This window comes from Eulemur rufifrons, chromosome 16 (genome assembly GCF_041146395.1).
Source record: "Eulemur rufifrons isolate Redbay chromosome 16, OSU_ERuf_1, whole genome shotgun sequence".
Classification (NCBI taxonomy): domain Eukaryota; kingdom Metazoa; phylum Chordata; class Mammalia; order Primates; family Lemuridae; genus Eulemur; species Eulemur rufifrons.
In genome coordinates, this window is record NC_090998.1 from 42279535 (window position 1) to 42347289 (window position 67755).

General features: G+C 51.9%; 5 protein-coding genes and 1 long non-coding RNA gene across 8 annotated transcripts; 5 read left to right on the forward strand and 1 right to left on the reverse strand.

Moving 5' to 3' along the window:
* Positions 1–440: 440 nt before the first annotated feature.
* Positions 441–1979, reverse strand: LOC138396705 (uncharacterized). Its single transcript, XR_011235719.1, has 3 exons — positions 1865–1979; positions 1059–1135; positions 441–748 (listed from the first exon to the last, which is right to left on the reverse strand). It is a non-coding gene; the product is annotated as an uncharacterized lncRNA (long non-coding RNA).
* Positions 1980–5335: 3356 nt separating this feature from the next.
* On the forward strand, positions 5336–8502 carry HOXC9 (homeobox C9). The gene is made up of 2 exons (XM_069490810.1): positions 5336–5901; positions 7580–8502. Exons 1-2 carry the CDS (start codon positions 5364–5366, stop codon positions 7822–7824), a joined length of 783 nt encoding a protein of 260 aa, XP_069346911.1. The 5' UTR covers positions 5336–5363; the 3' UTR covers positions 7825–8502.
* A 5701-nt stretch (positions 8503–14203) lies between these two features.
* HOXC8 (homeobox C8) lies at positions 14204–17954 on the forward strand. The gene is made up of 2 exons (XM_069490991.1): positions 14204–14937; positions 16286–17954. The coding sequence occupies exons 1-2, from the start codon at positions 14502–14504 to the stop codon at positions 16576–16578; spliced, it is 729 nt and encodes a 242-aa protein (XP_069347092.1). The 5' UTR covers positions 14204–14501; the 3' UTR covers positions 16579–17954.
* A 4088-nt stretch (positions 17955–22042) lies between these two features.
* On the forward strand, positions 22043–35893 carry HOXC6 (homeobox C6). Of its 2 annotated transcripts, XM_069489729.1 has the most exons (3): positions 22043–22581; positions 33653–33998; positions 34726–35893. In XM_069489729.1, exons 2-3 carry the CDS (start codon positions 33845–33847, stop codon positions 35031–35033), a joined length of 462 nt encoding a protein of 153 aa, XP_069345830.1. In that variant the 5' UTR covers positions 22043–22581; positions 33653–33844; the 3' UTR covers positions 35034–35893. The 2 variants fall into 2 exon arrangements, with proteins under 2 accessions (XP_069345830.1, XP_069345829.1); XM_069489728.1 differs by lacking the exon at positions 22043–22581 and having other exon boundaries at positions 33517–33998.
* On the forward strand, positions 22043–60560 carry HOXC4 (homeobox C4). Of its 2 annotated transcripts, XM_069489726.1 has the most exons (4): positions 22043–22581; positions 57708–57824; positions 58458–58902; positions 59393–60560. In XM_069489726.1, the coding sequence occupies exons 3-4, from the start codon at positions 58464–58466 to the stop codon at positions 59746–59748; spliced, it is 795 nt and encodes a 264-aa protein (XP_069345827.1). In that variant the 5' UTR covers positions 22043–22581; positions 57708–57824; positions 58458–58463; the 3' UTR covers positions 59749–60560. The 2 variants fall into 2 exon arrangements, with proteins under 2 accessions (XP_069345827.1, XP_069345828.1); XM_069489727.1 differs by lacking the exons at positions 22043–22581; positions 57708–57824 and having other exon boundaries at positions 58376–58902.
* HOXC5 (homeobox C5) lies at positions 38117–40444 on the forward strand. The gene is made up of 2 exons (XM_069489730.1): positions 38117–38643; positions 39345–40444. Exons 1-2 carry the CDS (start codon positions 38190–38192, stop codon positions 39557–39559), a joined length of 669 nt encoding a protein of 222 aa, XP_069345831.1. The 5' UTR covers positions 38117–38189; the 3' UTR covers positions 39560–40444.
* Positions 60561–67755: the final 7195 nt, after the last annotated feature.

Consider the following 67755-nt stretch of genomic DNA (forward strand, 5'->3'; position numbering starts at 1 on the left):
GGAGAAAGGGAGGGAGGGCGAGAAAGAGGGAGGGAGGGAAGGAGGGCGGGCGGCAGCGGCTGTGGTGGCCGGGGCTTCCCTCCCCAGGCGGGAGGCGGCTGCCCTGCATCTGTGGCCATGGGGAGCCGAGGAGCAGGTAACGGAGGCGCTTCCGAGGTGGGATTGGACCAAGCCAGAGGTCCAAGCCAGAGGACCAAGCCGAGTCTTCTGGGTCTCTCTGCCTGAGGCCCTGGAGGGAGAGAAGGTAGGGAGATCGGCGCCCGCCAGGCCTGGCAAAGAGGCCTGCTCCGGGAATGTTGAACCTGTATATGATTTCAGGCTCACACTCATGTTGCGAGTCTGTCTGCCTCAGGAGATGCGGTTTGCTTGTGTGTCTGAGACGCCTCAAACACTGGGCTCTCCTTCCAAAGGCTGGCGGAAAAAATCGGGGAAATTCGTCGGAATGTGCACTTTCATTCATTGGATTCTCTGTATCTCAGCGGGGCTGGTTAAGGCGCCCCCAAGTTGGAAGGGAGCTTTCCTCCTGTTTTCTGGATGCGGAGTCCTCTGGCTGCCTCCGCCACGGGCTGAGGTTCCGGCTCCAGGTTCGCGTGTCGCCCTGAGGTTTGAGGCCAGACAGCGCGCAGTCGGGCAGGGAGGGCGGGGGAGAGACGAGCTCTGGCCCCTTAATTGTACTTCGGACTGGTATTGTCTCTCCTTTCGCCACCTCTGCTTCCTCAGTCTGGGCTCCAAAGTCACTGCAAATTTCCTTGCGACACATACATCACACAAAAGATCAGGTAACAACGCACTCAGGGCCACTGGGGCTCCGGACAGAGCGCAGCCCTACCTCTGGGGCGGCTCCCCCTCCAGCCACTCCCCAGGCTGGAAAACCAGACTGTGTTGCGGGAGCCGGAAATAGCCCCGTTTGCTGCGGAGCGGCAGGGCGGGGGCGCAGGCGGGAATGCAGGCCCGGCAGGCCATGGCGTTGAAAGGGCCACGTTCACAGGCCCTGGGGGCTTCACTCCTGCTGGGCTTGGGGGCCTGACTCCTGGTGTGTAGGGATTCCAGATACCCACCTGGGGTGGGGGCAGGACGCGGGTCTCCTCGCTGCAGGCCAGGAGAACTCAGTTTCTGCTTCCAGCGCAGGCCTTAGCTAGGAGGAGTTGTGTGTGGGTGTGTTTTTCCCAACAAAGAGGGATCAGGAGAGAGAAGGGGGGAAAGAAGAGGAGAACTGGGGAGGAGGCGGAGAGGGGGAGAGGGCAGCAGAGAGGTGAAATTTGCCCATTTCAGGGGGAGAAGGAAAATGAAAGCAAATGGAGCACGGCCTCCTCCGCTCAGGGCGGGTGCTGAGGAGCAGGGAGCCGACTCCCTGCCTGCCGAGGCCAGGATGGCCCGCTGGGGGCACCGGGAAAAGCCTGTTTTAAATTTAATCCGAACTTGACGGTGCGGATTGAACCGGAGGGAATTTAAATCACTAAAAGGAAGGCTGGGGCAGGGGGAGGGGATGACTCTAACCTGTCTGTCCGTCCTTCCCACGGTGCAAGCTTGGTTGTGGTGGCAGCTGCCCAGGTTTGAGGGGAAGGAGTAAGACTGCCCCTCCCCCTCAGGGGGCTCTCTGGTGCCCAGTGAAATCTTTTGGGGGCGGGAGAGAGCTCTAAGAACCAGAGCATATGCAGGGCTGCTAGCAAAAGCTGGGGCTTCCCCCCTCCCCAACAGGGGCTCCCAGCGGCCTCTAGTCCCTCGGTTTGCCCCAGCGGTGCCGCGGAAAATTGAAGGGAGTGGTGTAGGTGAGGGGGAGTTGTGGAGTACGACAGGAGATGCAGGAGTAACTAAAGCCCAGGAAGATGAGACCCTCCCTTTTGGTGCCCCCACACCTACAAACCTGGATCTGAGGGAAGCCTGAAGGTCTGCTGCAGAGCCCTGACCTGCCACCCCACCTCTCAATGTGCAGAATGGGGGACTACAACCCACATGCAGCTGTGGAACCTGCGGGACCTCGGCCTAGTTGACTCTGGGACTCCTAGCCTTTTCTAGCCCCCCTCCCCAAGATCCCTCTCTCCGCAAGGCATAGGGAAAATGAGGCATTGGCTGGGAGGTGGCTGTGGGCGAGGCCTGTCTCCTGATCCACAGCCGGGCCTGCGCCTGAGTGGGGAGTGTACGGAGTTCAGGCTCCCAAAAGGAAAGGAAGGTGACAATCTCCCCCTTGGTTTCTCGAGGGATTTGACGACTGCAGGCATCCTAGCTGGTGATACTGACTGCCCCGCTGCTGCCTCCGCTGGGTGGGCAGGCAGGGTGCACAGATAGCTCAAAAGTTGAAAAGAAGGTGGTGTTCAAAGGGGGGTAGGAGAGAAGGGGGTGTCTGTTTACAGCCACAATATCTATTTGAGGTACTCTCTTAAATAGTGGAGACCCATAGGATAAGATCCTTGGGGACTCTTTCCTCTAGGGAAGCTGAGGTTGAGGCAGCAGGGCCCTGTCGCCTGGAGAAGACGCAGAGGAAGAGCAGGCGTGAAACCTTTCCTCTTCTGTTTCTTTGCTCCTTGCCTAGAGCGTGGCTCAGCCCCCAGCCGCCTTGGCGGCTGCCTAGGCCAACATGAGATTCTATATCTTGGAGGCCTAGTGTACCCACCCGAGCAGGTCTCCCAGGAGGGGCAGGAGAGGAGGCCTCTTCCTCCTTTGTGTCCAGACAGAAGTGGCCGCTGCGCCCGGAGTCGGTCCCGCGGCAAAGGACCGGCAAGCAAGCGGACTGCACAATGCCACGGCTGCTCCGCCAGCTCGCGCCCTGCCCCGTCCTGCCTGCGTATCGCCGCCCTTCCTCCGCCTGGCTCTGTGCGCCGCCTCCCTTTCCCTGCTCTCCTCTCTCTTTTCTTCTTGCTTTTCTTCTTTTCTTCAATTCTCCCCCTTTTTTCTTTTTATCCTAATTCTCCGTTTCCTTCTTTCCTTTCTTAGGCCTGGCTCTGTGTTTCGGTTGGTCTGTCTCAGGCTGTCTCAGGCTCAGTCTCCCTCAGGCTCTGTCCGTTGATGTCCTCTTGGTCACAGTCTGGCCCGGGGCCCCGCTGAAGGCTAAATGTCTCCGCTCATCGCTGCCAGCAGCCGCCCAAGAGCCGGCGGGTCCCCAGCCGCCTGGGGCTGGGGGAGGTGCTGGCTGTGCTGGGGATTTGGAGAAAGCCTCCGCAGGGGGACTGGAACCTCCAGTCTTTTCCTTGAACTAGCAAGGGAGATTTTTTGATTGACAGCTAACGCGACTCCATCAAGGCCAAAGAGATATTCTGTTTCTTGTTGTAATTTGTGTTTCCCAGTTTAGTCCAACCGGAAGGAGGGGAAGAGAGTTGGAGTCCAGGGGACAAGGTTGAGGCCCCCAGGCCGCCGCCTGTCCCCAGCCAGACACTTCCCTCATCCTCCCCCCCCGCCATGCGTCGAAATCCCAGCCCCGTTATACCGAAAAGCAAAGAACCAGAGAGGGGGAGGAGCAGGGACTGGGGAGAGAGCTGGGATCAGTGCTGTCGCCACAGCTGTATTCTCCTCCTCAACTTTCCTCCCCACAACACACATACTAGGTACACTCTCTGCAGCCCTTCTCCACCCTAGAGGAGAAGGATCGACAGATATGCAGGAGAAAACCAGCCCCCCTCCAGCCCCCATCCCTACCCCTGGCGTTTGGTCCTCTCCTGGGGACAGGAGAGGGAAAGAAGGGCAGGGGTGGCCGGGTCTGGGAAGCCTCCTACCCTGCTGCCTTCAGAGCCTGCATCTCAGCCTCAGTTCTTGCTATTTCCACTACCACAGACTGAGACACTTCCCATCTGACCCTGAAATTGCACCCCTCCTTCAAACTCACTCTACCCTGCCTAGGTGCACCAGGTCTCTGAGGACATCACCTGCCCCTCCCTTCCCCCAAGCCAACCTCCCTAACCCCTCTCCTGCACCCACACTGAGAATTTCCTGCTTGCCTAAAGCCCCCCTTTACTATACCACTTTGGGACAGTCTGATGGAAAGCAGAGGGCTGGGCAACAAATCCCAAATTCAAGGAGGAGGGTAGCAACCAACTTATTGGGGGGAGGGATCCAAGTTGTCTGATATTCCCCTACAATCACACTGCCCCCTCTGGAATTCCTGAATCCGACCCCAAAGAAACTGCTTTCTCTCATCCCTCCGTTGCTTTTTTCCCGTTCCAAAAACAGCCTACAATTTTATTTAATGAAAGACACATTTATGAACAATCAAATGATCCTCATAAAAATTTTATTGAAGGACGTAAAAACAAGCTACTTGCCCACGACCGAGGTCGCTCTCGCCTTGCCCGCTCTCACCCTGGCTCTCTGCAGATAGAAGCCGGGAGTGACTTCTGTTTTGGGGGGAAGGGTGTCGCAGAGATGGAGCTGGGGGCAAAGGAGGAAGAGCAGGAAGGTGGGATGGGGACGCCCCACTAAAGTTGTGTAGATCTCTCCTCCTCTTCTTCAAGCTGGCAAAGAAAGATAAATAGATATAGATAATAAATTTAAAATAAAGGCACTTGTATATCTGTGCCAAAGCAAAGAGAAGACTTCTGAGGCTGATGATAAAGGTGTATGAGATCCCGACGTTCTACCCCTCCCACCCGCGGACCACCTTCCCCAACCTTCCCATACCCCAGATTTGGGGGCTGAGTTGGCCAGTGGCAGAAGGACGTTCCCCTTTCCCTCCTTCCCTCCCTCCACCCTAGCTTCCCCAGTCCCCTCCCACCCTCCCTCCCTCACTGCTGCTGCTGCTCCTGAAAGAAATACATACAGACAGACTATTTAAAAACGCATTTTTAAAAGCCACGTTCCGAACTGACAATCGCTGATCTCGGCTCGCGCAGGGACTGCGGGAGCGTCAGGGCCGACAGAGACGGATTACGTCAAGAAATAGTTCCTCCACCTACCTCGGCCGGCCTCCCCGCCCCTGTGGGGCTCCCGCGCCCATCTCGGCCCTGGGGGTCCAAGAACCCTGGCTTCGGGGACTGGCATTTTCACCCCATTAAAAATCCTCATGGTTGGGGGGAGGCCATCTGCTTATGGGTGGACATGGGCATAAGGGGTTCTCTGGTGAGATATGAGCCCTCCTGAGGGGCTGGTCGGTGCCTTGGGTCCAGAGTTCCGGAACCCCAGGAAACCGCAGGTCGCGGGGATCAGCAGAGAGAAGGGGGTGGGAGAGGGGGGGAAAAAAAGCAAGGGAAAAAAAGCCCCTGCGCATTGATCCGCGCCGTATTTTTGGGTAAATACGATCACGTGGGGGCCGGGGAACCAATGAGCTGCGGGGAAAAGGCTGGAAAAATAATTACCTGCCTTGATTGTTCTGTGAGCAGATAAAAAGTACATATACAGTTCATACAATAATCTTATGTATGTAAAACCCTGTTACGATGTCGGCGACGGGGCCCATCAGTAACTATTACGTGGACTCGCTCATCTCTCACGACAATGAAGACCTCCTAGCGTCCAGGTTTCCGGCCACGGGGGCTCACCCCGCCGCCGCCAGACCCAGCGGTTTGGTGCCGGACTGTAGCGATTTTCCGTCCTGTAGCTTCGCGCCCAAGCCGGCAGTGTTCAGCACGTCGTGGGCGCCCGTGCCCTCGCAGTCGTCCGTGGTATATCACCCGTACGGCCCCCAGCCCCACCTCGGCGCCGACACGCGTTACATGCGGACTTGGCTCGAGCCGCTGTCCGGCGCCGTCTCCTTCCCCAGCTTCCCGGCCGGGGGCCGTCACTACGCCCTCAAGCCGGACGCCTACCCCGGGCGCCGCGCCGACTGCGGCCCGGGCGACGGCCGCAGCTACCCGGACTACATGTATGGCTCGCCCGGGGAGCTGCGCGACCGCGCCCCGCAGACACTGCCCTCGCCCGAGGCGGACGCACTCGCGGGCAGCAAGCACAAAGAGGAGAAGGCCGACCTGGACCCCAGTAAGTTGGGAGCAATTTTCCTTTACAACCAGCGCGGGAGGGGAGGGGAGGACGGGCGGGGGGAGCCGGATTACAGCCCCTCTGAACGGCGCAGGGAGCGCGGGAGAGGGGCGAGGGCGAGGGGCCGAGGACTCAATAAAAGCAAATTACCTTGGGGAGCTTTCAGGGACAGGAAGGTCTGAGGAGGGGGCCCAGGGCGACAGGTTGGGAGAGGGTCGAGGGGCACCCCTCTCCCAGGAACTGGCTTTGATGAGAGACCCCTGCCCTCCTCCCAGCCCAGGCTTTTTGGCTCAGTCGCCACTTTCTAAGAAATGCAGACAGGGCCAGGGGATGGGGCAGGGGCGAGGTTCATTTTATGGTTTGAGGTTTGAGATGGGACGGGGGAGAGATGAGGAGGACACGGGACAGAGAGGAAATACTCTCGGGAGAAAAATCACCCCTACTCCCAGTTAGCATGGGGTCCTCACCCCACTAGAGATTCATAAAACAGAAGGTCCTTGGACTTCTCCCCCAGGAGCACTGGGTGAGGGTCTGGGGGATTTTGAAGCCTGGGAACTTGTAGAGATCAGGACTTCCAGAGACAGAAGTGGGGACAAAAGTGGGGTCTGAGTCTCACTAAACTTGAGAACCCTGTTCTGAGGGTCTGGGGTGGGGGTGGGATTGAGAATGGGGATCCTGGATGAGGAGTGGGAATCTCCCCAGATTAGAGAATTGTACCCCCCACACACTTCAATCAGGGAGACAGGAGCCTTCTGAGTATAGCAAAGAAGGACTCGGGTGGGGGCAGGTGGGAACTGCAGGGCCAGAAAAAGGGGGAAGAAGGAGAAATAGTAGGGGAGGGCTTGCAGCCCCCAGGGTGTGAGGAAGTGTCTGGGGGAGTCCCAGGAGGGGGCTGCAGGAAATCTTTTCCTCCAGCCTCATAAGGGGCCAGGGCCTAATTATATCCCTCTGAAGGCTTCCCTCCCTGCCCTTAGCTACTCCCATAAACCTGAAATTGGAGGCTTGGCTCCTGCAGAGCCTGTCCTGGGGCTGACAGGAGGGGGGCACTGGAGGCCAAACTGGGAAGCTAAGATGTAGGGGAGCCTGTCCCCAAGACCAGCAGCTCTCTGGGGAGAGGAGAAAGACTTTTCCTGTCCCAGCATCACCCTGAGAATTCGCCTTAGCAGGGTTGAATTCCGAGCGGGAGATGGGCACTGGTGAAGGTGGTGAGGGGTTTAGGGACTCTCAGGGTCAGGAAGCAGAACTGCTAAAATTTCAGGACTTGGTCCTGGGCTGGGAGGATGGGAGGGGGCAGAGGAGGAGGGAGATGGGGAGGAGAGAGACCTTGCTATAAAAATAAAAAACAAGAGAGAAGCGTTTATGGGCCTATGAAACGGTTGGGAATTTGGACTTTTTATGAGGATATTCTCGAATTACTACTCTTGAAGCTGAGGACCAGACTGTAGGGGCTTTAATAGCTTCGGATTTCCTACAGTTTTAGGTGCTGGAAACTGAAAGGGGGGGATGGGGAGGAGGCAGAATGCAAAAGGAGGAAGGGGAAAATTCCTAAAGCAAAACGTGTCCAAATTCAGGTTCAGTTGTTGGGTTTGGGGAGCCTGGCTAAGCCTGGGAGTGGAGTGGCAAAGGTCCTGGGCTGGAAAGGGGCTCCACTGACCCCTGCCTCTGTTTGGCCCTCCAGGCAACCCCGTGGCCAACTGGATCCACGCCCGCTCCACAAGGAAGAAGCGCTGCCCCTACACCAAGTACCAGACGCTGGAACTGGAGAAGGAGTTTCTCTTCAATATGTATTTAACCAGGGACCGTCGGTACGAGGTGGCCCGGGTTCTCAATCTCACCGAGCGGCAGGTCAAAATCTGGTTTCAGAACCGAAGGATGAAGATGAAAAAGATGAATAAAGAGAAAACCGACAAGGAGCAATCCTAAACCCTGCCCAGCCTGCTGCCTCAGCACAGCCAAGGGAAAAACAAAAACCCCAAAAAATACCCCAACCCAGGCGGGAGAGAGCACGAAAAAGAAAAGGAAAGAGCAAGATAGAGAAAAGCCAATCAGCTTAAAAAGAAAAAAAAAAAAAAAAAGGAAGGGGAAAAGGAAAACTCTTGCGATTTGGGAGGGTTCAGTGTTGAGATATTGGTGTTTTAGAGTTAGTTCTACCCAGCGAGGAGGAGGTGGGAAGAGAAACTGCGTTCTCTTTCCCCAGCGCAACTGAAATAAATGACACACACAAATGTGATTTTTTTTCTCCTTTCTTCAGAGAAGCCAGTACTTGAATCGCTATATTTCTATTTTTTTTTTCCTGTATTGTATTTGGTCCAGGTCATCCCTTCCTGGGCCTGGGGCGCTCTGCGTGCAGATTTTGTACAAAAAAGACACACACATACACAATAATGATTCCCAGCCCAGGAGCTGAGTGGCGAGGGCCGGGACCGTGCCGAGGGCTGGGTCGGGCAACGCAGGCCAGCGCCTTGGGCTGTACATAGCAGTGTTTCCTCTCACCCCCAGCGTTCAGCGTTCGTCCCCAGCGTCGGTCCTGTAACGTGCTTCTGTTTGTTATGGTAGAACAGCTCTGTGTTAATATATCGAAGTCACTTAAAAAACCAGAAACCTAACTGTATCCAGTTCTCATTATTTCTCCTCCATGTGGTTCCAGGCTACTGTTGTGGAGGAGGCAAGTGCTCAGATCTTCTAGGGGAGGCTGGAGCCAGAGAAGGGGCTCTCTCTACCTCAGAAGGGCAAATGCCTGCGGCTTCTCTCCAGGCAGGGCGGGGTGGGGGTGGGGGCTCCAGGGGAGGGGTGGAGGCTGCTGAGGCCCAGGCCCAGCTTGTGCCTGCCCCGGCTGGCTGCCTACAAGTTTCCTGGTGGCTGGATGGAGTGCGGAGAGAGGCTCGGCATGAATGGTTTTCCCTGGCTGTAATTAATTGTAATAATTTATGAGTACATGAGATCGGAGGGAAGAGATAGGTGAAGATGAAAGTTGGGTGCTGGGTGAGGGCCCAGGCTGGATTCTTGCCTGACTGCATTGGTGCTTTGGTGCTTCCAGGGATGGCTGGGAAAGAAGGCTGGGAGGGGGCTGGGTGCAGCTAGGAGAAAAGGCCTGGCAGGCCTCAGGGAGCAGGACAGACACTGGGGACTGCAGTGAGAGAAAAAGACAAATGCAGAGAGAGAGAAGAGAAGAAATGGAAGGAGAGAGGAGAGAAAGAAAATTAAAAAAGAAGAAAAAGGAGAGAAGGAGAAAGATGGCAAAGCCAATACAATCAAAATTAGATTTGGTTTCTACTTCTCAATGCAGTCTCAGCTCCTCTCTCCTAGTTCTCCTTTCCTCCCAATCTTTGTCTCCCCCCACTCTGGTGTTTGGTTTGAATGTTGTTTTGGGGTGACCAGGGTCATGCTGAGCTGCTCTAGCTTTTCTGGGAGATGGTCCAGCCTGTGGCCAAGGAAACTGGTCAGCGATTGTCCAGGAGTGGAGTGCTTCCTGGTAGCTGTGGGACCCCAAGCACAAAGGTGTGGGGATACGTGTGTAACAGCCCGGTGGGACTGGTCGGCTGCACTGCACCCCAGAGCGCCTTCCTAAAACCAGCAGTTTTCATCTGCTAATCAGAAGCAGACACAAGCTGGGTATGCCTCAGCCCGGCGCCCCTTTTCTCGGAAATCCCCCAATCTGGAAACTATTAAAATCAGACTGCTTGAAATATAGCCCTTTAATATCTCAAGCTGCCCATTCTGCCGAGGGTGCAGGGTGTTGCTCTGAATACTTGGGAATACCTCCATTAAAGAAAATTAGTGGGGGTCCTAGCCCATGTGCTGCTCCCCCCATAGCATCACCTTACACGATTGGTGAGACACTTGTAGAGACCAGCCCCTTCCTCATCATTTGAATCTCCTACCCACTCCTTCCATTAAACGCTCCAATTTTGGGGGTTGGAGGAAGGTGGGAAGGGGTGAAAATTTTGGTTGATAATATTGTGGGGGTGGTGAATCAGGTCCCAACAAGAGACTTGGAAGTCGCTGAAGCACCCGCTCGTATTTCTGGCTTAGGAGACCTCCTCTCCAATTCCAGAGCAGTGTTTTTTTTTTTTTTTTTTTTTGGTCCTTTTGAAAGGTGCTTTGCCTATATTTTTTTCTCTTTCCTCACTTTTTCACTCCTCTCTTTGGCCATTTTGCTGTTCTGGAACCCAGGCCCAGTTCTGCACCCCATGGAGGCCAAGAGACTCCTCTCTCCTCCGGTCTGGACCGCTGGAGACGCGGGCTTCTCTCCCAGCCTGAGCGCGGCGTTTCCGGGCTTCCACCCCGCCCCTGCTCCAAGGCCCTGTCGCCTCCCCTCGGTGTCCGTCGGCGTGGCCTGCTTCCTGCAGCCAGTCCGAGCCGGCTTTACTGTGGTCAGGAAGGAGGTTCTCTGGGCTTGGAGGACCCCGAGGAGAGCATGGGACCTAGAGCAGGCCCACCCAGCCTGGCCCACTGTTCAATCCCAGCCCCGTCTCCAGCCTGCATGCAGGTCAGGATTGGATTCAATTTTTATTCGCTATCACTTATGAATTAAAACAACAACACGACACACATCTAGGGAAAGAAATAAAAGCTGGGGGGAGAGAGGCGCTAGCAAATGCCCTCCTCCCCTAATCTTTCCCTCCCATCTTTCCTCTGCTCCTTTGTCAAAATCACAAAACCCTAAAGGTTGTTCCACTTGGGAAGGCAGAGGATAGGTACATTTCCGCAGCCCCGAAATGCCACTTTTATGGCGCTGTTTGTCTCCCTGCTCTGGGTCCTGAATGGGGCCGAACAAAACAGCAGCGCGGAGCTGGCTAGACGTCTGGGCTTAATTGTTTTATGGTTTAAATAAGGTGGACACTCTTTCCTTTGAAATAGGATTATAGGAATGTTTTGTCTATGGCCCACGGAGAACAGGACCTCACTGGCTGGGAGAGAGAGGTGGAGAGAGCGCGCGCAAGAGAGGGATGGGCTACAAACCAGGGGGCAAACAGTCTGAAGTCAGAGTCCCACCCCAAAGTCCTGCAGGCGGCGGCGGAATAGGCGGTTCGGGGCCAGCATCAGGGTAAGAGAAGACTTTAGCGTGCGTGCCGCGGGCAGGCGGTCGTGGGGGCTTCAGAGCGTGCCTGCCTCCGCATGTGCGGAGGTGTTCCAAGCTCAGAAATGCGCCTGAATGGGGGAGATCGCGGCAATTCCTTTGCACAATGTCTCTTAATCGGAGAAGGGAGGGTAACAAAAAGAGAAAACAGTGTGGAACCTTTCACAAGGTTTATTTTAAGAACTTAGAAAGCAAAAGAACAAAGGCACCAGGGCAACTGTCTTCCGGGGAATCTCTCTCCTTCGCACCCATTTGGAGGTTCCTTCTTCCCCCTTCCCACCTTTGGGCCAAGCCTGGGACCTCTGTTTGCTTTTTCCCGGCCGGACTGCATTGGAGCAAGTGGACGCGAGGTGGCGCTGTTGCTCAATGTTAGAGGCGGCGGTGTCCGGGGCCAGCCTGGCCGCACTGACATTTGAGGCCCGGCCGCGAGCCGAGGCGAGAAGTCCCCGCGCCTCGGCTGGCCCGGCCCCACTGGCTCTGAGCAAATCAATCCTCTCACCTGCGAGGTGTAAATAATTCGCGAGTGGCAGCGGGAGATGGGCCCTCGCTCTGGCAGCGGGCTCCGAAGGCACAGGAGGGCGGGCATCAAAAATAATCGCTTTGCAGAGGAGATTAGTGCGAAGCGGGTAGCGCGTAATTAACACAAAAAGGCAGAATGACCCGGACAAACGAACATAAATCCGTGGTACCTATGAGGGCGGTGCAGGCCTCGGGGAGAGGGACAGAGACGGCCTCGGCGAGGATGGCTGCTTGCGATTCCTTTATTTCCAGGCCCAGGGAGCAAAATAAACCAGATACGTGTAAAAGAAAAAAAAAATCCAAATGAAAGAAAGGCGAGGGACCCCCCCCCCCCAAAGGGAAAACCAAGTCCGATCAGGGGTTGCGGGGCTGGTGGGTTCTCCGGGCAGGCGGCGGTGGCGGCACACTCGGGACAGTTGCATTCCAAGACACAAAGGCCCTGAAGAATAGCTCTGTGGCAGGGTTTTCGCTAGACCATAAAATGTCGAAATATCCCTCCACCCCACCCCACCCCCTAAAAGATAAGGCGCAGGCCCCAGAGCGGATCCAGCCCTCTGGGCCTGCTCTTTCCAGGCGAGGAAGAGAAAGTATTTATGACAGTCCCCGGTGACACAGATGCTGGGAGCCCAGAGTCCACCCTGTTCATCTCGGCACACGAAGAGCAGGCTCAGAAAAGTCAGGGCTGGAGCCATGGCCGAAGAGAGCTGGGCTCTGGTAGTGGAGACATCGTCCTCACACACCCCTGTTCTGAACCCTAGGGAGCCCTGCAGCCCTGACATGGCCCTCCTCTGACCCTTCCCTCCCGCTGCTCCAGAGCCAGAATTCTGGGTGTCTAAGAGTTTGGATAGTCCCTAACTCAAATGGGGGTGGGATTCCCCCAATGCAGAGGATCCTAAAAGGGTCTCTTGCAGCCTGCACCAGTGACTCTCCTTTGGGAATTTGTCAGGGAGTGGCGATTTCCCCAGTAATCAGTAATTATTTAGATAACAGAGGGAGGAGGGTGTTCATTATTTCTAAATCATCCTGCTCTGCACCACTATTCCTTCCTCCATCCCCAGAGCTGGGATCCGGATGGGGAAGGAAAAGATCTGGTTGTCTAACCACCTCCTTCCTCATTCAACCCTGAAACCCCAGGATGTAGAAGAAAAATAGGTAGCATTTTGTTTTTCATGATGCAAACACCTAGAGATGATTCTGTGTTTGTCAGGCATATGTGCATGTGTGCCTGAGTGTGCACATGTGCGTACAGTGTCTGTGAGGTGACAGGGATGCTTCCAGGCATGGAAGTATGCTAGCTTACAGTTAGCATGCACTTGACAGGACTCAGGGTGAGACGGTAGCAGCGCATACAGTATGTGTGTATCCCCAGTGTGTGCCAGGATTTCCCTGTGTTAACAACCTCACACACTGCGGAGTGAGAGGACTGGAAAAATTCTATTCATCTTTTTCTTTCATATGCACATGGCATACATATACATGGCTCTCTCGTTTTCTCCCTTTTTCTTTCTGTGTTAAGCCCGCACAATTGTAGACACTTATGGCCAATGAAGGGTGCTGATGGGCTAAGGTTCTTTAATCCATTAGAATTAAATTTGTTCAGTCTTGGGGATGAGGGAACCCCCCAGAGAAAGTGTAGGTGTCTGTTGACAGTTCCCATCCACATCTTGGCCTGGGCAGCCTGTCTGGGGAGGTAGGGGATGAAGTGAAGCCAGGGGGCCCCTGCCAGGCTGAGCTGGCATTTCCTATGGGGTGGGGGATATGTGGCACCAGTAAGAGGTCTGCTCTAGTTCCCTCCAACTCAGATGCAAATAGTCTCCTACGAAGAAACATCCTGGATCAGCCCAGGCAGAAGCCAGGGACACAGAAGCTGCCCTTTCCTTCTTAGTCCCCATAAGCATCTTTGCTCTCAGAGCCCCCAGCCAAGCTTTTGCCTGCATTTCCTGCTTCAAATAGGTGCTGGTGTCTCAAGGGGCATTGTGGCCCTAACTGGGTATATGGAGTGCCCCCCCCACCACCACATCTGCTCTTCTCTTCTATGCATAGCAGGCAAGCAACAGAGTCTTAAGGATGTAAGGTAGAAGACAGGACAGCTTTCGACCCTGGGAGGGGCCAGAGGATGAAGGGTCTGATGCTTGAAGTATCTGGGGGATATGGTGTGATTCTTCCTCCTTAAAGTCCCCATACTTAAGCACCCCCTAGGGAGCCCATCTTTTGGGTTAGAGGCCCTGCTTTGGCTTGCTGTCATTCAACCCCCTGGGGGTCTTATACCTGTTGAGGTAACCTGAGTTGACCTGCTGCCTCAGGTCTCTCTCTCTCTCTCTCTCTCTCTTTCTCTCTCTCTCTCTCTGAAGAAGGAAAAGAGAAGGGGGGAAGGCACCTTCAAATCTGAATTCATACCTTGAGAAAGCTGGCCCCAGCCATTAGCTGGGGCTGGCTCACCACCCCCCTACACACACCACACCCTCCATCCCTCCCTCTCCTCCCCTCCCCTTCCTCCAGGTCTCCCCCAGCCCTGTACCCCTCAACCCCCGCCATCTCTCTCTCTCTTCTCTCTCTCTCTCTCTCTCTCTCTCTCGCTCTCTCTCTCTCTCACTCTCTCTCTCGCCTGTCTTCATGTCGTGGATTGATGAACGCGAATCGCGTGTAAGCGCCGCCACCGCCGGGAGTCTGAGGAATTCGCCTGGGCTGTTAAAGGAAAGAGCTAAGTGAGAGAGCGCGAGCTCTACCTACCGACAGTGAAGAGAGCCGCCGCCGCCGCCGCCGCCGCCCGCTCCCTGCCCGCCGTCGCCGCCCGCGCCCCAGACCCGGAGCTCTGCTGAGCACACCGAGCTCAGCACCAGGCGCCCCCCAACCTGCCCAGCCCCCAGCCCACCAGCCCAGCCCAGTCCAGGGGAGCCAGCCGGCCTGGGGTTCGGTCCCGGGGGGAGGGGAGTTTCGGGGGTACCGGGCGGGGGAGTCGTGAGCCAGAGGGGAGGGGGCCGCGGGTTTTCATGTACCCAGCATGAGCTCCTACTTCGTCAACCCCCTGTTCTCCAAATACAAAGGCGGCGAGTCCCTGGAACCGGCCTATTACGACTGCCGGTTCCCTCAGAGCGTGGGCAGGAGCCATGCGCTGGTGTACGGGCCCGGCGGCTCGGCGCCCGGCTTCCAGCACGCTTCGCACCACGTCCAAGACTTCTTCCACCACGGCACCTCCGGCATCTCCAACTCAGGCTACCAGCAGAACCCATGCTCGCTTAGCTGCCACGGAGACGCCTCCAAATTCTATGGCTACGAGGCGCTCCCCAGACAGTCCCTTTATGGGGCTCAGCAAGAGGCGAGCGTGGTGCAATATCCCGACTGTAAATCCTCCGCCAACACTAACAGTAGCGAAGGACAAGGCCACTTAAATCAAAACTCGTCTCCCAGCCTCATGTTTCCATGGATGAGACCCCACGGTGAGAAGCCTTTTCTCTTTCCCCCTTGGTCTCCCGCGCTCCGAGTCTTCCCCCGCCTCCCTCGCCTCCTTTTTGTCTGCCCTCGCTTTCCCTCCTGGCTTTGGGGTCTCTCCCTCCCCGCCCCCGTGCCTGGGTGGGTTTGTAGAGGTTGGGAAGGCTTCGCTAAGGGTGGGGTGGAGGATGGCTGGGACATTTTGGGGGGCGGGGTGAAGGTGGGGGAAAGGTGGTGTGGGGTGCAAAGGGTTAAAAATCGTTTTCTCCATCTCTGTCTCTGCCCTCCTCTCTAAAGTCAAAGTTGGGGAGGTGGCTGGGAATGGTACCCTGAGTACCCTGAGGTTATCAGCCTTTGGAGCAAACCAGTTTCTCCAAAAGCAGAGAGCCTGGAGTTCAGGACAGTGGCCAGGCTGTCTTGAGGTGAGGGAAGACCCCCTGTTTCTCTCCCCTAGCCAGAGAGTGGTGAGACTCCAAGGACAGGCTCTCTGGCTCTCTAGGGTACCCACTGCCTCCCCTCAGAGAACTATCCTGAGGGCCAATACTCCAACTTTTCTATACTTCCCTCAGTTGGAGAGAAGACAGGAAGCCTGAGAACAGGAAAAAAAAAAAAAAAGTTGCTCAAAAGGAGAGGGGCCAGATAGATTAGGGGTCCCTGAGGTCCAGAGGACCCTAACGAGGCTCTCCCCAGTCAAGAGTTTGTGGAGGTCTCTCTGAGATCTGCAAAGCAGCTCAGGTCATGAGCCCCTCCAAGGGTGGCCCCTCACAGCAGCCCAATTTCGAAGTACAGGGGGAAGCGATAAAGCGACAAGTTCCGGCGGGGATGGCCCGTGATTTATTTGCTGGTCTCCAGTTAGCAATCAGGCAGAGCAGTGATAGATTCCAGTAGATCAATTTTTTTTCTTATTAGAAAAGCATTAGACAGACAGAGTCAAGGAAGGGGCAGTGGGCAGAGCCCCTCTTCTTTACCCCCAGTTCTTTTTCCTTTTGAAAGAGACTCTGTCTCCAGCTCTGCTCACTAAATGCCACTCTGCACTTGTAAACAAAGCTGCAAGGGCCAGTTTCCTGGTATTGCAGGCCTGGGGGGACTCTGCAGGGCTCCCCTGGCCCTTGTAAGCCCCCAGTTTCCAAACAGACCCCAGTCTCTGCCCCCACCCCCACCCCACCTCCCAAGGTGAAGCCAAACCAAAACAATCCCCCAAACTTTGCAGTCCTTGCCTGCCTTTTGCTCTTGCCTTTTCCGCAGAAGGGAGGCGATCTAGGAATATCAGAGGGGGAACTTTAAGGGAGGAAGAGTGGCAGGGGAAAACCGAACCCCTACCCAAACATAACCAGACTGGGGTTCTGTTCTGTCCAGCTCCGGGGCGTCGCAGCGGAAGGCAAACTTACAGCCGGTATCAGACCTTGGAACTAGAAAAGGAGTTTCTCTTTAATCCTTATTTGACACGAAAGCGCCGGATTGAAGTCTCTCATGCCCTGGGACTGACCGAGAGACAAGTGAAGATCTGGTTCCAGAACCGAAGGATGAAGTGGAAAAAGGAGAACAACAAGGATAAACTGCCGGGAGCCCGAGATGAGGAGAAGGTGGAGGAAGAAGGAAATGAGGAAGAGGAGAAAGAAGAGGAGGAAAAGGAAGAAAACAAGGACTAAGCAAAAAAGAGAGATTCCCCCCCCCCTTTAGCAACTCCCTTGAAGTTTCGTTTTATGGTAGCAGATAAATTGAGAAGTTTACGACTGTCATTTGCTTTTATAGGGAATAGAATGACACTCACAACTCTAACTACCTGTCAGATACTTGCAGCTCTGGTTTTATTACCTTTGGACTTCCCCCACTCTTTATTTGTTTGGGGGCTGGAGGGGGGAGGCCGAGACATGGCAAAAAATTCAGACTCTGTCTCACTCCTTGCCCCAACACACACTTGTCCCTACCCCCAGCCTTTTGAGTCCTTCCTGGATTTTAAGGTCTGAGACCTGGCCTCCTTGTTCCCTCTCTCTGCCCGTTATTGCCACACTCCCACCTCCCTGCTACTCTGGTATTTATTTTAGAGGGGAGCTCCCTCAAAATGTGGAAGAGGACTTGCAGCTTTGTTTTTATGCTAGAATTAGTGTACTAGATTTACTTCTTTTAAAGGGAAAGGAAAGAAAAAATGAAAGGAAGGAAAGAAAGGAAAAAAAATTTTTTTAAATAAGGAAAAGATAGCAAAGAATATCCCCTCCCCCTCCCTGGGGCTCTCTGCTTAGAAAAACTCCTTGACTTTCTCTACAAACCTGATGGAAACCTGAAGGAGACATGGGTTTCTCCCCTGCCCCTCTTTCCATGGGGGTAGATGGAAGCCTGCAGTCCTTCTAAAATCCTACCTAGCCATCCCATGGTCTCTGGGCCCCATGCCTTCTTCTCCTTCGTTTGGTTTCTGTTCTGTTGGGCCCAGCTTCCTCTGAGCTGCATTAGTATTAGCGCTCAGAAATCACCATAATCATGAAAATCATAATAATAATACTGATAATAAATCTTTAACATACTACCTAAAGGGAACCTGCAATAATCTTGAAAAAGAAAAAGAGAAATTTTTAAAAATCCTACTGTAGGAGAAAAAAAGAGAAAAAATGAAAAATGAAAAAAAGAAGAAAGAAACCTCCAACGTATTTTATCACTACCTATAGAAATAAATCCTGCTTTGAGAGTATTCGTAATGCGGTTTTGTTGTCGTTTGTTGCTGCTTATTTCACTAAGAAAAACCCAACAACTGAGACTGCCTAGCCCACTGGTCCTGTGCGCTTTTATTGTGCTTCTAACCCCAGTAGAGTAGAACTAAATTGCACTGAATGTATAGTTAACTCTGTCTTGAATTCTCTGTTTATGCAACGTGCTCGAAAGAAAAAAAACGTTAAAATATATCTATAATAATAATTTTTGGTCATTTGTCTTTATGTCCAGCTATGAATGTAGATTTTGTGTCCCGAAAGCCCTGTTCCTGGTCCAAGTACTTTGTATTGTATACGTGAGTCATAATAAAAAAAAAAAAAAGGAGAAAAATATCTGAAGCTGGAATGACTTGCTTTTTCTCCACAGCTCTCCCCCGTTCTCTACCCCCTTTCTCCTATCCTCCATTCCCAATACTCTGGAAAAGGTCTTCTCCACTGACCTGGCTCTGGGGTCGGGGAACTCACATGGAGAGGAGCCTGGTAGTTGAGAGGGCAGGCTGGGCTGGAAGGGCAGGTGAAAAGGGTGGAGGGTTAAGAGAAACAGTCCATTGGTTGGGAGAGGAAAGGGTATATTAGCATGCTCTTGGGGGAATCTTGGCTCTGAACAAAGTGGGTTTCTAGATGCCAGCACTCCAGTAGCAAGAAAAATTTCCTTACTAATCCACCTTCCTTCTCTTCAGCCCTGGGCTGGGCCTAGACAAAGAATCTGCCCCATGCCCCTCCCCGCAGCTATGCCTTTTTCCTGCCAGGGACTAGGACTGAAGATGAGGCAGTGGGGTTCTTTCTGATCTCCACATGCCCCTTGTGGCCAACTCTTGGCACCCAGTACTAGAATAGTGAACACAGTTGGGGGAGTATGAGGCTCAAGGCAGCTGATTTGTCTGCAGGGGTTGGCTTGAAGATGCCTAGAGATAGGGGACACTAAGGATGGGGTACAAGAAGCTTGAGCCTGAAGGAGAGGAAAAGGGAAGGGGAAAGTGACTGAGCTGGTAGAACAACCAGCCTGAATCTATATCTTGAAATACTAATTCGGTCATTGACACAGAGACATCACTGTCACTCAGCCTGCTTGTGTCCACTCCAGCCTCTGTTCCAGCTGTTTCAAGCCTGCTCCAGGCTTCACCTTGGCAATTGGGCAGCTTGCCTGGGCCCCCATAGTTTGGGCCATTGGCTTGGGGGGATGGGTTTGCGGAGTGGACAGTCCCCCACTCCAGCCACAGCACCTAAGGAGAGTCTTCATTGGCATCTTCATTCCCCAAAATAAAGAGTTGAAGGCTCAGGGACCCAGGGCCAAAGGAGTCTCTTATTGCTGTCTTCAGAGTCCTGACAGAAATCTGTTTATGCCAATGAGATTCTGGTCAAATAATCCCAAATTCCAGAGATACAAGTCTTCTGACTCAGCCAGGAGAGAGGGAAAAGGGGAGGGGAGGGGATCTTCTTGTCTTAAAAACCAGACCCCCAAAGACTGAAATATTTTTTTGAGGCCAGATATCTCTCTCTCTCTCTCTCTCTCTCTCTCTCATCGCTATCTCATCTCTATCTCTGTCTCTATCTATCTCTATCTCTATGTCTTCTCTTTCTCTGCTGGTCAATGATTTTCCCAGACCTAGGCCAGGCCAACTCTGGTTTTATGTAATTTCACCGGGGTCCCAGTCTCTGACTCCCAGGCAAAGTGGTCCCGAGTACAGGATTGGGTCAGGCTTCATTCATAGGGGACTCCTGCTGCCTGAGAAAGGCTGCAGACTGGAAGCACCGGCTGCGGCTGCGGCTCCGGGCAGCTGGGGACAGCTTTGGGCAGGAGCTCAGGGTAAATCTACCCAAACTTGGGGTCCCTGCTGTGAGCTGCGAGGCCAGGCAGGTAACCCCACTTGCTGTGGGAGACACCGGCTACCCGCCAGGGAGGCCTGAAAAGAGAACATTTCGCTCCAACCTCGGGCCTTCCCACCTGCATGTCCTTAATACTCCGAGGGACCGCCGAGGAACCGTTTCATTTTTAAATGTGGAATTATTATTGCTATTAATAAAAATATCTGGCCCAGTAGCCAAGCGGGATGAACCCAACATTAAGTGACTCCGAAGGGCCTTCGCTGCTTTTCCCGCACACCAAATGTCCCGTTCATCCCTGGACCGGCTCAGCAATGTCCGTGGCCCCAAGCCCGGCGCGTCGGAGGGTAGGGTGCGTCTGGCGCCCGGCTTCGCTAGAGATGCCAGGCATCCGGAGGGCCAGACCAAGGGAGCCCCAGCCGCCCTCTCATGCAGTACCCACTCCTCCGCCCCTCCTGCCCACCGCCTCTGTTTTCTCGTTTGGAAAGAAAAGGAGGTAAAAAACAATTTTATGGGAGAATGTAATTGCGAGCGGGATGCTCTCTCTTTAGAGACGCGTCCTCCCAAATGCTCCCGCCGTCCCATTACCGGAATGGGGGGCCATTCCGCTGCTGCAGATAGGACTTTCTCCCATTCTTTACTTTTTTATTAGCCAATCAACGTGGCTTCCGAAAGCTATTCATGATTTGTGAAAAATAGTATCTTTCAAAATGCTGAGTTGAAGCATCTCGCTCATTGCGCCTTGAATTTATTATTCTAATCTCAACCATAGAGACGGGATAATGCAGCTATTAAGTTGGGGGGCAAATTCGTTTCCCTGTATTTTTTTTTTAATTCTCAGCTTTTTCTATCCCTCCCCACTCCCTCACTACTGAGGCTAAGGGAGGTGCGGGCCTGTAAGAGATGGGGGGGGGCGGTTAGAGAGGTTGTGAGCTCCTGAAGGGCTCCTTGGGGGACCCTTCGATGGGAGAATGAGCTGGTCTCCCCAGCTTCATCTTCCCCAAACGAGATGCCCCGCCGACTGCCTGCCGCCTGCTGCTGGGAAAGTTACCCCCGCCCCAATTAGAGAGAACTCAGGACAGGTTGTGTCACAGACTAGAAGTAAAATTTCCGGTGAGCTGCCCGCAGCGCTGTCCCATTCTCCCCGCTGCCCATTGTGAAAAGCTGGGCCAGCGCTTCCTCGTCGTAATTTTTAACTACCTGTTATAAAATTTATGGGTGGGTTTGTAAAAGAAACGAGGTCCCTGCATCCGGCTGGGGGAACTGCTTTGCTTACTGTGCAGGAAGTTTGAGGAGTGGATGAGGGTTCCCCTGTGGGTTGGGGTGAGGGCACCCAGCTATTGAGGTTCCTATGCCAGCTGTATGTAGGACCAAAGGGAGAGCTGCCGGCCTTCAAATCTCCAGCCAGTGGGGAGAGTGACCAGGCTACAACACTCTCCTCCGCCTCTGCAAATAATCTCTGTAGGGGAATTTATTCGGGGCTCCCTGCACCACCATAATTTAGAGTCTGGAGAAACAGGGTGCTCGGAACTGTAGCGCAGAAGGTGGACTTCAGGACAGTAAAAGATTCTTTTTTCAGGGCCTAGGTAGCAAGTCTCAGCTACTCAGACACTGAACTAGGAAATTTTTCTGAAAAAGGTGGGTGTGGGTAACCTGACAAGGTCGATGGAAAAGACTTCAAACTGCTTTGGACTGCAAAGAAAAAGGAAGTGGGAACCAAGATCTTGGGCCTTAATTTCACATTTAATTCTAAAAGGATTTCGAGTAAGCCGCCATTTGAATCTAGGAAATTAGACCTGATGCTAGGGATAGCCTTGGGAGAAAATGTCCTTCTGTCTGAGAAAGGGACGTGGGGGTGAGGATCGCTTTGAGCGTCCTGGAGGCTGCCCCAATTTCTTATCCCTCCTGCTGCCAGCAGGATTGCCCCCGCCGGTCTAGCCCTTTAGGATCTTCAGACCACGGTCAGGTCAGGCTTGGTTGGGAGGTTGCCAGCAGCATGTGACTCCTGTTCCTGTCTGGGGTGGAGTGGGTGTTTTCCGGGGGCACCCCAGTAGAGAGGATATTGTTCTTCTCCTAGAAAAAAAATGGTAGGGGTAGGAAGGGTAACCCTTTTCAGTCCCTTCGCCTCGCCAGCCATCACTGCCCCCAAGGCCACAAATCTTTGCAAAGCTTTGATTCCGCCAGATCTAACCTTAATATCCCTATTTATTAAAGAAAATATTTAAAATTCGGCACAGCAAGGAGAAACAGTCGCCTGAAGCCTTCGTTCTTTCCTTCCTGCGTCCGCCCTCTGCTCTTTCCGCGCTCGCCTAGAGCAGCCCGGCCCGTGGGGAGTGGGCGGTGGGTGGGGGTTGGTGGGGGTCGGGGGATGCTCCCTCTCTGAGAGAATTGGGTAAACATGGCGACCGCGGCGCCCATTTGCACACGCTACACAAATGCATCGCATTCCCGGTTGTTTGCAGAAAATTTACAGCTGAGTAATAAAAGTTTACGATCGACTCACAAGTTGGATTGGCCACAAGAAGTCATGTGGATTCCATCCATGAACGTGAACTTTTTATTGTGGTTTGTCCGTTCGGAGCGCTCCGCAGAACAGTCCTCCCTGTAAGAGCCTAACCATTGCCAGGGAAACCTGCGCTGGGCGCTCCCTTCATTACCAGTATATATATATTTTTTATTAATCTGATTAATAATTATTTTTCCCCCCATTTAATTTTTTTCCTCCCAGGTGGAGTTGCCGAAGCTGGGGGCACTTGGGGAGGGTGGGGATGGGAGGGGAGAGGCAGAAGTTGAGGGCATCTCTCTCTCCCTTCCCGACCCTCTGGCCCCCAAGGGGCAGGAGGAATGCGGGAGCAGGAGTTGAGGTAGGGAGCTGCAGATGCCTCAGCCCCTCCCCTCTCCCAGGCTCTCCCTCCTGCCCCCTTCTTGCAACTCTCCTTAATTTTATTCGGTTTTTTGATAATTAGGATTATTCTTTTTTATTTTTGAATTTATATAAAGTATATATGTGTGTGGAGCTGAGACAGGCTCGGCAGCGGCACAGAATGAGGGAAGACGAGAAAGACAGAGAGTGGGAGAGAGAGAGGCAGAGAGAGAGGGAGACAGGGAGAGTGACAGCAGCGCCCGGTAAGTGTTTCCTTATTGGTTCAAATATGTAACTAATGGTCCGTAGCTGGGTGGCGGTTTCAAGATAAGGACAGCAGCGGCTTGCCTTGGTTAGAGAGGAGTGGGGGCTGGCGAGAGGGTGGGCGCGTGGGTAATTATGGGGAGGAAAAGGGGAGGGAGAAAGGGGGTTAAACTGGAATACTGGTAACTGGTAGTGGGGCGAGTGTGTTGTCCTGATGTCATTGTGCGCCGAAGTCGGGAGTTGGGGGTGGGGGCAAAGGGGCTATGCCTGTGGGGTGCAAGCCTGGGGTCTAGGACGCGGGCCCTCTGTCGGATGCCCACTGTGTCGGTACCCATTTATTACAGATAATCGGCCTCTTGGCTAATGAGACTGGGACGGAGGGGGCCTGGAAGCTCAAAGTCCAGGGCAGGAGGGAGAATCTGTAGGCTGTGCCCATTTCTCCCTGGGCAAAGTCAGCCCCCCAATCCCCAAACAAACTTTCCAGCGCCCCCTCCCTGTCCCGCAGCCCCCTCCCTCCCAGAGAGCGCGACCGCCAGAGCTCACACATGCGCAGTGTGGGCCCAGGGCCGGGCCGCCGAGCAGGAAGCGAGCGCAGCTAGGCCAACGGCTGGGCCGTTAATTGGCAATTAGGGGGGAGGCTGGTGGCTGGTGCGCGTCAGTGGAGGGGAGAGCTTCTGCCCACCCCCTGCTCCCGCCCCCGCCCAGGCGGATGGAAGGGTGGGAGGTGCCCTGCATTGGATGGAGGGTGGGGGTTGGGGATGCGGTACTCAAAAGCCATCTTGTGCTCAGAGAAAAGAGGCCTATCCGCTTTCCCTTCCCGGGTCCAGCGCCCCCCATCCCCAACCGCGGCCATCCCACCCGGGGTGTCCACTGGACTGCTTCATCCGCCTCGCATGGCTGCTCTAGGCTAGGACCTGCCCTGTCTGGGGCGGAGGTGGGAATGGGGCAGGCCCCAGTCTGGGCGGAGACAGGCCTAGGCCTGGCTGGCAGGGCCTTCTGGGTGCTGTGGAGGCAGTGAGGACTCAAAGGGCAGTTGGCTCATGGGGTAGGGGCTTCAGAATGGGGCGGCTGGGAGGGTCCTGGGCGCTCGTGATCTTCCTAATAATTGGTGCTAATGGTGTGTTGTATAGTCTTAACCCGACACATATGGTTTCATAACACAGTGGCTTAATTTCTTCCAAATGTACGTGGCCCTGAATGTGTTGCAGTTTGATATATGACCCCTCCCTGCTCCCCGGCCTCGGTCCGAGGCGTCACCTATATGTGTGAGTTTCATAAAGGGCGACACACATTCAAACGCTCTTACACACTGGCAGACACACCCCACAGCTGGGGGGTGGTGCATATTGCTGGGGAGTTCCGAGAGTCTGTGGGCCAGACTCACCTTTAATCCGAGCCAAGACACCCCCCCATCCTCTCCCAGAGGGGCGACCGGGATTCTGCGCCAAGCTTCAGTGGGGGAGGGGATCACTCTACGATTTCCTGTTTAAACCCTGACCCGTCGCCTGGGGGGGAATATGGGGTGGGGGGAACTCGTTTTTTTTTAATCAAAGTCTTAAAAGTGCAGTTTGACTGTATTCAAATCAAACCCCCAGGGCCCGAGCTGACGGTGAATCTTCTCTCCCCTCCCCCCACAATCCTCTTCCCTTTCTCTCCTGCCCCCCCAAAATTTCCCTTTCGCCGCGGACATAAAGGCCTGTGAGGTATTCTCCCGGGGGAAGAAATGGCATTTTCTCTCCCCCTCCCCCCCCCATAGGACTAGTGTGTCGGCAGAGGCGTCTGCCGAGGGGCTAATTTCGCGTTCCTTGTTTACGATCGAGAAAAGCGCTTGCCTCTCCCCAAATGGGCCCAGCCCGCCGCCTGCTCCGGCTGCCGCGCGCTCTCCTGCCGCTCAGGCAGGGCCCATAGGCTGACGCCCCGGTTATCCAGGCTGCGGCAGGCCGGGACCTGGAGTCTGTGGGACCTGAAAAGGGCAAGGGGAGTACGGTGGGACAGTGGAGGGGCCCGAGAGGCCCGAAAATGGGAGCCTTTTTCCTGGCGAAATGTGGGAACCGCCGACCGGTGAGGCCTCTATTTCTTTTCTTTCGCCTGTATTTTGTCCGCCTCTTCCCCTTTGGATGGACACACTGATGGGGGTGGGGGAGCGTAAGTCTCCTTTGTTTGCCCCCCGAAAGAAAACCTTTTCTGGAGAAGGCCATCCAGGCCAGTGGAGATTTACCTGGAATATTAGAGGGGTCCCCTCCCATCAGAGGGGCAGGCCTGGGTGAGGCTGGGGTATATCTCTAGGCCTACAGGGATCTACTTGGATGTGCTGACAGAGAGCTTTTGGGGTGCTAGGGCTCGAGACTGACTGCTTAACAGCACCAATCCTGAAGTGTCCCTCTATAATATTTTTATCAATTTTTTGTCCCTTCCTGGCTAGAATCCTGCAGGCCCCCACCTTACCCTATGCCCTTCACCCCTAGGCAGGTCCTCCTGAGTCAGAGGTAAGCAGAGAAAGCATAGCAGCAGTGACTGTCCCTGGTATTCCAGTCTGGCCAAGGGATAAACCAGACCCTAACTGATCGTCACCAGTCCTCTGCATCCCAGTTACTTTCGCTTTTCTTTCCCTTCTTTCTCTCCCTCTCTGGCATTCAAACAGAAGCATAAGAGGGGACACCAGTGGCAACCCTCAGCCTCCTTGCAAGCCAAATTCCCTGCAAACATGGTCCTTACTGCAGGAGAGCCCTTCTGTGATTATCTAATAATAGCCAGTGTGGCTGAGAATAGAATCTGGCTCAAAAACTACGAACACCCCGGGCTAACATTGAATCTGGGCAGACATTGAATCTGTGAGTCAGGGCCTGGCAGCATTCCCTGGGCTCAGGGCCCCAGTGTTCCTCTCTGAGCCCACTCTTTGGGAACCCTCAGGCCTGCCCCTTAAGAGGGGTGCTTTGTCAGTCCTGCCATCCCTGTATTTCATGCGCCGATGATTCCTAGCTAAGGAGAAATGGGCAGAGCAAACCCTTTCTCTCCCTGGTCTGACAGTTGTGATCCCCACGGAAAATGCGACCTTGTTTGGATAAAGCAACCTTGTTGGGCTGGCTGTTGTGTTCTGAAACCAGACTTGGTATTGTTATGCATTTATTATATACAGGCTCAAATGTACAGATTCAGACTTATGCTTGAATATATACAGACTCATATTTCTTTGGTGGTTAATTGTATATTACCATGCCTATATTCACTCAAACACCGTTTTATGTGCATGCAAAATTTTGTTAGCCTTCACTAGATGAGAGTGGGCTCATAGAGGCACCGGGTGCACAGCGGAGGTCCTCTGTGCATGCTTTGCTGGAAATATGTGTGCGCTGGAATCGGAGTGTGCGGGTTCCACTAACCAACAGATGCCACAAAGACTTTCTCAGACCTTATTGCTTTTGCTGTTCAAACAGCTGGGCTGGGGAAATACTAAATCCCTTCTGCTTTCTCTCCATACCTCCAGACAAACTTTCCTAACTTTAAGACTATTTTACAAGGGGAACCCAGTTGTCTTCAAAGTGAGTTCTGTGGGATTCGTTGCTTGGGTGTGGTGGGCCTGTGAGCAGTTCTGAGTAGTCAGCCCTGGTGCTGGAAGCCTCACTGGAGTGATGAAGGATTTGGAGTGGTTAATAAGGTGGCCTCTGGGCAGTGGTCTGGAGTGGCTGCCGGCCAGGGTGCTTGGAGAGGCTGGTGGAGAAGGCAAGCCAGAAGGATTAGGTGTGCGGCGAATATGGATCTCTATCCCTGCCTGGCCTGGCTGCTCACTTCTGCCTGCATCTGTGGAGGCAGATTAGGAGCTCTCTATGGTCGGTCCCCCAAATACCCAGATCCGGTTACTGGTGGAACTGCGTTTTAATCCTCTCTATTACCTGAGCCAGGGCAAGGCTGGGCCAGCGAGAAGGCTGGTCTGGGTGATGCGGGAGAGAAAGCTGGGCCTGGAGCACGGAGTATGGGCTGCCGAGGCTGGGAATTAATGGGCCCCTTTTCCCAGCTTTTCTCCCTTCCCAAGCCACAAAAAGACAGGGTGGAGGGGAAATATAAATGTCAGCAGAAAACCCCATAAAATAAATAAGCGCAGGAACCGGGCTGGAGGGATTTTCCGCCTCTCCCTAGATGATCAGGTTCCTCCCAAGACTGTCCTGTCCAGACATGCTGTGCCCGAAAGGTGCGCAGCTTTCTTCCACCTTCCTTCCGCCCTTCACCGAGCCTGGCCTCAGGCTTTCTGGGCCTGGGCCTGGGCTAGGGCCACCCGGGGCGTTGGGGTGACATTACCCCAGGACTGTGCCTCTCACCCGCCCACGGCCTCTGCCACGGCGCTGCAGCCACGGCGCTGCAGCCGCTCCTGTTTATTGTGTCTGTGAGTTGTTTACTTGTTTTGTCTGCTGCCACCCTGCGTCAGAAACCCGCCAAACCAGCAAACTAACCCAGGAGAACAAAGTGCAGCGATATCCCCAACTCCCTCCCCTTTCCAGCAACCCCCTGCCGCCCTAACATGCTCCTTCATTCTCCCTTTCCGAAAGGAGGAAGCAGAAATCCTCTTAAAATAGGGCAGCTGTTTATAGGGTCAGGGGAATTATGGGGACACCATAAACCTCCGGGTGTCCCTGTGGTGGAGAGACTTATAAGCAGCCCTCTCCTTGCCTCCAGCTTTTCTTCCTTCCCCCTGGTAACCGCTTGGTTAAGGGGGCCACAGTCACTGAGAAAGTTGAGCCCACCCGCCTCACCCCACTCCTCTACTCCCTTCTGCAGGAATTTCCCTGAGACACAGGTTGTTGGGTTTTAAATCAGGGTAATGTTGGCAGATTCATAAAACTAGATAAAGCATATTGCTCTCCCCCCATCCTTCACTCTTCTCAGCCCCCCAAAATAGCAGTGAATTTAAGCAAATCCTGCAAAATTAAATTACCCCTTTGCTAAAGATCCTATAAATCTCCAATCCCACCAGGTGTAGAGTCAGAGAGGCCACTGTTAGCCTTTAATTTTGCTCCTGGCTATCAAATCTAAAAGACTATCATTGAAGTAAGTAATATTCTCATTTCTGAAATTAATTTCCCCTCCCCATCTCTCTCCCTCTTTTTGCCAGCACAAATTAAATGGTTCTTTCAAAACTGCAAACAATAAAGGATAAAATTATTTATAGGGAAATGAAGAGGATGTTTTATTGTTGGCTTATTGTTCCAGAACATAATAACATTTTATTCTGAAGCAGGAGAAGTTAGACGAGGGGAAAAATAAGGGGGAAAGGAAAAAAGAGTGAGGGAAGGCCAGGCACCCACACACAAAACTCCTGCCATATATAACTTCTGTGACAATCCACTGTGATGTCATAAATGCCGAGTTCTTGAATTTTACAGTTCTCATGAACCTCCAAAATGGGTCCAAGCAATGCTTGATGTAGAGGAGCATAAGAGAAGCCAGCAAGTTAGGGATCCTTTGGCCCAATGCAAGACAGCATATTTTGCTATTGCCGCTTCTTACTCATCTGACACCATTTTGAAGCCCTATCCTGGGGGATGAAATTATTCTGTATTTTAATTTTTTCTCCTGGGCCAAGCAGGGCCACTTGCTTTACACCCCCCCCCCAAAGTTCCTGTGCATCTGAGCTCCTTCCTCAATCCCAGTGGGGATGAGATGTGGTGTGTCCCCAGGCTCTCCCCAAGTCCCCTCCTCAGCCGATACTCAGCTGCTTGGGATAGAGTGGGAGGGTTGGGGGCCAGGCCCCAAAAAGCCAGAAATGATTTTTTCCAGATGGAGCCGGAAGGGGGCTCAGGTCTGAGTATGATGTGACAGAGATGCTTGGGACCTATTTTACTTATTAACCTTAAGCCAGCGAAGTAATTGAGAAGCCAAACAAATGCCAAATGCCGATACAGGAGAGTTTGTATCTGCTGATGGTGGCAGCAGTAGGTGGAGTGCCAGTAAGGAAAGGTCAGGAAGAAATCTGGAAAGAGAAAGGGAGGCGAGGAAATATGACATGAGTTAGCAGAGCCCCTCTGTATACCTTTCATCTCTGTTTAATTGCAATAGAGCAAAAGCAGCTCCGGCAGCCTCTCAACCTCTTCTTAGCTCAAAAGAGCCACTAGTGCAGGCCTCTGAGGTGTTTTGGGGCAGTTCTCAGCAGCTTGACATGCCCCATCTGGCCTCTTTCTCCTTCCCCCTTCCCTGCTGACCCCCAACTCCCTTCAGCTGGCCAGCCTGGGCCCTGTCCCTAGAATATCAGCACCCCCAAATGGGATCCATTTCCGGGTTGGGTGTGTCAAATTTCACTTTTCTCTATGCCTGCACTTTGAAAGGAGAAGGCAGGCTGGCGTGTTCCTTTTTGGAATGCAGTGTGCATATGGAGAGGGGAACATTTGCTCAGACAATTTCCCCCACCCTATCTATGAGAAAGCAGGAGCCCCTTGGGTGAGCTGTGCTTTGGTGTTCCCAAGCAGACCCAGTTCCCTGCGTTCAGGCTCTCTGGCAGACCCGGAGGCTCTCTTTGCAATCTTTTTTACTAGGAGTTCCACGGAGATCAAAGGAGCTTATACACACAACAGGCATTTGGAGTAGGATTTATTTTATAATTTTTAAATTAAAAAATCTAATCATAAGCCAGTCGGGCCATCTGAGCAGTTGCTCTAGAACAGCAAAGCCTTAACCAAATAGTGCAATTGTGAGGTGAGCTGAACAATTATTGAAAGGCGGCTTTCTCTGTAAGAGGGATTTTAGTCCTCACCCAGTGGCACAAAAGGGGCCGGCGGGGCAACCTCTTCTCCAGCTCTGGAAAGTGAGAATTGGGGGTGGAGGGGCAGGGTCGGGCAGCGGCAGTCACTTCCAGGCAGCCAAGCACCCAGGCCGAGCGCTGAGTGCTGACTCCTGCAGCTCCAGTGTTCGGGTCCCTGAACAGCCTTCGGAGGCTCCAAGCTGTAGTTGGCTGCGAGGCAGCCAGGAATGGAGTGTGTGTTTGTGCGGGGGGGCGGGGGGGGGTGAGTCATAAACATCTGCACAGTTTGGAGGTTCTGGGCAAAGAGAGGAGACCGGCAGAACACAAACTGAGCATGACCTCTGGAAAAAACTGTTTTCAAATAAAAATTCCAGATCTTCTCCCATTCACTTCAAATATCCCCTCCCCCTAAAATTAATATATTTCCAAGAGCAAGGTGGAAAGCAGAGGCCAGTAAGGTGAGGCCTGCTCAGGAACCTCTGAACCTCTTCAGTGCCGGGGTCCAGTCCCACCCGCTCTCTGTCCAGTTCAGTGCCACACAGGCCGCCAGCCTTTCCCTGGCCTGGAGCAGGAGAAGGCTGGAGTTGAGTGCTTAACTCGCCCTGGGAATCCATCAAGTACTCAGCCTCCAATACAACCCTTAGCCATGGGGACTCCAGGCCAGTGACCGCACCCCACCCAGGGGTCCTAGGCACAGAGAGTAAATTTCTCTCCTATGATTAGCGCTCTCTAAAATCATGTGTTTTGGATTGGGGGGACTGGAGCAGCAAATGGTAAATTTCCCCCTTTATTCCTTTTTGGTGTTTTTCCAAATCCTGTTTTTGAATCCACTTATTAAAGCTTCGGAAACCAAAATCTGCTCTGGACACCAAGCCCTCTCCAAATGCCTGATTCCGGAGGCCAGGGGGCCAGGGCAGCAGCGCAGAGTCCTGCGGGCCTGATGGGGAATGTTTTTCTGATTTCTCTAGGCTTGTTTTATAGAAACAAAGAATAAGTTCTCTCCCTTCCTTCCCAAGACTTGTGCATATTTACAGAGCTCAACTGCAGTTTTAATAAAACATCTGTTCTTGCTTCTGCTGATGAGTTTCCATAATTGTTTTCAGACAAATTTAACAGGAAAATATAAATATATTTAGAAAAATCCAAGTCCCAGTTTTCCCCCATAGCCCTTCCTTTGCTAAAAAAATAAAATTAACATGAAATGGGAAAAGGAAAATATAATCCAATGGAGGAAAGATCGAGCTCATCTGACCTGCTCTCCCCCCTTGGATCGAATCCTTCCAGCAAATTTCAGCTGCATAATTAAAGATCTAGCTGAAAGAAGAAGGCTTCTTTCCTCAGGAACGAAGGAAGGTGATGGGGGAGAGTGTGTTGGAAATTAATTTTGCTGAAAGTCTTTAAGCAGTGAGGGAATTTATTTGTATTTCTGCTTCCCCTTCTCTCCCCCTTCCAGCATTTCTGCCTTTTTCACCCAGCAGCTGGTTTCTGTTCATTATAAATCGGCGAGACCTTTCAGTCTCTGCCCTCTGTTTAGGGACGTAATAAAACACTTAACTTTCCGGGCCTGAGACTTACATTCTGCTCCTTAGGTCGCCCACCCCCCTAAGCCCACAGCCTTTAGGCCCCGAAAGAGAATCTCCCTAACTTTGGGGCCCCTTTCCTCTCCAGACTTGGTTGAGGAGGAGCTCAAGGAAAGTCAGGCATCCTTGCTGGGGGGCTGTAGCACATGCTTCCCCAGAAGCCCCTTCTTTCTTCCAAGGTCCCTCCCTCCCCCACCCACCCATAAAAGAGATTTTAAAATACATAGAAAATCAACACTCATTGAAAGCAAAACCTCATTAAGACATCCTATCTTCCATCATTCAATTTGTTGTACATTGCAACAATTTAATATCTTGAAGGAAATATCACTGACATAATTTATCCCTCTAGCAATCTCTCTCTGAAGTGGGGGGAAATTTACTCTCTCTCTTCTGGCCTCTTCTACTTGTTACACCACTACCCTCAGGGCAGAAAGGAGGCTGGGAACTTTGAGACAGGCTACTTGTGTCCAGGGGTGCACTGACTTGTTCCCTAGCTCAGCCCCCAGGGAACTCTCTCCTTGTTCTCTCTCTCCACTACCTCTTGCCCTCCAGGGGGCCTGGAGCGCAAACCAGCTGTTGGAAACCTCTGCCCAGGCATGCCATGAATCTGAAGACAGCTGGATTCTAGAGCGAAAAGCAACTCATTGTTGGCGTCTATGTTTGTGTACCTGCAATGTCACCCCAAAATAAGATAACTCATCTCAAAATTTCTTTCTTAATTTAAAAACCCTCCTGTACCCTTTCACCTACATCTCCTTGGGGAGAAGAAAGTGTGATTCAAGAGGAGGAACCTTTATAAGTATAGGGGTCTTTCCCCTACTCTTCCAAATATCAACAAATTTCCCTCCTTTCTGAAAGATTAGGGCTGTATTTTTAAAAGCCAACACAAATTGTCTGGCAGGAAGACTCTTCAACCTCCTAACGAGGTTCATGTATTAACTAACATGTTGTCTCTACACACTGTCTGCTTTTGGGTTCGAAAACTTTATTTTTCCCCCCTAGCGACACTCCAGGGAAACCTTAATGTTACAGAAGATGAATAAACGAGTTTTTTCCCAGCGTAGTCCCGTTTATGGCTTTATTGCTACCCATTGATTACTCCGCTTTGTTACACAGAAGGAAAAGATCATAAAATCCGGCGACATCCGGGTTCTTGTTATAGCTAGTTTCCCCCCCCCCCAAAATGGTGAGAGGAAAATATGAGCTTTCACTGCTCCCTGCGCACTCCCCACCGCCCCCTCTTTGTCAACTCAAAGCATTTTCAGCCTATGTCACAATATCAAATTAAGTTTGGATTAATCAGGAGAAAAAAACCCATCTGCACACCTTCCCATGTTTCAGTTCGCCCACTGCGGCTCCCTCAGAAGCCTCGGACTCAGCTGCCTTTTCCTAACCGTCTCTTCCTTTTTCTCAGCCTCAACGTGGAAAAAATTGGGGGTAGAGGCTGCGGAGAGGCCCGGCTCCACCAGGGATGACTGGCACTTGGGGAGAGCTCCCCATGAGCTCTTTGCTGAAGTCTCTAAGCCCCAGAGCTCTAAGCCCCAGAGCTCAGGTCCAGGGGCGCCTCCCCTGGCAGGGCTGAGTCCGGAGGGGGCAGGGGGCTCTGACCTGTGCAGGGGCTTGAGCCTGCAAGAAGCCAACTGTCCGTCAGAGCCCCTCCAGCCCTCTCTTTCTGCCTGGATCCAATGTGAATTGCCCCACCGCTCCTCGCTAGCTCCAAATCATAAATTCTCACCAACATAAACAGGAGTTGATGTCCCTAGAAAGACTCTCAGAGTTTTCTTTCTTCTTCCTTTCTTTCTCTTTCTCATCTTTTACTTCTTTTTCTCCTTATTCTTTGCATTTTTATGCATTTTCCCTTTTAGGCAAAAATGCTGCCTGAGTCTTCCCCAAAAGGGGATCCTGAGGAGGCAGAGGGGGCAAGGAGGCAAAGGAAAGCAAATGTATGGCCCCTTTGCCCACTTCAGCTCTGCCAGTGTAACCTGAAGTCCCACCCTTGACCCTTTAGACCTAGTTGCTCCCCACATCCTTCCTATACCCAAGACTCTCAGCCACACTCTCCTTCTTCTGGGCATCATGTTTTATGAAATTTCTTTCTACTTATGATTTTTATTAATTATTGGGGAAAAAATACTGGTTTAGTGATGGGGACTTACTCCACGGAGTGTCAAAACAAGGATTTCCTGTAGGATTTCTGGGGACTCCCCTGAGCTGGGAGGGAGCTCCTCCCATGAAGAAATCAGGATGTAATTTTAGAAGGGGGCAGATATAAAAAATGAAATCAGATTGAAAATACAGGGATTTCTTCACCCCTGGCTCTGGCCACAGTACAGCAAAGTTAGCTGGGGCTGAGAGATTTCCTGGGAGTGCAGTTCTCCTTCTCTGGGCCCCAAAGCCCTGCTCACAGAGGTGCACCCCTCTTTCACCCCCAGACCAGTTCTCTTACATATATATTTTTAAAAGAAATTTAAGTCTTACTTTCAAAGCACACACTTAGTCTCAACTAGGGAATCAACAGAAGCAGAAGCGATTTTTTTCCCCCTTCTTGACATCTGGCTTACGATTGGCTGGAAGGGGGTCAGCTGACTTTGTCATTTTGTCTGTCCTGGATTGGAGCCGTCCCTATAACCATCTAGTTCCGAGTACAAACTGGAGACAGAAATAAATATTAAAGAAATCATAGCCCGACCAGGTAAAGGCAAAGGGATGAATTCCTACTTCACTAACCCTTCCTTATCCTGCCACCTCGCCGGGGGCCAGGACGTCCTCCCCAACGTCGCCCTCAATTCCACCGCCTATGATCCAGTGAGGCATTTCTCGACCTATGGAGCGGCCGTTGCCCAGAACCGGATCTACTCGACTCCCTTTTATTCGCCACAGGAGAATGTCGTGTTCAGTTCCAGCCGGGGGCCGTATGACTATGGATCTAATTCCTTTTACCAGGAGAAAGACATGCTCTCAAACTGCAGACAAAACACCTTAGGACATAACACACAGACCTCAATCGCTCAGGATTTTAGTTCTGAGCAGGGCAGGACTGCGCCCCAGGACCAGAAAGCCAGTATCCAGATTTACCCCTGGATGCAGCGAATGAATTCGCACAGTGGTGAGTTTTACAGCTCCGAGATATAAATTAAATAAACTGAACTGGCTTTATGACCGGCTTCCCTAGAAGAACGGGCGGAGAGAGTTTTTTATGGCCCCATAAAAACAATCACGCTCGTCTCCTCGCCGAGACAGGGCCCCCTCTTCTGCCCCTTCAGCTCGCCTCCAGCTCGCTCACAGGGGCCTGGCCCCCTTGGCCCCTGACGGATTGGAGGGCTTCAAGGCGAGCTGAGGGGGCAGGAACAGGGCAGGGGATGAGGGGAGGGAGCAGAGGATGAGGGAGCCCCCCAAAGTCGAGTCAGGCTGAGGAGAAGGGAGGAGGAGAGGGGAGGGCAGAGAAATGGGGATAAGTTTCCAAGGATCTAGAGTGTTTGGGGAGGTGCGGAAGCCCAGTCCTTGAGAAATGGGGCCCTCATCCCCAGCATTTGGGATTTTTAAAAAATCAGCTTTTAGACTTGCAGCTTTCTGCTCGATTTTTGCCCCGCCCCCCAACACCTTTCTTGGGGACACATACTTCCCACCCTATGGGAGGTCTGAATGAAGTTGGGTTCTGGCTGTACCCCCAGTGTGTGTGTGGGGGGGGGGCAGGGCAAAAGGGAGAAGGCTGGAGCCCGAGGGGGCTGTGAGCTACTGGCCAAGTTGGGAGAGTCAGGACTTTGCTAGGCGAAATCATCCGCAGAGGACGTCTTGCTGATTGTTTTTAGTATGTTTTGTGCCCGGATCTCTAGGGGTCGGTTACGGAGCGGACCGGAGGCGCGGCCGCCAGATCTACTCGCGATACCAGACCCTGGAACTGGAGAAGGAATTTCACTTCAACCGCTACCTAACGCGGCGCCGGCGCATCGAGATCGCCAACGCTCTCTGCCTGACCGAGCGACAGATCAAAATCTGGTTCCAGAACCGCCGAATGAAGTGGAAAAAAGAGTCTAATCTCACGTCCACGCTCTCGGGGGGCGGCGGAGGGGCCAATGCCGACAGCCTGGGCGGAAAAGAGGAAAAGCGGGAAGAGACAGAAGAGGAGAAGCAGAAAGAGTGACCAGGACTGTCCCTGCCACCCCTCTCTTCTTATCTCCCTCGCTCCCCTAACTCTCCTCTAATCACACACTCTGTATTTATCACTGGCACAATTGATGTGTTTTGGCTCCCTAAAACAAAATTAGGGAGTTAAGTGTGGACCTGAAAGTCAGCTCTGGACTCCTCCCTCACCGCACAACTCTCTTTCACCATGCGCCTCTTCCTCCTTGCTCCCTCGCTAGCTACTTCTCGGCTTGTCAGCAGGCCCCTTCCCCCCCGCCCAGGCCTTGGGGGCTCCAGTCCCTGAACTCAGACTCTGTAGATTTCCCTCCAAATGAGGACTTGGCTCCCCAGACCCTCTTGATGCCCCCGCCCCCGCCAGCCGGCTCCCGGCCCTGGGGCCTCTGCTCAGGGCCTCAGGGCCGGCCTGGCAGCAGGGGAGGGCCCAGGCCCAAGGAGGGTGCGCCTTGGCCCCACACTAACCCCCAGGGCTTCCCCGCAGTCCCTGCCCGGTCCCTCTGCCCCAGCAAATGCCCAGCCCTGGCAAATTGTATTTAAAGAATCCTGGGGGGTCATTATGGCATTTTACAAACTGTGACTGTTTCTGTGTGAATATTTTTAGCTGTATTTGTGGTCTCTGTATTTATATTTATGTTTAGCACCGTCAGTGTTCCTATCCCATTTTAAAAAGGAAAAAAAAAAAAAAGAGGGAAAATCACAAAAAGAGAAAAAAAGTGAATGACGTTTGTTTAGCCAGTAGGAGAAGATAAATGAATAAATAAATAAATAAATAAATCCCCTCGTGTTACCCTCCTGTAAAAATCCGACCTCTGGATCCGTTCTCGAATATTTAATAAAACTGATATTATTTTTAAAAGTTTATATCGGGATTTCTGTTAATTCGCTCGCACACCGGCCATCGGGGTGAAACTTGGAGCAGGCTCCAAGCGCTCCTGCGTCTGGCCGCCGCCTGCAAGCCCTCTGCACTCGCCTTTCCCGGAGCCAGGCGCGGAGCCCTGGCCTTCCGCTTCTCCTTGTGATCGCGCTGGGGGGCTGGGAGGCCTCTCTGGGCTCCCTGTGCGGAGCAACTCACACCCTGCAACAGAGGCCGCATAGGATTTTGTTGGGGTGGGGGCTGGGTTAGTCGGATTGAGCACCAGCTACACGCAGGCCTTTCTTTTTGCCTGTGGTACCCTCGGGTTCTTTTGAACCTAAAGCCCCAAAAGAGCAGAAAAGAAGCACTACTCAGGCATGAGGGTCGCCTCCTCCCACTCCCCAAAATTGGAGGCGGAGGACGCCGCGTGAGCAAGCCACCGGCTCGCGCCAGGCCGGCTGTTGCGAAACGTGGCGGAGGCGGAAAACGGAGGGGAGAGAGAAGACCGCGCGGGATTGGAGCCCTTCGGCAGGGATTGAGCGATTCAAGGACATCTCGAAAGAGAAAGCCTGGAAACTGAACTCTTGCCTGCTCTAGGACTCCTGATGTGGCCGGGACAAAATTCCTTCTTCATTGCAGCCCCCCCCCCCCCCAGCCCGTCTGGTTCCTTACTCTTCTCTCCTCAAACCCTGCGGGTGAGGAGCGAAGCTGGACCCTAACCATTTATCAGCTCTGGCCTTCTCTCCCCAAGCCCAGCCAGAGAAACCTGAGTGGGCCTAGGAGGAGAGGTGGTAAGGGGGGGTCTCCCGGAGGGAAAAAATCTGCCAAAGTTTTCCAGATCCTCCAGATCCCCGGCAGCCCCCCTCCAACACTCTTTCAGCAGGCGGGGGGGGGGGGGGGGGTTCTCCTGGCAGGGGCGGAGATTTCCTGGGAAGAAGCAGGCAGGAAAGAATAAGACTTGGGGCTAGGGGACACGGGAAGGGGCCTAATGGCTGCAGAGACTCTGTGAAGCTTGCCCAGGCGCCTGCCCTGCCCACCCCCTACCTGGGTCCTCTCCATGTCTCCAAATAGCTCAGGAATTACTCTCCTGTGGACCTTCTGGATTCAGGTCTCTGGAAAGCCTGGTCCAGACACCTTTTCCCCAAAGGACACAAAACAGGCCTTTCCCTCTGCCTTACTCATATAATATTGTGGAGGCTTGAATCTTGCTTCTCCATGCTCTCAATTAACATCTATTTTCTATCTAAAATATCTAGCATAGGTACCACATGAGGATCACACACAAGAATGCAGGAATGCAGGGCAGCAGTCCTCCAGCCCATTGTGTCCGGTTCTTTACACACACACACACACACACACACACACACTTGAAAATTGCCTTGTTGCCACTCTAGGGTAGCTGGTATAGTGAGCTCTACTCCACCTGGCTCCTCACCTCCAGGTCCATCCCAGAGAGTACCCAGCACTCAGCTGCAGGACCCCCCCCCCATCTTGTTGGACCCACTTAGGACCCCTCCTCCTGGGCACCCTGTCTTCCTCTCCAGAGGCTGAGTCCACCTTGCCATGCTGATAGGCACCGCCTCAGCAGTATCTGGGGGACCTTGGGGGCTTTTGAGGCAAGGGACCTTGACCTTTGGTTTAGGGCACCTGAGATAACCCCCCTTGGTTCTCCAACCTGGGCAGAAGAACTTAACTAAATCCCTTTCCTCAGCTCTGTTTGAATATTGGAAGGCCCTTGAGATTGACAGAACGGCATTATCCATCACAAAAGAACACTGTGTGCATCCTAAGTGGGGCCCAATCTTCTCTTAAATTTAAATAGAATTTAAAAGACCAGCTCAGGGGTTTGTTGCAGTAACAACCAGCTTCTCCGCAGGGTAAAAAATCCAGCTGCCTGAAGGCGTGTTGGAGCTCGAGGATGCAATTTCTCCAAGTAGGCACCAGGTGTCGCTGTGGGCTCGTTGTCCCGGCTACCCCCCAATTCCAAGAACCATTTTTTTTCCTCCCCCTTGCCTCTCTTTCTCTCTCCCCCTTGGTTGGGCTTTGCCAACATATCAAGATGCGTTTCGCCGGCTTCCATCACTAACCTCCCGGAGGTCATCAAGCCAAATTTATGAGTGGCCGCTGGAGTCACGTGACTCTATTTAAGGCTCCCTTATTTGGGAAGAGCGCATAGGATAAAGAAAGAGATATCTCCACCTATAAATTGTGCACTTTGGAGAACAAAAAACCCCTCAACTTCAAAGAGTCACAAATCACCCTTAATCAAAAAGGGTGCAGAAATTTTTTTGGGCCCTCCCCGCCATGAGCTCCTACGTAGCCAATTCATTCTATAAGCAGAGCCCCAATATCCCTGCCTATAACATGCAAACTTGTGGGAACTATGGATCGGCCTCAGAGGTGCAGGCATCCAGGTACTGCTACGGCGGATTGGACTTAAGCATCACTTTCCCACCGCCTGCGCCTTCCAACTCTCTCCACGGGGTAGACATGGCTGCCAACCCCCGGGCTCACCCCGACCGCCCTGCCTGCAGCGCCGCGGCCGCTCCGGGACACGCTCTGGGCAGAGACGAAGCGGCTCCTCTGAACCCCGGGATGTACAGTCAGAAGGCAGCTCGCCCGGCGCTGGAGGAGCGAGCTAAGAGCAGTGGGGAGATCAAAGAGGAGCAGGCACAGACAGGGCAGCCCGCCGGACTGAGCCAACCACCGGCCCCGCCACAGATTTACCCGTGGATGACCAAACTGCACATGAGCCACGGTAAACTTTAGGACTTCATTTTGCGCGCTCGGGTCCGCCTGGGTTTTATAGGCCATGCGGGGCAAATAAAGAAAAAAAACCTGCGGCCATAAATTTTACGATCCAGGCATCAATGGCTCGTAAAACTGTCCACTAAAAGGCTTAGAGGCTGTGTGCGCCCAAATTTACGACGACATAATTGGATCATAGGAACAAAACGTGTATAAAAGGCAATATTCAATTTTTGGGGGAGAGGGAGGGAGTTAAAAAAATAGAGGGATCTGAAGGGTGAGGAGCGCGGGGCTCCAGAGCGGGGATCCCCCCGCGACTCCCTCCCTCCCTCCCCTGCGGAGCCGGCTCGGCCGGCGCTCGCAGCTCCGGAGGATTCCAGCGACTCGGGAGGGGCGGGAGGGGGGTCCCCGGTGCTCGGATCTCGAGGGTGCTTATTGTTCGGTCCGAGCCTGGGTCTCCCTCTTCCCCCCACCCCCCCTCAGCCCCTCCGGCTGCTGAGTGAAGGCTGCGGCGGAAAGTTTCCTGCCTGGGCGGAGGCGCCTCTCCCGGGGCTGGGCTGGGCTGGCCCGCCTGCGGCCCGCCGGCCTGTCCTGCCGCGCTCGCCTCTTCTGGCTCCGGCCGCGGGTGGGGGCCTGGGGCTGGGGCGGGGGCGCTGGGCGCTGCACGCTATTCATCCCTTCCTGGCTTGGGGCGGGGGGTTTATGTTCCAGAGACGGACGGCAAGCGGTCCCGAACCAGTTACACGCGCTACCAGACTCTGGAACTCGAGAAAGAATTCCACTTTAACCGCTACCTCACTCGTCGCAGGCGCATAGAAATCGCCAACAACTTGTGTCTCAATGAGAGACAGATCAAGATCTGGTTCCAGAACCGCAGGATGAAGTGGAAGAAGGATTCCAAAATGAAAAGCAAAGAGGCTCTTTAGAGGCAGCGAGGAGGCCCGCAGACAGCACCCCGAGCCGGCTTCGGCCCCTGCCTTTCCTTTTCGGGTTTCCTCTCTCTGTGTTTTGGGGCGAGGGCAGGTGCTGGAGCACTGGCTCCCTGGCCTCTCAGACAAAAGAAGCTTTCCCTTGGCATTCCGCATCCCCACCGACCCAAGGTTCCCGCGGGGCTGCCTGCGCTGTCCCGTCTCCCCTCAGCTGAGTACCCGGGGCCCAGGGCAAGCTCCGCAGGGCTTCCCCCGGGGGCTGCGGCGTACAGGCTGGTGCTGGATGAACCTTGGCCTGGTTCGCCTCTCTGGCTCCGAGCCTCTGTTCGGCCCGCCCAAGTTAAGATGGGCCTGGCGGGCGCCACAGGACCCTCGCCCAGACCCTCCAGGCTCGCCCTCTCCTTTGTTCCTCGCTAGGCGGGCCAAGCGTCCGCAGGCTGGCGAGACAGTGGTTGTTGCTGGTGCAGTCCTTCTCCAGATTTGGGGTGCTTCCTTATAGCGACTAAACCCGATCTTCACTTATTAACGATTTGCATATGAAAGGGGAAGATGACTGAACGTCCACCTAGGGCCCCACTCCGTTGTTCTATGCTCTCCAAACCTTTCTCCCCAAGAAAAATCCGGGAACCTCCCCAGCCCTTGCCCGCTGCATGCCCTCTCAGGCCCGCAGCCCCAGCCTGCTAGCTAGCTCAGATATTGGGGTTTCCTGCCATGGGACCCCAGCAAGTTGTCCTAGAGGCTCCTTGCTGTCTCATAATCCCTGCCACGACTTTCTGTGCCCTCCCGCCCCATTGCTGTTGTCCAACTATTTATTGACTCTGGGTCCCTCCTGAAACTATATTTTGTCATATCAAATAAAGATGAAGAGAGAACAGGACTAAAGATGCAGTGGCTCCTGTGTGTTTGGGGCATGTGTTGGGTAAAGTGTCTAAATGGGCTGTGAAGGTAGGGGGAGGCTCAGAACATTTAAGCCTCCCCTTAAAAAAAAAAAATGTTAGCTTCTAGGGACATTGAGTAGAGGGAAGTGAAATTTAGTTCCTTCCCTGATCCTTGACTCCAAGAAGGGCCTATGGGGGCAGAGGAGGGCACTCCTGTACTGGCTTTCCTCCTGCTATGGTTGTCCAAGGCATTCAGGTCTCTGCACCCCATTCCTAGCTTGGCTGAGTGCATCTGAGGCCTCTGGACTGACAGCAGCCCCTGCTCCATGCCAAAGCTAATATGCAGGGACCAGTGCCTCCGCCGTGCTCAGACTCAGGCTCTTTCGGGCCTTTGAAGATCTCTCCTGGGCCTAGGTGGTACCTGAGGGCCCTTGCTGGACATGGAAGGAGGGCTGAGCTCTCACTCCAGAGACCTATTTGGTCCCAGAAGGACCCCCAGAGAGAGTTGGTACTGCTTGGGAAAGGGGTGCTGGGCTGGGGCAGTTGGAGGAGGTGCTTGGCTTTCTAAAATGCTGCCAGAGAGGGAGCAGGGAGGGCAACCTGCAGGGTGTACCTGCCTGACAGGAAATGTTCAGACTGTTTTCCCCACCTTCTAGGGCCTAGGGCTATTTGGGACAATTAACTGGGAAAGGAGCTGCATGGACCAGTGCTAGAGTCACGTCTGTTTGCCATCATTTATCTCAGTCTCTGGGATTTTGTGTGGAGGGGAGGGTCGGCTAAAGAGAAGGAGAAAAGGCAGATAATTCAGGTGGTGTCTGAGGCTGGCTGAGGCCCACTCCAAGCCTCTGGGATGGGGTGGAGGAGGAAGCACTTTACAGGAGAAACAAATGTGGGAAGGGTCCATAAAACTTTACTGCATTTCCTCTCCACCTCCCACAACAGGGTGATTTCCTGGAGCCAAGCCTAGGCCCCCCACACTGGTGGGGTGGGGGTCTGGAGCTGGGTTAGGGGGCTGCTCCAGCAGCCAAGAAGGAAGGGGAGCAGAGAGATTCTGGGAGGGGCGGGAGAATATTTATGATTATTAATGCTGATCCTTCTTGGATTTATCATAAAGACTAACTTCGATGCATCCCACTGCCTAAGCTACCTGTCAGTCATTTTTAAAAAACACCCAGGGGCCTTTCCTCACCCCATGTCTAGCATGTAGGAGGTCTCAACAAATGTTTATTGAACTGCACCCATGACTTGCCACCCTTCCCTTCACACTGCACTCAGGCCAGGTTAGGGTGCCCTTGTGTCTCCTCAACTTGCACTCAGCAGTCAGCCCAGCCAGCACTCCTTCTCTTCCTCTCTCTCTCTCTCTCTTTCCCCCTCTCCCTGAAATAAAATGTGTAATTTTCTTCAGGGAGTTATTTTAATTTTTTCTCCATGCTGAGTAAAACTATTGGGCGAGCAGTGAAGCATGGAGAAGCACTGGCGTCTACAATGGGTAACAGTTAACTAAGAAAGAGTCTCTGGCGCCCGCGCTCACCCGCTCCTGCCTCCCAGGCTGCCGAGGCTCTGTGCTTCCTCCCCAGGGGCAGACGCACCACCCCACGGGGAGAACCTGGCTTTGCCAGGGATGGAGGCAATGTTGGTCAGAGCTGCCAGGCAGGCGGCGCCCAGCCCACCTTGCATTGACTGCTTCCTCCAGCAGGGTTTGGGCCTCTTTTTCCCTGGAGGAGTTGAAGGACTGGCTGGCTCCTTTTGGCCGTGCCTGCCTGTTCACCCCTTTCCGGTTTCAGTCCGCAGGTCGGCTCCCAGGCCCCACCTCAGCTTCTGCAGCGTCAGCGTCAGCGGCAACCAAGACAGAGGCCTCCGACCTGCTCCCCTACACTGGGGGTGGGTAATGCCCACATCCCTGCTTTCTCCCTGAGTAGAGCCTTCTGCTTCAGAGTCTGGGTCTGGTAGTTCCCCCACCAGCCAGCCTCCTGAAACAATTACCAAGTACCAGGGTTTGACATTGCTCTTGGGGAGTTAGTGAAGGGGGCTTCTGAGTCACAAACAGAAACCATGGAACCTGCCTCTCCACTTTGCCCTGGAACCCACCCACTCAGCGGAAAAGAAGGGGAAGAAGCATGACTTACCTTCCCGGGGGAGTGGGAAGAGGGGGACACGGCCCACTCTGAGCAATTAGAGGAGAGAGGAGGAAAAAAATAGGAGAAAAAAAAAATATCAACACGACCTCGAAGGCGACAGGTCCTTATGGAAATAAGTAAGTAAATAAATAAATTAGTATCCACCCTCTCTCCCCTCCCCACCCTGCAATGGGGGTGTGGGGGTGGGGCAAAGGAGCAGCATGAGGGTTTTTTAGTGTAACTGAGCATTAGAGAAATAGGCATGGCTTCTATGTGAATTTAGGAGTTTGAAACTTTTGGAGGTTATTTATGTGAATGGCCTGAAGGCAAGCCCGTGAGTGGCTCTTGGGGGACCACGTGATGTCATTAAACCAAGTTTTATGGTGTAGGGAGAGCTGACAAACCCACAATATATTTACATCATATATAATCTTAACTGTCCAGCCACGCAGCTGCTGGTGAGGTTTAATGCTGGGACAGAGGGCCTGGCAGTTAGAGGGGATTACGGCGCTGGGGACGATGGTGAGAGAGGTTACATCTTCGAAAATGAATCCCAGGCGAACGCTGTAAGTTAATATTCTCTCTCTCTCTCTCTCAGATCCTTTCTCCCATTTACTTAATCCCTCCCCCACTTGATACAAGGCAGTTCCCACTCATTAGGGGGAGGGGAAAAGGCCTCCCCAGGCCTCCCCAGGCCTCCCCAGGCTGCGGTGGGAGAAGAAAACCAGCCGCTAAGTAGGAAGAAGGGAGAGCTTGTCTCCCGAGGCCAGCTCTCCCCTTCCCAACCCTGATTTCCTCCGACTGCAAGTCAACTGGGGTAGGGAGAGGCCTTGGTTCTTTAGAGTTTTGCCAGGTCTTCCTGACCCCCTCTCAGCTGAGAAGAAAGCCTGAGCAGGAGACACGGGTGTTTGGTGTTTTGTAGGTGTGTGTAAACTCTAGACACAAGTGCAAAATGCCTCAGGGGCCCCCTGTTCCAGGGAGGGGTGAGTTCAGCCCTTGGCCAGTGGCCCAGAATCCAGGCTGGGGAGAAAGGCAGGGATAGGGGGCTTTGTGGCTTCTGAGCCCACAGGCTGCTGCTGTCTGAACTGGCAGAAGCATCTTAAAGGTGGTCGGCTGAACCTAGGAGTCCCAAAGTATTGTCTCCCCCACTAACCTCCAGGATTGGGCAGGCTGCTATCGCAGCCTCTGTACTCCGGGGTCTTAGTCTGTCTGAAGCCAGTGTGGTTTCATGTTTCCCCCCTCACTCTAGCTGCTGAGGTCTTCCTGGCATCCCTGGCCCTTGCCTCAGGTAAAACCAGGCCCTAGAAGGCCTAGAGCTTCCTGCTGTGGGTGGATTGTAAATGCGTATTGGATGGTTAAGAGAGTGCAGGCAATGGCTTTGCTAAGCTGGGAAAAAACCCCAACCCTGAGGAGAGAGTAGCCCCTAGGGGATGGAGCTGGGCGGGGGTGGGGGGGCATCTGAGCATTGTACCCTGGGGGCAGTCCTCAGGCCCGGGAGGGGGTGGGGCACACTTCAGGTTTCTAGGAAGGAGCAGCAGAGGCACTGGGCATAGGAGGCACGTGTCCTCCAGACCTGTGAGTGCATAACCCCTCCTCAAGCACCACCGCCACCGAGAGCTAAGCCAGGAAAGTGACAACATGTGAACTCAGGTTGTTCTACAGAACCGCCATGAATTGGGAGGGGTTCCATTCCAGAGCGGGGCTGAAGGCCAGTGGGCCTATGGTGGGGGCAACTTGTCTGGGCTTCAGGAAAGGAAAGGGGAGCAGAGGGATCAAGAGCCAGGTCCGTACCTTCATGAAGGGAGGAGTGCCATGGGGCACAAGGGTGTCCTGGTACCTGTTTTTTGGAGAGATGTGGTTGGGGGATGGGGAGGGAAGGCTGTTAGCATAGCCCCTGCTGCCCAAGGGACTGAGGAAAAAGCGGAATCAAGCAGGGAGGGAGGGATAGCCCAGGCAGACTCCGAGGGCAGAGAGGGACAGAGGCCCAAGAACATGGGGAGTCTGAGCTGAGCCCCGTGCTTCAGTCTAGCGGTCTCTCACTTTTGTGAGGAGCTCGGGGCGGGCGGGTGGAGGACTCTTCTGAGGCCACTGTCTGGGCCTCAGTTTCATGCCAAGATTCAGCCTCCCCCACCCTCCTCATTGACACCTTTATTTCCCTGGGAAGCCTTAAGATCTCAGAGAATTCTCTCCAGTAGCCCGTTCAAAAAATTAACTCTCAGGTTCTCCCTCCTCATTATCCGAACTTCTTGAGTCTCCCCTCCCCATTAGTCTGTGATTTTGAGGGTTTCTGGAAACTTTCCAATCCAAGCAGCAGGGAGATGGGAGTTTTCCTGACTCCTCCCCTCCCTTCAGCTTCTCCAGAGCCCTAGGGAGTGGGTCCAGTGGTCTTTAACCAGGAATTTAGCCAGGGCCAAAGTCCCACACCCAGGCAAGACTCCACCAGTCTCCCTGAATCCTGGCCAAATCTCAGTCCCAATCCTTTCTCTCTCGGTGTAGAGGGGTGAATGAGTGTGTTTCTATGTTTACAGATTTACACAGCGTCTCTTGGGGCATTCAATGACTTCCTCACCCCCTTTCTTTAGGCTCGAAAGTTCCTTTTAAATACCACCCCCTCTTCCGGTGGTAATAGATACTCCTTCCCCTCAAATAATTTGCCTCAGTTTTTTATGGTTTTGTCAGTCCCACCTGGAAACAGGACAAACATATAAAAGAGATTCTTGGTTTTCCCGAAGCCTTCCCTGAACCCAGTATCTCTGGGGTAGGGGGACAGGCAGTCAGGTGCCAATGTGTCTGAGCCAATACAGAAAGCTTTTAATTTTGTTCCTAGGTCTTTAACTCTAGAAGAAGTCAAGCAACCAATCAGGAATGTGCTAAGTAGGGTCACATGGCCCCCAGCAACCAATCAGCAAAACAGTACTTGGGTCTCTATTTAGCTCTTCCTTTCCTCTTCTCTTCCCTCTCTCCCTTACCCACCCCCCCCCCCCCACCCAGTGTCTGGGTCTGCCCTATCTCAGATTTGGAGGGCAGGAGTGGTACAGAACATATTCTGTCCTCCTCTGTCCCTGAACCAGCTTTGAGGAGTCTTGGGCTTGTGTCCACAGTTCCTGACAAAGTTGTGTCTGGAAGTCAATCTCAATTGTACAAGGGTCTCGAGTTTTGGGGCCATTCTCTGCATTATTCCCATGTTTGCCAACAATATCCTACCCAATTCTCTGGGCTTTATGGATGTAAACTCTAAATTAGACTGTAGAGCAAATGTGGACATGAACTTCAGCCTTGAATTCAAATTCGGGCTGTCATTATTCCCTATACACTTAGCTTTCACAGGTTTCCATTCTCTTCTGAGCCTCATGAGGGCAGGTGGGGCAATTAGAGGAGCCCTTTTGACTTATTTTTCTGGAAATGCTCCAGGAGCCATTAGCTTTATCAAACTACCGCATGCATGGTTGGGGAAGGAAGCAAAAGGAAAATTTTTTTTTGAAAATTGGGTGTTTGGTACCTCTAGTTTGTCAAATAACTTTGAGCCAGTGAAGTGAAGGGTTCTGGGAAAGGATAAGCACAGAGAATTAGGACCCTCCTCACCCTTCATATTAAACAGGTGATAGATTTAAGTCCCTTTCCCTTCCATTCTTTTAACAAGATATGACCATAGTAATAACAGACTAAGCAATGATCCTGTGGCATGGCCGATAACTATCAAAGGACACAGCTACACTGAATGTGTGGATTTCAGTGTCTATGATTTCCATGGGTTGTGTCAGAACAAGCAATGGGTGAGAAACTATTTCTGAACAAGAGCATCTGATGGCACAGAGAGTATGCATGTATGACAGAAATGCTTGTGTTTCCTGAATATTTGAGCTAGGCCCTCAGCCAATCCACTGGTGAGACCAGACCCAGGCATTCTCCCCCAGCCCTGTTTCCTGGGCTTTGTTTCAGGGTTAATTTTCTGGTTGGGTTCTCTCCCCCTCCACTTCTCCTGCTCTCTTGCCTTCTTTGAGTTAAGGGGCTGAAGTTCTGATGGACTGTGCCACTTGAACCTCTCTAAGCCTTCCTCTGGGGGCATTAAGAGAGCAAGAGTAGGAGGGATAACCCAGTCTTAGCTGGGCTTTGTCAACACCCCCCCTGCTTGTTTGTCTTCTGGGTGGGGCTGGTTTGTGGACAATGCCACAGGCCAGGTGGGAGAGATTATGATAAAAAGCCAGAAATAGGGCAGTTCTTCTCAGAAACCATTGAGCCCCTACTTCCCTAGTTACCTTTAACCATACTGCTCCATTTTTCTCCTTTATGAGTTAGAGTTAAAGCACACACTCATTTTTCCCTAGTGGATGGTGTGGTAGCCCTGTCTGAGACCAGCTCTCAGTGTAGACTTCTCACACTGGGCTTACCAGATCCCTTGAGGGGTAAGGAAAGACAGATAGGGAGAGATTGGCTTCTGTCCATGCAGGCACTAGAAAGAGAGATTTTATCAGAGTGCCTCAACCCGTTCTAATATCCTAGTAAACTTTCTCTATGTCTTTGACTATCCCTGTCTGTAACTGCTTTGGGCTGAGGTTTTAAGAGGGGAACATGCTGAAACATCCTTATTTGGGGATTTAATTCTGTCTCTTTTTTTGCTGGAGAGACAAACACCACCACTTTGAGCCCCCTCCTTGGTGGGACTAGGGCCTCTGAATCCCTTTGAGGTGGAGAAGAAAGAAAATCTGGAATCAGGATGCCAAGCCAGGGCTTTTTGGGTTAGGGATTCCATTTAAGGAGAAGACTAGGCCATTAGAGGGCCAAGACAGCCTTATCCCTTCCCACTCCTCCCCACCCCTTTTATTGGGACCTTGTAACCCTACAGTGCTGTGTCTGTTCTGATAATATCTCCCCTGGCTGCTTTGATGGGACCACAGGAGCCCAAGGAGTCACCAGCCAGGGTCTGGGCTGAGAAATTGGGGTGATAGAGATCTGTTTATCTTTGAGCCCTACAGAACCCTTGAATTCATCTCCCTTTCCCATTCCTAAGGCTCACTGAGGGACAAAAGGAGAACAGAGATACCCAGGAGGAAGCAGGGAGTGTGTGAGAGTGTGTGTGTGTGTGTGTGTGTGTGTATATGTATGTGTGTGCGCTTGAGCAATGTGGGACTTGAGAAAGTTGGAGTAGGTTATTCAGGACCTTGTTCAGACTCTGATGACCACACCTTAGAAGCTATGGTAAGAGACTGAATAGAAGACTCTGGGTGTGCTAGGGAACTGGTGCAGGGAGAAGGCTACTTCTCTACACCTTCACATGTGTACAAAGTTCCACCATGATCAGCAACCCTATATGGGCTAAGTGGAATGTGTGGGCTGAGTTACCTGGGATCATTTCAGCACTGCACAACAGGTCTCAGGGAGGTGGAACAGGCTTTCTTTTGCTCTCTAAAAATCCTCATTTCCTCCAGGCCCTGGCCCTAAACACCAGAACACCTGAACACAGAGAAATATTTGTACATGCCCAAGTGTGATAGAGATCAGAAGCCTGGGCTGGACACAGTAAACCAACCTGGAACCAACTCCTGCACTTTCCTGCCCACCCCATTCTTCCTATCAGCCAAGCTTGGAAACCATTTGTCCTCCCCTCCCCACCACACCTCTACCTCTGCAGCCATGGGCAACCATTGAATTTCTTTCCTTTTGCCTCCCTGGAAAATCCAAACCCTGGAGCAGCCTCCTTGGACGGTGGCAGCAAGGTTCTTGGTGACCTTTAGTGTCTTGTTGCCCTAGATTGAATTGTGGCAGTTTGGAGGACCATAAAGGGACTAGGAGGCCAGAATCTTACTGGATCTAATCCTTCTTCCAAGCTCAAACTACAAACCCATCAGGTTTGCATATTTACTCAGACATTGGAAAAAAAATCTTTTCTAGTAAATACTTCCTTAAAACATCAATTTTCTGGCTGGAAAACCCAAGGTGTGTGTGTGTGTATGTGTGTGTGTGTGTGTGTGTGTACACAAAGGGAGTAAGGGTCAGGTCCCTCTTTTACATTGTGTCTCTCCCCTTCCCCTGGGTGGAGGATAGCAGCCTGGGCTGAGGTTTTATTGAGGATGTTTTCCTGTTGGGAGTAGTGATGGGTCATAAATGCCTAGAGGAGGCTGTTTTGATCTGGTGACTCCTCAGGAAGTAGCATCTGAGGTTTTGCTTTGTAAATTGCTCTTCCCCCAAGCCAGCCAGCTACATTGGATTGCACTTCCCCAAGCCCACCTGAGGCCCCCTCCTTGCATCCCTTCCTCAGTAAACTAAAGGAGAAAAATAAAAGGATTTATAGAGCCTCCTAAATTCTCTGCCTCCAGTTTTAAAAGGGGGAGCTAGTTGATGATTTTCCCTCCTCAATGTTCCCCCCACCACCACCAAAAAAAAAAAAAAAATCGTACAACCTTTCATTTCCTTTTGCCCATGCAGACCCTCGTCACCCAACTGCTCAGTCACAAAGGAACTAACATTGAAGGCAAATAGTTTCTGAGCCTGGCTGTAGATACCATGAGTCCAAGGGCTTCTCCTCTCTTCTGGGGTTCATGTCTCCCTGTCAACCTTTCCTAAGCTCCAAACCCCTTTTAGACAAGGTGGGACTTCAGGGAGGCACGAAAGAGAGGAGATAGGAGTGAGGCATGTGGAGACTCCATCTAGTACCCTACGAATGGAGGAAACTCTCTGCTCTCTGTGATTGGGTTTTATGTGATTAAGATGGGTGCAGGGGCGTGTGAATGAAAGCCTGCAGCCTTCTCACATTCCTCTCTACCAAGGTGTCTCCAAACAAAATAATATTTTACATAAATAACTCCATTATCTAATGATAATGGCCTTCCTCTCCTAAAGACCCCACCCCCATCACAGGTCCCTCCCTTAGGGACCTTAGCTTTAGACTATGGTGCTGAAGGAAAAAGAATTGAGGAGCCTTCTACCTCAGCTTGAGTTCAGGCTAGGACAGGAGAGAACACTTTCAGGCCCAGGCTTCAGGGCTCATAGCCATTGCTAGTGAAATGCCCTTATCTGCTGGAAATGAGGCCATAGATTATATCAGTTCCTGGGACCTCTTAGTATACTTACAAAGGCTCTAGTTTGCCCTCATCCATTTCGCAGAGAAGTCTGGTCTGGGACACCCCAAACTCACAACCACTAGAGAATCCTCCCCATTCCTAAGACTCTATGCAAATACTTTCTATAGAGTGTTGAGCACTCCTATAGTTGTATATGTGAACATGTATTTATATGGATCATTTTATGTCTATATCAGGATGTATGATCTACACCCCTCTCTGCTCCACATTTAAATGCAGATTTATAGATCTTTAGATTTATAGATCCATAGTGAACATAACAGTCCTCTGTCAAATTCCTGTATGCACATTACCAATCTTTGTATAGTGATTGGATATATAGGCTAGGATATATTAGTACAGTTCTCTCTAAATACCTAAGTGAATATTTGGGAATTTTTTTTTTCTTGGTTGGAAAGAACTATGTGTGTGTTGCTCCATCTCTATTTTGAAATTTTTATCTAGATTTATTCAAGGATCCTAATCCATAAAATAGCTGCATATTGAAGCTGTATATTTGGAGATCTTTATAGTCTGTGCAGTTTTGCTACAAACTTAAATATTTGAACATATGTTTAGAGATGGTTCCATAACACATATATCTAGGTGTAGGGGCATAGATCTTCCTCTAGAAGGACTTAAACTTACTGCATCTCTGTCTCCCTCTCTATGTCTGTCTCTGTGATCTATAAAGATATCAGGTGAGTGGGGCTGGGGAACAAATATCTTTCAGATGTTGGGCTTACTAAAGCAAGTAATTCTGTCGCTCTCTCCAAGGTTATCTCCAAGTCTAGTCCAACTGAGTTATCTGCCCCCTGAAAGCCCATGCTAGGGATCATAGCCTCCCTCTAGGCTGTCTCTATGACCTGAGGTCCCAGGCCAGGCTCCCCTCCTGGGACCTCCCAAGACAGCCACTAAAGAGAAGGGGGAGAGAAGAAAGGAGAGGGTCCTCCAGCTCAGTTCCTCTTGGCTCCTGGGGTGAGAGGCTGACAGAGGCTTGTAGATGTCCCCAACTGGGTCTTTGAAATGTGGATAAAAGCGTGTTCAAGTCCCCAGCTATTTTTGTAGGGGACCCAAACGATGCCAGGGTCACTACACAACCCTTAGGTTCCCCCTCTCCAGTTGCTCTCCGTGCCCAGGGCCCAATTAACCGGACGCCTCGCTCCCAGCAGCCCCGCTCTTATCGGCTGGGATTGATGCCTTGGCGGCTCCTGTATATCATTTCCAAGATTTTTTCTGTCCAACTCCTCAGCTCCTTTGGCTTCAGCGGCTTTGACTAATGATTGCTACAGATGCCAGCGTCTCCAGAATCCTAATAGCCAGGCAGGCAGACTCTTATTTACCCGGCAACATTGCTGTGGGGGAAGGGGTTGGAGGGTCAAGAATTGGGGTGTTGTAGGTCCGGAGATTGGAAGAAGGTTGTGACCAACTCAAGTTTTGCTCAACTTCTTCCCCAGTGACGACGACATTCCCAATCCCCTCCTCTCTCTGAAAGAAAAAATATATAATAATAAAATACTGCTAATAGTAACTCATTGCTGCCTCTTTAGAAAGGATTAAAGAATGAACAGGACATGGGAGAATAAGCAGAGTAGTGTTTATTTGTTGTAAATAAATGAAAATGTAAGCAAAAACCAGCGGTTTGGGGAGGAAAAAGAGAAAGAGATCAGCCACAGTGGGAGAAGGGGCTCCTTTTCCTTGTTTCTTGTCTTTTTCTTTTCTCTCCACCCTAAACCTACTCTTCTCATAAACTTCCTCCGCTCTTTCCCCTCACCTTCGATCCCTTGGATGGAGAGGGCTGACCAGCGTGTTCCTGGACGTAGGTGCCCGCAGCCACCCCAAGGCTGCTGCCCGCTGCCCGCTGGCGCTGCCAGGGTGAGGAGGTCTCTCTCTGGGGTTGTCGAACGAAAATCAGCTCCAACCGCCTACTGCGGGGTAGGGGTCGTGGCAGGGATCTCCAGCCCTGCGGTCCCACTCGCGCTTAGTAGCGTAAAGTTGTGGCTGAATTCGCTTCTCCTGGCGCTTTTCGCCAGCCGGCGCAGGGCCCAGGTGTTTGGGGGAAGGGGCTCCAGCTCCCCGCAAGCCCGTAGCCAGGCGTCGTGCTTCCTCCGTCTCAATCCAGACCTTCTAATGCACATCTCATTCGGGTGAAGAGAAAAACACAGGAACGCGGAGAGCCCAGCACCGAGGCCAGGCAGGAAGTGATAACCCAAACAGGGAACATTTTTCTATCAGAGAATAATGGAGCACAAAATAATTCAGAAAAGCGAATGGGCAGGACCAAGTAGGAGAGTCCCGCGCCGTGAGGCTGCAGACCTGGCGCGGCCGAACACCGCGGGGAGGACCATTTCGTTGGAGTGTAGGGCGAGGCAGCAGCCCGGACCCGGACCAAGGCCGCGCGGTGCGCATCGGCCACCCGAGGGGCAGTCTCTAAATTACAGCCCGTCAGGAGGACTCGGAAATACAAAAAGGGAGCCGAAAGATTTAAACAGTCGGAGGCAGAGGCGTCCTGAGACGGCCAAAGCGAAAATCAATCACGTAATTAAAACAGGGAGGGGGCGAGGTCCCGGGTTCGGAGGAGGTGGCCAAGGTGCGGGCCAAGGCGGGCGAGGGTTTGGGGATGGGGCTCGCCCACCGCGACTAGGGCGCGCGGAGGGGCCCGGAGGAAGTTTTTAACAGATCGCTATTGATTGCCGCTTGGCTGGGAAGAGCAGCCTGTGTGCCCTCTCCCAGGCCGGATTCTGAAGCCGACGATGCCCCCTTCTCCGGCTTTCCCATTTTTAAGGGGCTGAGGACGCGCAGTTGCAGTTGAAGGCTGTTCCCCAGATCCCAGTGGTGCCACGAATTTGCCGAGGCAAGTTTGTCCGAGAACCCAGGTGGCATCAAGATGCTGCCTCCGGGTTTGAGGGGATGGTGGGAGGTGGTACCCCAGTTTCAGGCACTTACATATTTCCCTTGGCCTTGATTCCCCCGACCCAGGATTCAAAGCTTGCCTTTGGAATGACTCCAATCTATGGGCCGAGGCTTGGAAGGGATATGCGAGGCGGGTGAGCTTATTAAAGGGGAACTTGGGGCTGAGCAAACTGGACCCGTTTGGGCAGGAAAGGAGAAAGAACAATTCCTGGAAAAAGAGAAAATAAAGCACACAGAGAGCTGTGTTTTGTGAGGGAAAGGTGTTCTTGTTAGTAAGGTTAATAATGGTAATGATCTGGTATGGTTGGGTCAGCCCGAGCAGACGGCCGCTCTACAAAGTCCTTTCTCACAGTGGCATCTCTGGAGTTAAGGGTTCTCCAACTTGGCTGTGATTGGGGAGAGTAAAATAAAAACCTTCACTCCCTTCCTCTGTCCTTTCCTCTCCCACTCCTTGAGAACTGCAGTAAAAGGGAATCCTTATAAAATGCCCATCACCCGCTATGGTTTTCCTTTGCTCTCTCCAGTTCACTAAATGCGTGATCTTCAGGCATTGAGCTTTCCCGCAGCACCTTCCTTGTGAAGAATTCCGCAAGCAGTTACTCGCCAAGTCCCCATGAATTCTGAATCAGACTGTGGAGGGGATCCAGGATTCCCTTGCCTGCTCCATGGAATTCTCTCTCTATCCTTAGCCTTTTCCAGTCTCTGCCTTCCTTGGTCTTGGGTGCCTAATCCCACGGGGTCTCCGGCAGCTCAGAGGCCAAGAACAGATTAGGGCACCTTGCGATGCACTCATCAACTCCCAAAAGGGTTTCCAGCTTCCTATGTACTCCTTAATTCTGAGAGTACCAAGCCAGGGAGTCCTCCATAAACTAACCTAAGGCCAGCCTAATTTCTAGATCTTTTCAAACCACATTGAGTCTCCTTTAAAAGTAAAAGTCCTCCTCCCTCAACAAGAAAGTTCAGGTTACAAACCTCCAGCAGTGCAAGGTTCCTGCAGCCACATGTCAGAATTTTCAACAATAATAATATTCATAAAGAGAAGAATTAAAGCTTGCATCCAAGGGAGAAAGAGACACCCTAACCCAAGTTTTAAAGGGGATATAATCCAGCAGTCTTGAATGGGGGTGGGGGTCAGTGAGGCCAGGATGAGCAAGGAAGGGGGCGGGGAACCCAACCTCTAACTAACAATTTCTCCAGCATAAAAATGAAACATCAAATTCGTTAGCCCAGGGCCTTCATTTTTCCCCTTCCACATTATAACTAGTTATTGAACTCGCTGGAAGATCTAAAGGCCATTTGCGAAGAGACAAATTTCAATGGAGTTTCCCCATCAATAACCCCATGGCAGTGACCTATTGGAACAAGTCAAACACCCGAGGTGAAATGCAGGTCACTCTGTCTAACCAATATTAAAATGCGGCCACTTTTTAAAAAGCCACTTTAAACGAGATTTGAGGAAAATTGAATTCCAAGGAAGGCAAGGCAAGGTGGGGGGAATCCACGAGAGGACCTTGCCTATGGTCCCTGAACAAACAAGAGAAATTCATCTTTAATATTTTAAAGGGGGCAAATTAACATTCCATGATTGCTTTTTTTTTTTTTTGAGACTATAAGCGATTCCAGGAGGAAAAATAAGGTTGAGTATTTTCTTGTGACACATCCGGGTTATTAAAATCATTTTAGACTAATTCATTACTTTTACTGACAAGAGATTTAAGAAAAAATCAATTAAGTATTTGCATATTCTTTTGCATACATTAGCCCTGCCTGCTGGCCTTAGAAAGGGACAAAAACACACATATATCCACATACACACAAAAGAAAAAAATGGGATAAGAGTCCTGATTTAGTTTGGGGTTTTCAAGTTGCTGAGAGGAAAAAAAAATCAAAATGAAATGAATTGCCTGATTGCATACCATCTAAAAGTCAACTTATTTGAGGAAAAGGAAAGAGACATCTTGCAATTTTAATCCTAAAACAAAACACACATAGGCACAAAAAAACCCTGAACTTCAAAGAGTGGGAAAGGGAATAACAGTCGTTTTCCTTTCCTTTGCCCTCCAAATCCTGAATTGGTTCTCCCACTTATTTTTCTCCCTCAGAAAATCCAAGGAAAGGTGAGATTTTAATGCAGCACAGAATCTGTGGAGCTGCTGAGCTCTCTCAGCCAGCAGCTTGTTACTGGGGAGGGGAGGAATATGGGTTATCCAACGGTCAGTATGGTAATCCAGGCACAATAAGGCCTCACACACAATGGACACATATTTTTCTTCAGCGGTGTCAGAAGGGAAGCGCTTTGTACTGAAACATGTTTCCAAAAGAGAAACCAGATCGAAATTTAGAAAGGAGATGGGGTGGGGGGACGGTGTGCAGAGAGCATTTGGATGCTGGCAAAAGGTGGTCAGAAAAAATAAAAACTAAAATTGGGACAAAGGTGGAGGGCAGAACGGAGGTGGAGGTCCTTGGGCTGGCAAGGCAGGAGGCAGGAGGGTGAAGCACAAAAGAAGATAGGACCAGATACAAGGATTCATCACAGGCCAGAGCCACTTACTTCCCCCCTCCCCATCCCAATTAAGCCATTGCTAAGTGCAGAAGCCCTCTGAAAGGATTTTATTACTGTGCTTGTTATAATATCCAGGTGAAAATGTTTGTATGTATGTGTATGGTATTTTACCCATGTGATAGGCGACTTCCTTGCTATTAAGCTATAGGAGCCCAAAGGGAGTTGTTTTTGTTTTTGTTTTTTGTAAATGATGTTGATGAGTGTGGGCGCATTGGGGGGAATCTCTGAGATTTCACTTTCTGGATGTGCATGTTGAATTAGCTGTACAAACCTGGAATGAGAACGTCACATATTTATGGCTGCATAAGGAGGCATTTAATATATTAATAAATATTAATAGTATGTATGCATATATATTTAACCATAATAACCAAAGACAGACTTGACATTCAGTTCGAGGTATCTGAACCCTCTGTGGTCTACTCACTCATACTGGCTCAAGTGGGTCTACTCAACCCACCTGCAGGAGCTCAGAAACCTGGGGGTGGGGGTGTGATGGGAGAACTCCCTAACAAGTCCAGGAAGGTGAAGATTGAAAAAAACAGGGTTGAGGTGGAGACAGGGCTGGTAGAAGGTGACTGTGAAGGCTGGAAGGTGGGGAGCCACCGACAGTTCACCTTTCCAGGTGGAGCAAGAGAATATTCACAGCTGGGATGGGGTGGGGCAGCCACATCCAGGTGCAGGCCTAGAAGGGAGACTGGGGGTGGGGACAGAAGGCTTTCTCCCCCATTATCAACCCTCCCCCCACCCTACAAGAGCCCTCCCCATGGGCCAGTCTGGGGCTATAGTTCAGACATCAGAATTCAGCATTGGTTTCCCTTTGCCCTCTTCCAGCAATTCATAATGAACCCACTCCCACCACCAGTAATTACAAAAAAAGAAAACACACAACTCCAAACCACTACCAAGAATGCAGCAGCTTCCCCTCACCCCCTCACTCAGGGTCTAAAGTTCCTCTTCCAATGAAACCAGAGGGTCTCACACACAGAGGGTCCGGGACAGGAGTGAGGGAGGGTTCTCAATCAACTCTGGGAATTTGGGGATCTCCCATGGGAGATGGTCGACCTCCAGGGAACCCCTGTTCCTTCAAGCAGCCCAGTGACCGGGGTGAGGTGGGGTGGGGGGGCACTGTTCTCTTGGGGAGAGGGTAACCAGGGACCCCCAAGCACCATCTCCTGAGGGGCTAAGCACTAGCTCTGGTAAGCCTGGGGTGGGGGTGGGGGCCGAAGCACTGGAAGATGAAAGGGGGCGGGGCTCAGGCTGAGAATAGGTCCCCTTTGGGCAGGCCTGTAGCCCAGTTTCCCTCTTGTTCCAGCCCTCAGGGAGAGCCCTAATTTGGAAGTGGGGACCCTCTCCCACATCCCAAAGGTGGCGAGAGAATTGGGAATCTCTCGCCTTCAGTCTCCCTCTCACAAGGGCTTTATTTTTTTTTCCCCTTTCCCTTCCTCATTCCCTTAATTGCAGATGTTCTAATTAAACCCTCAAATAGTTGTTATGCCGTTTTAAAAGGTACTTATTCAAGTGTCAACCAGGCTGGGCTGGGAGGAGGCAGCGTAGGGCGGCGAATTAAAGGTAGATTGACTAATCACGGCGGCGATCATAATAATAAAATCAGAGGGAAAAAAATCACATTACGACTTTTCGTGGGAAGGAGGGAGCAGGCAGCCAGCGGCCGCCAGCCCCGCGCCGCCGCCGACACAAAGAGTGCGGGCGATTCCGCGAGACTGATTTATGACGTTTTACAGCCCTATAAAAGCTGTAGCGACGAGGCAAGCGCTCCTACCACCGCTGGCAGATTTAGTCTAATAAATAAAACATAAACAGTTAACTTTATGTGTCACTTTTATTGTTATCAAGTAAAATATAGCTGAGCCCCGGCAAGCTATGATTTTAAACTATAATTGTTATCAAGTACAACAAGGGGACCCAGCTCCCTCCCTGGGCTCTCCCCTCTGCTACCCCCCCAACTCTGAGTTATGGGCGATCAGTTAATTGGAATTGGTGGCATGACACAGCCACCCCTAGCTGGGGGGGGGGCTTGGTAAAGCAGCCCTTCCTTGCCCCCTCCCTCCTCAATGGCCCTGCGCCCCCATCAGGGTATTACTGTGAGTAGGTGGCAGAAAGAGGCAAGGGGGTGGGAAGGGGCTGGAGGCCCTCAAGGCCTGCTCTGCCTCCCCAGCTTGGTGAGCTCACCCCTCCGTTTTTGGAAGGCAGCCTGGAGCGGGGCCCTTGGGAATACGTGTTTACGTGTAAACACACGTGTTACACAGATACTGTCCCTAGCTGGAAGCAAGCAGGCTCTACCCACATAGGCCTCCCTCTTAGCTAGGTCTGCTCTCTGTGGGGATGGAGAAAGAACTCTCAGGGCCCTGGCTGGGCACCATCACAGGACACTGACTCCTGGCAAAAAGCTCTTCTTGCCCCAGCTCCTTAGGAGTGAGCCTTGGAGGTAGTTGTCAGAAAACAGCAGGCCAGGCAGAACGGGGAGTGGAAACAGGAGCCAGCAGTAGAAGGGATCCTCTGTGCTGGGGCTGGGGCAGGGAGGATCAGTGGGTAGCAGGGGAGGGCAAGGCTTCTGAACTCTGCTTTTGCCAACCACTTCCTGTCTCTCTTCAGCGGGGGCTCAACCCCCAGACCTCCAGAAATGACGTCAGAATCATTTGCATCCCGCTGCCTCTACCTGCCTGGTCCAGCTGGGACCCTGCCTCGCCTGCCCCATGGCCAGAGGGTTGGGTGAGTGTATATGGGGAAGGGGGGCTGGACTCTGGTATCCTTGGATGGGGGGGGCACCCCAGGCTCTCTAGCCTCCTCGGCTCAGCCTGGGACCCTCCCCATCCAACCTCCACTCCAGTCCTCATTCAACTTCCTCTTCCTGCGAAAGAGGGGCGCTGCCCGGTGACCTACACAGACTGAGACACAATCGCCATGAATGGAGACCTCTGGAAAAACTCAGGAGCAGAGACCCACGGGGCCCACTAGAGGCCTGAGGGAAGACCCTGGGCGGGGGCTGAACACACAGCCTCACGACAGCCCTCCAATGCCCAGTCTTTGGAGGAGAGCTGGGAGCTTCCCATCTCCTTTTGCAGGGAGGGTTGTCAGTCTGGCGGGATGTGCACGGGGGCATCCCAGCCCCTGCCAGCTAACCCCACATCACCACCACCCCCAGCACTACCACCACCACACACACAAAAAAATTGGATACATTTTGAATAAAGCGATTCGGTTCCTTATCCGGGGACTGGGTTGCTCCGTGTGATTGGCCGGCGGAGTCACATGGTGAAAGTAACTTTACAGGGTCGCTAGCTAGTAGGAGGGCTTTATGGAGCAGAAAAACGACAAAGCGAGAAAAATTATTTTCCACTCCAGAAATTAATGATCATGAGCTCGTATTTGATGGACTCTAACTACATCGATCCGAAATTTCCTCCATGCGAAGAATATTCGCAAAATAGCTACATCCCTGAACACAGTCCGGAATATTACGGCCGGACCAGGGAATCGGGATTCCAGCATCACCACCAGGAGCTGTACCCACCACCGCCTCCGCGCCCTAGCTACCCTGAGCGCCAGTATAGCTGCACCAGTCTCCAGGGGCCGGGCAATTCGCGAGGCCACGGGCCGGCCCAGGCGGGCCACCACCACCCCGAGAAATCACAGCCGCTCTGCGAGCCGGCGCCTCTCTCAGGCGCCTCCGCCTCCCCGTCCCCAGCCCCGCCAGCCTGCAGCCAGCCAGCCCCCGACCATCCCTCCAGCGCCGCCAGCAAGCAACCCATAGTCTACCCATGGATGAAAAAAATTCACGTTAGCACGGGTAGGCAACTTTGCTTTTTGCTCCCCCTCCCTCCCTTCTTCCCCAGTGCTCCCCACCCTCCTCGGCCCCCTCTGGCCTCCGTCCTCCTTTCTCTCCTTCCCCCTCTCTCTCCAGGAGCGACTCTGGGTTAGCACAATTGAACTGGATTTACGAGCGAGAATGGGTAATTACATCCCCCATAAATTTTATGGCTTAGCTACTCTGGGCAGTCCGAGCCATGTGCTACGATCTGTTATGTATGTGTGAAAACTATGCTCGCTTTCTAAGGGCGCATAAATAATTCAGTGTCGTTACAATGAGGATTCCCCTCTTATTACACTACAAAGTCTCCAGCTTCCTTCAACTTCTTTATAACCCATTTAGCTTGATGACTTTATTTCCACCTCTCCCTCCTCCTGTTCCTCAGAGCTGAGGATAGGGTGAGGGTGGGGGGCGGGGAGACTGCTGCCTCTGAACCCCACTATTTGCTTCTACCCTCCCCCTCCCCCAGTGAACCCCAATTATAACGGAGGGGAACCAAAGCGCTCGAGGACAGCCTACACCCGGCAGCAAGTCCTGGAATTAGAGAAAGAGTTTCATTACAACCGCTACCTGACCCGAAGGAGAAGGATCGAGATCGCCCACTCGCTGTGCCTCTCTGAGAGGCAGATCAAAATCTGGTTCCAAAACCGTCGCATGAAATGGAAGAAGGACCACCGACTCCCCAACACCAAAGTCAGGTCAGCGCCCCCGGCCGGCGCTGCACCCACCACCCTCTCGGCAGCCACCCCGGGCACTTCTGAAGACCACTCCCAGAGCGCCACGCCGCCGGAGCAGCAACGGGCAGAGGACATTACCAGGTTATAAAACATAACTCACACCCCTGCCCCCACCTCATGCCTCCACTCTCCCCTCACACACAAATTGACTCTTATTTATAGAATTTAATATATATATATATTTTGGTTCTTTTTCTCTTCCTACCACCTTGTCCCTTGTCAATTCCAAACAGACAAAACAGATAAACAAACAAGCCCCCTGCCCTCCTCTCCCTTCCACTGTTAAGGACCCTTTTAAGCATGTGATGTTGTCTTAGCATGGTACCTGCTGGGTGTTTTTTTTTTTTTTTAAGGCCATTTGGGGGGGTTATTTATTTTTTAAGAAAAACAGCTGCAAAAATTATATATTGCAAGGTGCGATGGTCTGGTTTGGGTGGATTTCAGGGGAAATGAGGAAAAGAAAAAAGGAAAGAGATTTTTAAGCCAATTCTCATCCTTCTTCTCCTCCTCCTTCCCCCCCTCTTTCCTTAGGCCTTTTGCATTGAAAATGCACCAGGGGAGGTTAGTGAGGGGGAAGTCATTTTAAGGAGAACAAAGCTATGAAGTTCTTTTGTATTATTGGGGGGGTGGGAGGAGAGGGGGCAAAGACAGCAGACAAAGCTAAATGCATCTGGAGAGCCTCTCAGAGCTGTTCAGTTTGAGGAGCCAAAAGAAAATCAAAATGAACTTTCAGTTCAGAGAGGCAGTCTGTAGGTAGAATATCCCCCCCGCCCCCATCGTGGTTATTGTGTTTTTGGACTGAATTTACTTGATTATTGTAAAACTTGCAATAAAGAATTTTAGTGTCGATGTGAAATGCCCCGTGATCAATAATAAACCAGTGGATGTGAATTAGTTTTACGTCAATGTCTGATGGTTTCTTTTTATCCCCCTCCTCTGGCCTGGCAACATCCCACCTTCTCTATTAGTTGCCTAAGTTTACTCTAAGCAAGCACACAAATCTTAGCTCTCAACTGGTTTTCCAATGTCCTTAGAAGAACCAGCAAGGGGTTTGGGGTAAGGAATCTTCAAAATAGGGGATGTGAACAATTACAGCTGATTTCTCCTGTCCCCTTCCCTCAGAGTCTGCAGAGAGGCCAGACTCCCCTGGGGGTACTTATAATGGAACTGGGGCGGGGGGGGGGGGGGGCTCACTTTCCTACAGTTAGGCATAGTTCCTTCCTTTTGTACATTTTTCTCTCCTCCCTTCTCCCTTCTCTCTGTCAGGTAGGCCTGCCTAATTGTAGACAAGAAGGCAAGTTTAGGGAGTAGAAAGGAGTAGAGTTTTCATCTTTTAGGACTCTGTTGGGATGAGGGATTAAGGAAGATATCCCCTCAACACTGGGGTTCTCCTTAAAAGAAGAAAGGTTTTGAGCTGGTGATTCTGAAGCAGCAGTGACCTGTCAGGTTGGTTTCTCTGTTTGTTCAGACTTGGAAAAAAAAAAAGGGTAAAGTAGAGGCCAGAGGCCTGGGAGGTCCCTTTGCATGGGTAGGCCTCAATGGCTGGTGTCTGGAGATAATGAAAGACTTTTACCTTTTTCCCCTAACTTTTATCATGGACCTGCCAGGTGTTTTGAAGAAACTCAGAGAGAGGCAAGAAACACCCCCTCTTCCTACGACCTCCCAGGTCCTGGGGATAGCCTGAATAAGGCAAATAAAAATAAATAAGTTAATTAATTAAAAAAAAAAACTGTTTCCTTGGAACTAAGAAAAGAAACAAAAAACTGGCCTGGGTTAACTGAATAATTAATTCAAGGCAAATGTTCCCAAATAATTCTGGTCCTGAAGACCAGGGCCTAAGCAAGGCCTGTTCAATTTTTTTTTTTTTTTTTTTTTGTCTATTGGGAGAAGGTAGGAGGAAGGAAGTTGGTGAACTTCTTCTCAGGCAAATTACCCAGATTTTAGGAAGAAGGGCAATTGGAAGTAGAAGAGAGAGGGAGAAGAGATCTGGCGTGTGCAGGGGAGGCAGGGATGCCCCTTCCCTCTATCCCCAAATTTTAGAGTGAAAGGCAACGTGGGACCAAGTTGTAAAAATCTGTTTGGTGTGCTTTGGATTTATTTCCTCTTGAACCACTTACTGGCTGGCACCTCGAGTGGAGTATTGCATGTATGTCTGTGTGTTGGGGGGGAGCATCTGAGTCCTTCAGGTCTACTTTCTCCTCCCTCAGTGGTACCCTGAAGACAGAAAAACATGCTGCATACAGTGTGAGGAAGCAGGCCAACAATTATCTGGAGTTATTTTATGTAATTAGTGAATTAGGGACCAAATCTGACTGTAGCCCCTATCATCTTGAGGCAATCTCTTTTGGGGCAGGAAAAGGGGGGAGGGTCTAGCTGTGCTTGGGAAAAGGGAAGGAAGGTCTGAAGGATGGACCAGGGTGTCTTTTCAAGCCTGTAAAGAAGCTAATATGGAAACCGGGGAGGAGGTAAATTAAGATCCAGAGTTCTTTCTTAAGTTTGCTAATTTGGCTGTGGGGGAGTTTATCTCTCTCCTCTCAAAAGTGGAAAGATGAGAGTGAGGAGGAGGAAAACCACTTCATTTTATTTCTTAAGTTTCTCCCTGAACTTGCTGAAGGGACACTCTCTAGCTCAGGAAAAGCAGCAAATAGGTTGGGACACTTATTTTATTTCCCCTTTTAATGGGCTTCTGTTTCTCCTTCCTCTTCTCTCACACACATAGTCATTGTCTGTATGTCTCTTTCTGTCCTTGGTCTGAAAAAGGGAAACATCAGAAATTCATAATTCTTGGCAAATGAAACAACACTAAAATCCCTTACATGTGAATTTTTGAAGACTTTGGCCTCTGGCCTTCCCTCCAGTGGGCTCCATTTCCACCAGTTCCCAAAACTTTGCCTTGGACCTGACCACCCAGAATGAGATTAGGCTGCCTGGGCAGGGGTGGAGTGTAGGGGGGCCAACCTGGGCTGGGGCCCCAATCTCCAGCAGTCTTGGTCCCCGCTGCTCTGCCTGATGCTGCCACAGCCTCACTGGGAAGCCGAGGGCCCTGCTTTTATTGAAGTTGAGTTGAGCAGTGGGGAAAGGCTGGGGGGAGGACGCAGCCCAGGTTCACGGGGAGGACACAGCATTTTCTCTCCCATAGCCTTTATGTTGAGCAGCGCCTCTGACCTCTCCCCTACCCCCATCTCTGACCCTCCCAAACCAGTCCTTGCTCAGCCCCTGGTCTCCAGATAGGATGCCACTGCTTTTGTGGGACTGGGGATTTCTTGCCCAGAGTAATGGGAGAGGCAAGGCGCATGAATGCCTGTTAGCGCATTGTATCTCTCTCTCTTCAATGGCTAAGTAAAAAGAAGACCAGTAAACTGCGACACCAATCTTCCAAGGTCCTTCTCTCCAAGCACCGGGAGATCCCCACAGGCCAAAAATCCCCCTGACATGTAAGTAGTTAGCACTCGATCTGCTCTGGGGGTGAGGAGCACAAAAGTTTAAACTCTGTCTCTGCCACTCAATTTTTTTCTCAACTCCTGGTCTTGGGAGGGAAGGCGGAAAATCCAATTGTGAACGGACGGTTTCTGCTTGGGGAAAACGACGTTTCTGTAGTTTCTGTGCGGAGTCCGTGTACCTGGGGAGTGAAGAAACTTGGCTCAAATAGGAGAGAAAAAGAGCCTGAGAAAGTGAGACTGGGGGAAAAGAACTGGGGCACTTTGTTTCTCTGAGAGCCTCTTGGTGCTGTTTGTATGAAGTTTCCTACAAAGTTTTCTCTGCAATCTGTGTGGTCAGTTTTCTTCCTGCGTGGACTTGGCAGATTGAAATCCAGAGACATCTTCCCACTGTTGGGTGTGTGTGTGAGTGTGAATATTGGGGCAGTGGTGGGAAAGGTAAAACAATAAAGAGGTTTGCCGGGAGGTTGGGGCCAGGATGTCCTTCTCCGATTTTCTAGGATTAGGGGAGTCTGACTCCAAAAGGGGTCCTTGAGCTCGAGGATACTATGATGGGGAGGAGCAGTGTGCTGGGGCAATTCTACCATCTTTTTCTCTGCTTTTTGCCCAGTTTGGGGGGAGCGTGATATTGCACTCACAAAGCCACTTCTCCGGGTTTCCCATAGCTTCTATCTGGCATTCCGCTTTGGAGAGCTAATTCTACTTAAAATGTCCCCCTTCTAAGAGACCTCTCTCAGGCTGGGAAAAAGAAATGTGGAAGATCCCCCAACTCCAGCAGCCACCAGAGCAGAGAGAATATTTATTACCTTTCTGGATGTCATTACCTAAGAATACAATTTTATGAACTTCCTAATCTGTTAGCTTGATTTATCTAGATGGGCAGGGGCCCAAAATAAACATTTGGGAGATTTGGTGGGGAAAAAAAAAAGTCTTTGCCTCTGACCAATCTTTTTGCTAGAACTTACCACCCCTCTCAGCTTGCTTTTTCTGCACCCCGCATCACTAGCCCCATTTTTATTTTTCCCCCACAACATGTGTGGCTGCTCTGGGTGTCCGAGTTTTAGCTGCCTCCTGAGGATTAAAAATGATAGAGTGCGCTCTTTGAGCCAGAGACCTGAAGGGATCCCTCAGACATTTTAAAACCTGTGCAGCTCAAGGAACTCGGATCCCTTTTGGACTGGGGGAGAGGAAACTAAAGCGGATCCTGGGGTTTGCTCATCTGCCGGCCAAGGCCAGGAGCCCTTCTCAGATCTCACTCTCGCTCCACTCCTCAGGGTTTTTCTTCTGTCTGGTGTTAGCTCTCTAGCCTCTTTCAACACAGGGCCCAGGTGGCACCTCCATGCCCGCAGGAACAAGGGCCCCTGCAGTCCCATCTTCCTGCTGCCCATTCCTGCCAGGCCAGGCAGATAAATCAGGAAGAAGGGAAGATAAGGTGGCTAGGGAAGATCTCAGAGTAGGTTTGAGGGCAAATAGGGTTACAGAGCCTAATAATGAGGGAAGGGACTGTTTTAAATTTCCAGTCCCCATCAACAATTACCAGATACCCTAATCTGCTCTGCCTGCTGTGATGGGAGTCAAACCCAAAGAAGTGTCACTTCTACCTACTCCTCCTTTCTGACTCCCTCTCTTCCCAGCATCAGAGACTGGGAGAAGAAAGTATACAGTATTTGAATTTCCAGGCGGAGAAACCCTGAAACGGAGCGCGTAGCAGGCACTGCCAAATAGCCAAACCCTAGGTTCCCGCTCCCAGCGGCCTCTGGCTTCCCATGAAGCCGGGCACCAGAGAAAGGGGCAAAATGCGACTGCTTTCATGGGGTGGGGGATGTCTTGGCTCCCCTTCTCGCAGAAACTAGGATCTCAATGATCGCGAAATGGGGCCAGCCCCGGCAAAGGCGAGGTTTGAGGGGCCGGCGGCAGCTCGCTCCTCCTCCGGATTCCCGGTTCCACGCCGCTCCGCTCTGGGCGCGGTGTCGCCTTCGGCTGGGTCACGACCCCAGGCTTGTATGGCAGACAATAGGGTGCGGGGCCGGGGACGTGGGCTGCGTGGCCGGCTGAGAGGGTTCACTGCGCGGTGAACTCCGCTTGGCCTCGGGGGTCTAGCCCTTTAGATCCCAGCCTCCCCTTTCTTCCCCCTATTCCATCTTCCATTTTTTCGTGGAAAATTGAGCGGACTCTCAGTTGCTCCTCGACCAATACCCCACTACTACCACTACCAAAAAAGGAGATTTCATTTTCTTTAGAAAGGAGAGCATAGTTTTCTCCAGTTACAAGAGCAGGAAATGGGACCCTCTCAAGATCTTTGTGGGGAAGAAGAGTGGAGATCTAGTTATCAATAGAACGCATCCTTACCTGGGACGCAGGACAGCCCTGAGGGGTCCCAGCCCATCAAACCAACAATCCCCTCCATCAGAGGAATTCCAGGCCAAGAATGCTCCCCTCCTCCCCCAATCCTGGGAAGAATTGCCTTCTTCTGTCCCCTGGCCTTTGTCTCTGGATGCCAGGTTAGCAGTAGGGCTTTTATAAAAGGGGAAACACTGTTCTCAAATCAGATGGGCTATTTGATGGGGGGGTGGGTGTCACTTGGGAGAAAGTCCTCCACACCTGTTTGTTCTTGTTAGGATTATCTCCCCCCGCCACAATTAAGGCCTGGCTCTTATTTGTGACTCTGCCCCTTTGGGTGACAGCCCTGTGTTTGTAACTTTGTACATGTGGAATCTTTCCACTCAGCTGGAACAGATTTTGGAAAATAAGGTTACAGAATGGGGCTAGAGTTCTAGCTGGAGGAACAAAAAGGCAGCCCGTCCAGGGAGAGGAGAAAATGGGGGTGGTAGGTATATATGGAATATTCCCAAGGTCCACTTGCTTTGGCCTTTAGCTGACTTCCTCCACCCCCCACCTCATCCCTATCCTGCCTGACCTGGCTCAGGTGTGACAGGGAGATGTGGGCCTCCCAGCTGGAAACCTCCCCTCAGGGAATCAGTCTCTCTGACAATTTCAGACCATTCTGGAATTTGATTGTCTCCAGCTCTGTCTCTTTCCTTGGCTGTTTCATAGTCTCTGCCTAGCTTTTCTCTGCTTTCCCTGTTCCACATTCCTTCCTATCCTTTCTCCTCTTCCCCTCTCATCCTGCAATAATCCTTTGGGACAATCTCCAGTCCTCGTGCCCCTTCTTGGACTTCCCTCCAACTGTAAAAGCAGGGGAGGAAGAACCAAAAGGTGGAGGGTGGCAATCTGGGAGGGACAGCTGAGGTGCAAAGGTTCCTGGCTGAACCTCCAGTCCTGGCCACCGTGGGGGGCCCATCTGACCACTCCTGGGCCAGCAGCAAATAGAACAAGGTTTTATAGGGGGCAGATGTTGGCTCAGCCATCTCACCCAGATTCCCCTTTATCTCTCCTCCACGGAAGAGGCTCCAATCTCCGCTATAGCTTTGTTCTCTTTCCTTTCCCCCTCCTCCCCCTCCTGCTCCTCCTCTTCCTCTGTTTGATCTTGCAAGCTCCCCCCAAATTGTTTCTTTAGATCTGAAAGCATCTGTTCCTGTCTGCCCCTCCCCCATACCCGCCTTCCCTCCCCTTCTCCCTCCCTCTACCTCAAGCAGTCAAAAATAGCCCCCAAATGGAGGGCCTCTGGCCTCTGACCTATTCTGATATACCAAGGTCCAGATACCTCTGAGGCCAAACCTTGAGACCCCTCTTCCAACTTCCAGTTACTTTTATTACATTCTACCAGCTGGAGAGGGTCTTGGAATTGGACAATTTGAGTCTTGGCCATCAGGGACCAGTCTTTTCTCTGACTGGGATGATTATCCATTAAATTCAGGTAAAAGCAAGGAATCCAAGGTTGAGGGATTTGTTGCTAAATTATTTAGATAACTGCCCCAGTTCTCTTCTGGGCTTTATTGGGCTCTAGATTTTGAACATATCTTCATATTCTGACCATAGAGAGGAGATGGCCTTTTCTAAAGTCTCTACCTGGCCATTTCTTTTATCACCCCGTCCTGTCCCTTCTTTTGATTGCAAAGTCATTTTCTGAGCAATAAGAAAGCCCCCCAGTCTCTCCCAGAATTCCCTAATGTAAACTTAGGAGACCAGGCAGTATTCACACTGTGCATATTGAAGGGCCTCTTTTCTCTGTCTTCCAAAAAATAAAAAGAAACCAAAAAATAACTTCCTCACATCCTCTTTTTCTCCACTCATACCCAGGGAACATATGGTCTCCAAAGTTTGAAGGAGAAGGTGATAAACCCAATCGGGCTGGACAACAGCCTGTCTTTTCCTCTTATAGTCAATTCAGTTGGATCTGAATCCAGGTAATTCAGGCCCAAGGCTTTAGAACTCTGCTTATAGATTTATCTCTAGCAAAAACCCACTTTATATCTCCAGGGCACCAGACTGGAATAATCCCAAGGTCCTTGTCCTAGTGGCCATAGTTGAAAACTGGTGGAAAAGAATAAATCTTCCTCACTCCTTTCCCTCTAGCTATATCCTGAGATCCAGCCCCTGTCTGGGATGCTGCCTCCTCCTCTATTCTAGAAGAGCATCAGTTGGCCTAGAGCCCCAGATTCACTCTCCCAGTAGCTTTGCCATTCAATTTCCATGGTGATAAGAGGCAACTAAACTACCTACCACCACCCCCAGCACTCTCCTCCCACACACACTGC

Excerpts from the sequence above, each read along its gene's own strand:
- HOXC9 (XM_069490810.1), top strand. The coding sequence starts at position 5,364 with ATGTCGGCGACGGGGCCCATCAGTAACTATTACGTGGACTCGCTCATC. Across the intron at positions 5,902-7,579 it reads GAAGGCCGACCTGGACCCCA|GCAACCCCGTGGCCAACTGG; the intron begins GTAAGTTGGGAG and ends TTGGCCCTCCAG.
- HOXC8 (XM_069490991.1), top strand. The coding sequence starts at position 14,502 with ATGAGCTCCTACTTCGTCAACCCCCTGTTCTCCAAATACAAAGGCGGC. Across the intron at positions 14,938-16,285 it reads TCCATGGATGAGACCCCACG|CTCCGGGGCGTCGCAGCGGA; the intron begins GTGAGAAGCCTT and ends TGTTCTGTCCAG.
- HOXC6 (XM_069489728.1), top strand. The coding sequence starts at position 33,599 with ATGAATTCCTACTTCACTAACCCTTCCTTATCCTGCCACCTCGCCGGG. Across the intron at positions 33,999-34,725 it reads GCGAATGAATTCGCACAGTG|GGGTCGGTTACGGAGCGGAC; the intron begins GTGAGTTTTACA and ends CCGGATCTCTAG.
- HOXC5 (XM_069489730.1), top strand. The coding sequence starts at position 38,190 with ATGAGCTCCTACGTAGCCAATTCATTCTATAAGCAGAGCCCCAATATC. Across the intron at positions 38,644-39,344 it reads CAAACTGCACATGAGCCACG|AGACGGACGGCAAGCGGTCC; the intron begins GTAAACTTTAGG and ends TTTATGTTCCAG.
- HOXC4 (XM_069489726.1), top strand. The coding sequence starts at position 58,464 with ATGATCATGAGCTCGTATTTGATGGACTCTAACTACATCGATCCGAAA. Across the intron at positions 58,903-59,392 it reads AAAAATTCACGTTAGCACGG|TGAACCCCAATTATAACGGA; the intron begins GTAGGCAACTTT and ends CCCCTCCCCCAG.